Source organism: Echeneis naucrates, chromosome 1, assembly GCF_900963305.1.
Source record: "Echeneis naucrates chromosome 1, fEcheNa1.1, whole genome shotgun sequence".
Classification (NCBI taxonomy): domain Eukaryota; kingdom Metazoa; phylum Chordata; class Actinopteri; order Carangiformes; family Echeneidae; genus Echeneis; species Echeneis naucrates.
The window spans coordinates 757,980-827,477 of NC_042511.1; the positions used below are offsets into that span (position 1 = coordinate 757,980).

At 46.8% G+C, this 69,498-nt stretch overlaps 4 protein-coding genes across 8 annotated transcripts; 2 read left to right on the plus strand and 2 right to left on the minus strand.

Moving 5' to 3' along the window:
* The first annotated feature begins 9,849 nt into the window (after nt 1-9,849).
* Nucleotides 9,850-18,225, plus strand: LOC115037019 (malate dehydrogenase, cytoplasmic-like). 2 transcript variants are annotated; one of them, XM_029495510.1, is made up of 9 exons: nt 9,850-9,903; nt 13,112-13,210; nt 14,157-14,253; nt 16,029-16,204; nt 16,798-16,920; nt 17,003-17,179; nt 17,269-17,382; nt 17,463-17,552; nt 17,737-18,225. In XM_029495510.1, exons 1-9 carry the CDS (start codon nt 9,850-9,852, stop codon nt 17,857-17,859), a joined length of 1,053 nt encoding a protein of 350 aa, XP_029351370.1. In that variant the 3' UTR covers nt 17,860-18,225. The 2 variants fall into 2 exon arrangements, with proteins under 2 accessions (XP_029351370.1, XP_029351443.1); XM_029495583.1 differs by lacking the exon at nt 9,850-9,903 and adding an exon at nt 12,174-12,313.
* A 948-nt stretch (nt 18,226-19,173) lies between these two features.
* On the plus strand, nt 19,174-25,741 carry LOC115060662 (UTP--glucose-1-phosphate uridylyltransferase-like). Of its 2 annotated transcripts, none has more exons than XM_029528780.1 (10): nt 19,174-19,317; nt 20,826-20,941; nt 21,803-21,910; nt 23,412-23,597; nt 23,674-23,807; nt 23,948-24,245; nt 24,332-24,529; nt 24,718-24,960; nt 25,103-25,207; nt 25,440-25,741. In XM_029528780.1, exons 2-10 carry the CDS (start codon nt 20,843-20,845, stop codon nt 25,545-25,547), a joined length of 1,479 nt encoding a protein of 492 aa, XP_029384640.1. In that variant the 5' UTR covers nt 19,174-19,317; nt 20,826-20,842; the 3' UTR covers nt 25,548-25,741. The 2 variants fall into 2 exon arrangements, with proteins under 2 accessions (XP_029384640.1, XP_029384560.1); XM_029528700.1 differs by lacking the exon at nt 19,174-19,317 and adding an exon at nt 20,198-20,361.
* A 1,188-nt stretch (nt 25,742-26,929) lies between these two features.
* LOC115053680 (vacuolar protein sorting-associated protein 54-like) lies at nt 26,930-39,133 on the minus strand. Of its 3 annotated transcripts, none has more exons than XM_029518517.1 (24): nt 38,982-39,133; nt 36,584-36,758; nt 35,652-35,893; nt 34,450-34,534; nt 34,095-34,129; nt 33,848-33,979; nt 33,348-33,733; nt 32,917-33,043; nt 32,449-32,478; nt 32,018-32,125; nt 31,875-31,930; nt 31,665-31,761; nt 31,247-31,578; nt 30,775-30,904; nt 30,508-30,692; nt 30,293-30,405; nt 30,115-30,178; nt 29,784-29,889; nt 29,599-29,686; nt 29,392-29,513; nt 29,196-29,276; nt 28,848-28,955; nt 28,674-28,768; nt 26,930-28,305 (listed from the first exon to the last, which is right to left on the minus strand). In XM_029518517.1, exons 2-24 carry the CDS (start codon nt 36,729-36,731, stop codon nt 28,200-28,202), a joined length of 2,976 nt encoding a protein of 991 aa, XP_029374377.1. In that variant the 5' UTR covers nt 36,732-36,758; nt 38,982-39,133; the 3' UTR covers nt 26,930-28,199. The 3 variants fall into 3 exon arrangements, with proteins under 3 accessions (XP_029374377.1, XP_029374442.1, XP_029374529.1); XM_029518582.1 differs by having other exon boundaries at nt 30,508-30,689; nt 38,982-39,132; XM_029518669.1 differs by lacking the exons at nt 32,449-32,478; nt 38,982-39,133 and having other exon boundaries at nt 28,200-28,305; nt 30,508-30,689; nt 36,584-36,731.
* A 10,618-nt stretch (nt 39,134-49,751) lies between these two features.
* Nucleotides 49,752-56,795, minus strand: LOC115035295 (E3 ubiquitin-protein ligase pellino homolog 1-like). Its single transcript, XM_029493066.1, has 8 exons — nt 56,730-56,795; nt 56,350-56,399; nt 53,375-53,531; nt 51,979-52,108; nt 51,787-51,888; nt 51,148-51,345; nt 50,877-51,065; nt 49,752-50,365 (listed from the first exon to the last, which is right to left on the minus strand). The coding sequence occupies exons 3-8, from the start codon at nt 53,458-53,460 to the stop codon at nt 49,787-49,789; spliced, it is 1,284 nt and encodes a 427-aa protein (XP_029348926.1). The 5' UTR covers nt 53,461-53,531; nt 56,350-56,399; nt 56,730-56,795; the 3' UTR covers nt 49,752-49,786.
* Nucleotides 56,796-69,498: the final 12,703 nt, after the last annotated feature.

The window sequence follows — 69,498 nt, forward strand, 5'->3', positions numbered from 1 at the left end:
AGGGGAGGGGTTTGGTCAGCAGCAGCACGCATTCAAAGGTAAAACACTTCTGACTTAGTCCAATGTCAGCGTCACAGTGTGTGTCTGTGTGTGTTTGTGTTCCTTTCTCCTCGTGTCTTTGTGTAACATAGCATGTACAATAAGAGCTGACAGGAAGTAAACGGGAGGATCCTGAAATGTGCTCGCTGGCGGCCATCTTGCTCTCCTGACATCTAACCCCAATTGGCGTCACACGAATTCCAAGTTTTAGGTTACAGCTCTCTCTCTTTCCCTCTCTTTCTCTCTCTGCCTCTCTCTCTCGCCCTCTCTCTCCCTCTCTCTCCCTCTCTCTCCCTCTCTCTCTCGCCCTCTCTCTCCCTCTCTCTCCCTCTCTCTCTCGCCCTCTCTCGCCCTCAGGGATTTTGGCTCATTTCCTGAAGAGAAAAAAACAGCAAAAAAATAAAAGCGTCATAGGGGAGCGAAGAGCCCGAGGAGGTGATGTGATGTTGGGCGGACAGAGCGGCGCCGTTTGTTTCCACCAGTGCACACACACACCACAGGCGTCCTCTGATTGGCCGAGGGCGGGTAACCGCAGTTTGACCCACTTTGAGGAGCCGCCACTGTCACTGGATCCACCGACTGAATTAAAGGGTCAGTTCACCAAAAACACAAAAAGCTCGTTCATGTTTAATTTAACCATCCAGAATCTTCAGGTGCCTTTCAGACAGGAAGTAGAAGATGATGGTCGTAGCTACACATGCTAACAGTCCAGGACCTTCTGTGTTGAAGCGTATGGGAAAATGTCCCTCCTCCTCTCTGATTCATCAGCTCAGTAACATGTTCCTGATGAGTTTACGGTCTCAGTCTAACAGAGAATCTAGTACAGAAGGAAAAACACCATCAGAGGGGATTACAGCGTTAAATGTACGACAGGAGCCGAACTAACACAAAGCAGGAATCCTCCTTTGATTGTGTGGCTGTTAGTTCTGTTTCACTTTTGTTTGTTTTTTGTTGTTCATGTTGGAGTGCAAATTAAAAGAAGAGCCATAAGCAGGATTTATACACTGTGATAATGAATATGGTGAAGCTACGTCGCAAATAAATCATTTCCTGTTGAATCAGTGAAAACAGGATTACAGAGTTTATTAGAATCAGCCAATCTGTTTGTTGTTTGCTGCACATCTGATATTTTCTTTAAAAAGCAGAATTGGCACCGTCAGCAGTTGATCATGCGATTGCAGATCCATTTTAGAGTTGCAAGATATTTTGGAGGATTTTTTAATATTGGAGTAAATTTTTTTAAAAGTGATTTACAAACTGATTTTAGTTTAGTTTTTTGGCGATCCATCTTTCTCATTCTGACTCAGAGGAAATCAAAATGTAGAGTATTAAAGCTGATCCCTCGGTGTGTGACAGATGTCGTGTCGCTGCTTTTATGTCTTTCAGTCACCAGACAGATGAAACCATCCTGAAACTCGTCACTGATGAAGGAAGCCATGCTGCATCCAAAATGGCCGCAGGGCCTCGCAGCCAGCCAAGAGGTGACATGATGGCGTGCATGTGAGGCCGCACACTTTCCACAAAGAAGAATAAGAAAAATGAGAAAGGTCACAAGCAGACAGTCCTTCCTCGGGCACGAGGGCAGAGTTGAAGGGTTGAAAAGTTCACCCTGATGGGAGGAGAAAGGTGAGCGAGGCAGTCATGCAGAAATCTGACATGAAGACAGGACGAAGGGGCGGGGGGGCAGGATTAGGCCGGGCTAAGGTGACAGAGGACACATACTGGGCGGGACACACGAGACGGTTTGTGTTTCCTTAAGAATCATTTCAACACAACAAGAAACAGATCAGCAGCTTAAACGCCTTTCTTTTTGCATTAAATAAAGTTAATTAGAGTTTCATATAAACATAATATGAACCAGAAACACTTCCATTATCAGGCCGTACAAAGATTTGTGGCTGAGTTCAAAGTTTAATCAGGAAGCTGATGATCCCATTTTTATGACCTGAGTCAGCTGTGTCATCACAGTGGAGGTTTTTATGGGTTAGTGTTGGTCGGACACTGGTTGTTTATTTAGGTGCTTTGGTGCTTTCCTTCTGTGTTTATCCGTCCATTCTCATCCTCCATCTTTGATAGTGATGCCGAGAGTCACGTCTCTACGGTGCATGCTCCTATTGGCCCCGCTGGGTGTGGCTGGACTTGAGTTTCTTCATGGAGTCAGAGATTCTGAACATAAAGGGGTTGATTTTAGGATGAGTGTATAAAGTGTGCGATCAGGACTTCCAAGTTTAACTCTCAAACTTTCAATCTTGATGGAGCTGCAAAGATGCAGATCATCAGACCCAGAGACAGATCCGTCACCAAAGACAGGTTTGATTTGAAGAAAGTGTTTTCAGTGTGTGTCAGACTGGAGGTGTTGAAGTTGTGCGCTCTGACCCACACCGACACATCGACGTGATCAGAGGCGACAGGCTGAGAATTCTTTGCATTGTTGTGTTCGTCTGAGGTCAAACGGTCTTTATGTCAGATTCTGGCGAAGCGTCGCTCCGGCTTCCAAAGAGAGAGGAAGACTCTGCCGCCTCGCTCTTCGCTCGTCTCCTCCATTAACCATTAATCAGCGCGTAGAGCCGTCTCTGGCCTGCCACCAGCACTTCAGGCCATTTTCTATCAGTGCCATTCCAGGCAGATGGTGGAGTAAGTGTGATTGGCAGGAGAGGTGGAAGACGCAGCGACGGAGCGGATACAGTTGCCAGGGAGCATGGGGATGGGGATAAGAGGGTGGGGGGTGTGACCAGTCTTAATTATCCCAAAGGGCTGCCAAGCGTTGGCTCCCTGACAAGGTTTCAGAGCTCTGCTGAGGAGTTCGTGGAAGAGTTTTGTTTCAGGTTTCTGTGGCGTCTGATGAGTTCCTGACCTGCGTTCGCCGTCAGCAGCAGTGGAGCGGAGGAAGCGGCGGTTGTTATCGGAGCATCTGAACAGCCTCAGAGCTTTAATCCCTGGTCCAGATGAGTTGCCTCGATCTGCTCTGCAAATCCCCGCTGGAATGCGACTGTCCGCCCGCGCTGAGATACGGCCTGACTGACGTGGCCTGCAGGCGAACAAAGCCAACGGCCTCCAGGTCGAGATACCGCAGGTGCGGCCTAACCACCAAAATGGCAGACGGGTGTTGGGTTGATAGGGGCGAAGAGGAAGGTGGCGGCGACGGCTGTGTGGAGACACCGGGCGGCCTTGTTCCTCCCCCACCACTGCTTACTGACTCAAAGAAGGAGGAGGAGACAGACGGCCTTCACAGGTGAGATCACTGACACCGGGTTCAAACTCAGGTCAGGAGAAGCTCCCACAATGCCCCTTGTTTCCACGCCAGCCTTGAGAAAACTGTCTCTGATGCAATCACATTTCCTCTCCACCGTCTGCGTTGTTGTTGTGGCGCAGCCAGCTCCGGAAAATATTCATAATCCCCACATTGTTAGTCCCCGAGACATAACAAACAAACGGCTGGCTGCGGCGCCGACGCCGGCCCAACCTTAAGATGGCCGCAGTCGGCCTCGGATGGGCGAATGGACTCATCTGTCCTCGTGATGAAAAGCTGCAGCTCAGCAGTCAGCATTCCCAGCATTCCTCCTGCGTCCCGATGAAAGGCAGCTTCAGCTGGAATTACCGCCGCCACACCGCCGCCACAGATCAGGTGTGTGGCTGAACGCTCGTGTGTTACACCTCAAACTGACAAAGACATTTATGAAATATCAAAAAAGGAAAGAAAGGAAAGAACAGAAAGTTGCCCAGTTCCACCTGTTAAAGCGATCTGAGCGGGCTGGATTCAGGTTCAGTCCTCCACAGAAACGTTTACTGAGGAGGGACATGATCCCATAGACTTCAATACAGTCTGAGTATTGAATCCAACCTGATGGTCAGTAGATGAAATGAAGGTTGAAGACCTCACGTCCAGGTCTTGCTCCAGGTCTTGCTCCAGGTCCAGGTTCAGTTCCAGGTCCAGGTCTTGCTCCAGGTCCAGCTCCAGGTCCAGGTATAGGTCCAGGTCTTTCTCCAGGTCCAGGTCTTGCTCCAGGTTCAGGTCCAGGTCTTGCTCCAGGTTCAGGTCCAGGTCTTTCTCCAGGTCCAGGTCTTGCTCCAGGTTCAGGTCCAGGTCTTTCTCCAGGTCCAGGTCTTGCTCCAGGTCCAGGTCTTGCTCCAGGTCTTGCTCCAGGTCCAGGTCCAGCTGCAGGTCCAGGTCTTTCTCCAGGTCCATGTCTTGCTCCAGGTCCAGGTCTTTCTCCAGGTCCAGGTCTTTCTCCAGGTCCAGGTCTTGCTCCAGGTTCAGGTCCAGGTCTTGCTCCAGGTCCAGGTCTTGCTCCAGGTTCAGGTCCAGGTCTTTCTCCAGGTCCAGGTCTTGCTCCAGGTTCAGGTCCAGGTCTTGCTCCAGGTCCAGAGTTTTCTGTTCTCTCTCTTTTCTGTAGCTTTATTATGACAATAATTCAGGATCTGTCAGAAGAACCTGCTCAGACGGAGTTTGTCCTTTTCCTGTGAAATGTTCTAATCATCCCGTCTTCATCAGAACGTGTCAGAGGGAGAGTTATTTGGCAGCGTCCCCCCCCCCCCCCGCCCCCCCCACGCCTCACCACCTGGGGCGTTTGTGGGTGACTGACAACTCAGGCGGAGGGCAGACAAAGGGGGAGTAATGAGAGCTGAGGCGAACAGGCTCGGCCATGTCGGTTCCACGCCACCGCTCTGTTCTCCTCACGACAAACTATCACGTGATGAGTGAGACTGTGGGCGGAGCCAAGCCCCAAGGTCAGAGTCGAGGTCCAATCTGTGTCTTCATTGTCGTCTGAAACTCGTAGTGAAGTTTCAGCACCACAAACAACCTCCCCCTCTGCTCTCATCGGCTCTCGTACTCTACGCCCCTCCACCCCGCCCACGACAGATTCGACCGCCAAAACACCACGAACAGAAGAAGATCCTTCAGATGGTACCGCTGTGAAACCAAATCCTCATCAACCACATCCCAACCAAGGTCACAGGAATTTCACTAGCTCCAGCTCCAGCTCCTGGTCCAGGTCCAACTCCAGATCCTGGTCCAGCTTCAGCTCCTGGTCCAGCTCCTGGTCCAGCTCCTGGTCCAGGTCCAACTCCAGCTCCTGGTCCAGCTCCTGGTCCAGGTCCAACTCCAGATCCTGGTCCAGCTCCTGGTCCAGGTCCAACTCCAGCTCCTGGTCCAGCTCCTGGTCCAGGTCCAACTCCAGATCCTGGTCCAGCTCCTGGTCCAGCTCCACCTCCTGGTCCAGCTCCTGGTCCAACTCCACGTCCAGGTCCAGGTCCAGCTCCAGGTCCAGGTCCGGGTCCCGCTCCAGCTCCTGGTCCAGCTCCAGCTCCTGGTCCAGCTAATGGTCCAGGTCCAACTCCAGCTCCAGCTCCCGCTCCCGGTCCAGCTCCTGGTCCAGCTCCTGGTCCAGCTCCTGGTCCAACTCCAGGTCCAGGTCCAGGTCCAGGTCCAGCTCCTGGTCCAGCTCCTGGTCCACCTCCTGTTCCAGCTCCCAGCTCCAGCTCCTGGTCCAGCTCCTGGTCCAGCTCCAGGTCCAGGTCCAGCTCCAGGTCCAGGTCCAGCTCCAGGTCCAGGTCCAGCTCCTGGTCTAGGTCCAGCTCCAGCTCCTGGTCCAACTCCAACTCCAGCTCCAGGTCCAGGTCCAGGTCCAGCTCCTGGTCCAGCTCCAGGTCCAGGTCCAGCTCCTGGTCCAACTCCAGCTCCTGGTCCAGCTCCAGCTCCTGGTCCAGGTCCAACTCCAGATCCTGGTCCAGCTTCAGCTCCTGGTCCAGGTCCAACTCCAGCTCCTGGTCCAGCTCCTGGTCCAGGTCCAACTCCAGATCCTGGTCCAGCTCCTGGTCCAGGTCCAACTCCAGCTCCTGGTCCAGCTCCTGGTCCAGGTCCAACTCCAGATCCTGGTCCAGCTCCTGGTCCAGCTCCACCTCCTGGTCCAGCTCCTGGTCCAACTCCACGTCCAGGTCCAGGTCCAGCTCCAGGTCCAGGTCCGGGTCCCGCTCCAGCTCCTGGTCCAGCTCCAGCTCCTGGTCCAGCTAATGGTCCAGGTCCAACTCCAGCTCCAGCTCCCGCTCCCGCCGTCCCAGCTCCAGCTCCTGGTCCAGCTCCTGGTCCAGCTCCAGGTCCAGGTCCAGCTCCAGGTCCAGGTCCAGCTCCAGGTCCAGGTCCAGCTCCTGGTCTAGGTCCAGCTCCAGCTCCTGGTCCAACTCCAACTCCAGCTCCAGGTCCAGGTCCAGGTCCAGCTCCTGGTCCAGCTCCAGGTCCAGGTCCAGCTCCTGGTCCAACTCCAGCTCCTGGTCCAGCTCCAGCTCCTGGTTCAAGTCCAGCTCCCGCTCCCGGTCCAGACTGACTCCACCATCCTGGACTTTGACTTGGACTCAGCTGATGACGGAGGTTGTTCAAACATCAGCAGCTTTCTTTAGATATGAATCTAAAGAAAGCAGCTTTAAAAGGTGAGCTCTGTACAAAGATGAAGTTCAGGACATCATCAGCACTCAGGGTGGAGTTCGACCCAACTGTAACCCGCCCAGAGCCTTTCAATGATCCTAATCCTAAAATAAACCTGCAGCTTTTGTCTCCACATCAGTCAATAACTTAGAAATGAGCTGACACAATTGTTCCCGTTTTTTAATTACTATTTTAACCTCCAACTTTGAAGTCAGCAGCGCCTTCACACCCAGAGAAACCCACAACATGACAGGAACACGAAAAACCGGTTCTCTGTACCTCCAACTGCCCCGCCAGCAGGATTTCTGGCTCCGAGCATAAACACAACTGCAGCTCTATTGTGTGCGTTTGTGGGTGTATTTATGTACGATGTGTACAATGTGTACTTGACTTGGACACAAATGTCATGTTGTGGGAATGTGTGAATGTGTGACAACAACGCAATCTTCAAAGGGGAATGTAAAAAGCAATCAAGGGCGTAAACAATGGTGGTGTGTCTTTGATTCATCAGTTGTGTGTTCCTGTGGTGGCGACGTTAAAACGTTCAAATCGTCCTGAAATGCCCCCAAACACGCAGATTTTCACTCTTATTGGCTGGCTGGCTGTTATTTGGCGGGTTGGGACCTGCTGTGGAAATCACTCAGGGCTGCCTCATGTCGGTGAAGGCTGTGAGAAGGAATGCCAGGGTCACGGCGAATCCCCGGTTTTTACGTCAAAGCTTTGAGTACTTTTTGGTTGGAACCATTTAGAACACTTTTGAGTGTGTTTGTTGGTGTCAAAGCCGACTCACAATGTGAAGTTCCCTGAGGAAAACAACAACAACAACACATGAACACAAAATGTTTGATGATCAACGCGACTTTAAGTGCCTTTTTCTAACACCACAGAAGACATTCAGAGCTGCCACTGGTTGTAGAAAGAAGTCAGACTGTATTGAAATCTATGGGAAAATGTCCCTCCTCCTCCCTTACATTGAAGTCTATGGGATGAACTTCTTTCAGTAATGAAAGAGATGATTCCTCCATCAACCAAATAAACCGACATAAAGAGGTTCTTTATATTTGGCCATTTATGACTCAGAGTCATGTCGTCACAAAGTGAAGAATAAATCATCTGGATTACTCATGTCGTTCATCTGTGTTTAAAGGTAAAGCCACTTCTGTCTCATGAAGCTTTTAAATCTGTGGGATTCAACCGAAACCCTGAAGATGAAACTCCTCAGGGAGGTGTCGCCTCCTGGAGGTGACGGGCAGGAATGACACATTCAGGCTCAGGCTTTTTACAACAGGAGACATCTTCATTTGGTTTTTACTTCAATACAGAAATAACCTTCACCTTTACAAATCAGCCACAGGGGTCAAAGGTCAAAAACAGACGGATGAAAGAAGCAGCTGCATTTGGTCGAGTTTAATTCAGAGAGCCATAAAATATGGAGCATAAAACAGAACACAGATATGATTTATAATGGATGATCATAAACCGACACTTTACACTTTAACTCACTGAAGCAGCCGCACACTTTTTGTCTGTTTTCACAAAATTTTACTCCAAAGAACTGTACAGAAATTATGCAAAGGAATGAAAGAAATCACAAAATGATCACACAAAGAAAAGCATCTCAGTAAAACTTCTTTATTTTTTATGTTTACTTCTGGCTCCTCTCGTTCTTCGTCCTATTTTTTTTTATTAATTCCTTATTTTAATGAAACAGGTCGGCTTGGTTTCATAGCCGGACCCCGACAGCTGCAGCACACAGTGTTTAATAGACGATGATAGAGAAGGAATTACCCATAATGCCACAGGGCAAAGGCCGCTCAAACGTAACTAAGCAACAAAGATTAATCAACACTTTTGTTAAAGTGAAGCCAATTTTAAACTGAAACGTCCCGGCTGGAGCAGAAAGCCAGAGAGCTCCACGTTTATCCGGATCATCGGCTGGCATTTGACGCATCAAGTAGATTTATTGAAAGTGACATTTTACAGATCAGCAGCATCTGAAAACAGAATGAGGTGAGTCGCCTGATTGGTCGTTTTCAAACTGAAAAGAAAAACAAACAAAACAGGTGCCGTGATGTCACACGTGATGTCACCGTTTGTGACCTCCACTTTAGTTAAACCAAGAAAAACCAGATTTGCAGAGCGTGGATGTGTCCTGGTTGGGTGGTACAGCCTGTCAGTCACACATTGGCCACGCCCCCATCTATCCCCTTTTTTCCTCTGAATGGAGTCGCCCCCTGGTGGTCATTAGGCAGAATGAAAGTTGAAGGCTCAGACCAGAGTCCAGGTCATCTGTGCATCATCCGCCGTTCATCCATGTCGGTTCCGCAGAGTGAAAAGCCGCTCCCGCCTCCCTCACTGTACTTCCTGTCACCATTTTCATGACCTCACAATCATGCTGGTGAGTGGTGACAAAATAAACACACAACGCCAACACTGTCAATAAACACAAAGACAACATCAAACCTGTTACAGGTTCAGCTGCTTTTTCAGATAACTGATCTAATCACCTCAGAGCTGCACATTTCACTTCCTGTCTTCACCTGTGATGACATAATCACAGTCTGCGGAAGCCCATACACTTCAATCACCCGGGGACCCCTCAGATATATCCAGTGCTGCATTCAAAGTCCTGCATTTTTTTCAGGAACTTCAAAGACTGATGAGAATTAACACCTGATCTCTCCTGTCTGTCTGCCTGTCTGTCTGCCTTCCTGTATGTCTGTTTGCCTGCCTGTCTGCCTGTCTGTCTGTCTGCCTTCCTGTATGTCTGTTTGCCTGCCTGCCTGTCTGCCTGTCTGTATGTCTGTCAGTCTGCCTTCCTGTCTGTCTGTCAGTCTGCCTGTCTGTATGTCTGTCTGTCAGTCTACCTGCCTGTCTGCCTTCCTGTCTGTCTGTCTGTTTGCCTGTCTGTCTGTCAGTCTACCTGCCTGTCTGCCTTCCTGTCTGTCTGTCTGTTTGCCTGTATGTCTGTCAGTCTGCCTGTCTGCCTGCCTGTCTGTCTGTCTGTCTGTCAGCCTCTGCAGCTATTTACATCATGAAATCTGATTAAGGGCCTAGACTGACTGCAGCAGAGTGTGTGTCTGTGTGTCTGTGTGTTAATGTGTGTGTGTGTCTGTGTTAATGTCTGTGTGTGTGTGTGTGTGTGTGTTAATGTATGTGTGTGTGTGTGTGTCTGTGTGTTAATGTGTGTGTGTGTGTGTGTCTGTGTTAATGTGTGTGTGTGTGTCTGACTTTCCTGAAGCCGGAGAAACCTGCAGCAGGCTGAAGGTGCTGCACCTGCCGCCCCCCCCCCTCCCTCTCTCCCCCCCTCCCTCTCTCCCCCCCCCTCCCGGTTCCGTTCCGGTTCAGACGCCATTTCTTCCTCGGAGGACTCCCGGACGGACCGGACGATGCTGACGCTGCTGACCTCCGTGTACCTGGTGGTGCGGGCCGTTTCCCCGCAGGTGAGTTGACCCTTGAACGCATCATTAGAGGCTGTGTGGGGATCCGGATCCGGACTCGGGCCGGTGTGTGTGTGTGTGTGTGTGTGTGTGAATGTCAGTCAGGTGTCTCGCATCACCTTGTACCGATCCTCGGTGGTGAGGTGGGGGGAGGGGGGGCTCCCTGTCCCCGGGGGCTTTTCCGATTCATTTCAGGTGTAAAAAAAACAAACAACAACAACATGGCGGCCAGTTCCAGCAGGTCATCTTTAATTCAGGGAGATTTTGGCAGCTTTGGTGTCCAAAGACACAGGAAGTTAGACACAGTCAGCAACACGACATCCGGCACTAACCTTCAAAATAAAAGCCCTTCATTAAACGTTTTTTCCACTTAACCAAAATCAGTACCGAAATTGACAGCAGCAGAAATTAAATTAATATTAATAATAAAATAGTAATGTTTTAACTAGAATCACGCGCCGTCTTAAATGTGAATATAGTCAAAATAAATAAATGACTTCTTTATGTAATATCTACGTTAATATTGAAATGTGCACCGACCCCGGGACCATGCTGAATAAACACAGAGATGAAAATCCAATACAGACATTAAATCAGTATTTAAAAACATTCAGCGTGCTAAATTACTGCATGAAGAAAATACTCCTAAATGATGCAACGTGACCACAGAGTGATGATGACAACCTTCAATACGCCTCAGACACACAAAACAAGAACTCAAATCCACTACAGAGGCACGAAGAATGCTGGTGTGCACGGTGACACAAGTGAAGTTACACTGTTGACATGTTTGGACGTGGAAATATGAAATTCTATTAAACCGTTTACAGTGTGCTTTTACTTTGAAGGCTGTACTGCCACGGTTCCGGTTGTTTTTGCAGTATTTGCCTCTGACTTGCTGCAGCAGCCCAGGCTGCAGATTATCAGCTCTGGTCAGAATCTGTCACAGAACTGAACCCAGCAAACTGGACTCAGATCCAACATGGCTGCCGGTGTCCTTCAGGCCTGAGCATCCATGACCCCCCACCTGGGGGTAAATTCTTAAAAAAAAATAAATGACTTAACATTAAATAATGTTACATTTTGTTGTTAAATATAAAAAATACAGCAAAAAGAGCCCTGAATTGGTGAAGTTTGGTTTTTCTTTTATTCCCAAAAATGATTTGTTCCCTAACAAGCAGGCTTCCAGAAAGTAGAAGGTGTGAACTTTAAAATTCTCATAAAAACACTTTTCTATGAATCATAAACATTTTAAACTTCAGTTAAAAGCTGGTTTTTCCATTAAAGGCAGCAGCTGTTCTGTCTTCCTGGTTGTTTGTTGTAAAAATCATGTTCTGCTCTATAAATGTCAGCAGATCAGGCGGCTCGACTCAGATTTACCTCCTGTCAGGACGCAGACAACAAGCTCAGCACTAACTTAACAAGATGGAGATTAAACCTGACAACTTCCTGTAGTCTGGAGAGTGAACGTGACCTCAACTGAACTCTGACTTTAAGGGGATTTAGTCCAAAAAGAATCAGAATCAGACTTCATCATGGACCATCTGCGGTTTGTGTTTCAAACACAGAACCACTCTCTGTTTGATGGGAGCATTAAGTGAAGCTGCCCGACAGCCGTCGTGGTGAAGGATTTTAGTTTGATGGGTTAAAACAGTTTAGATTTGTAGAATCTGTCCGCTGAAATAATCTGATCGAAGTTTTAAGGTTGAAGGCTTTCAGGGATTCTTTCAGATGGTTCTCCAGACGGGTGTGAGATTTAATCAGCCGGTCTTCAGTCCTGAGTCTCTGAGACTTTACATGGATCCTTTAAGAGTTAACGTGTTTGTAGCCTTAAAAACACAGTTCATAGACACCTTAAGTGTCATTTCAGATTTCATTTGAGTGGTTTGCATCATGCGGGCTCTTTTTGGGGTGATGTAGATGTTTTGGAAGACCTGAGAGGATCGTTCATTAGGTGGACCTAAAGGCCTTTCAGGAGGTTTTTGGGGTCCTTGAAGGGGTTCTTGGCGGAGTCAGAAGGTTCCTGGTTCCTGGTGGACACTCTCTGAATTAAAGTGGCCTCCACATTAATAATTCATGATCCAATGCGGCACCCGTCCCGGAGCTGCCTGTAGTTCCGCCGTTCCGCCGTCAGATGTCGCCAAAGTGAACTTTCCTTTTTAATGGAAAAGGAACCTTTTTGGAAAACCTTCGGCCATTTTCAGCAGCGGTGGGCGCGGTTTGATCGGAGCGGTGCATTGTGGGGGATGATGTTCCTGCCGTCGCGTCGGTTGAAGGAACATGTCCGGAAAAGACTACAAATCCCGCGGTGAGTCTGGGCCGACCGGACTCTACAAGAACCGGGCAGAGGTGACCCCTCCGTCAGTCCGACCGAGCCGGGACAGCAGAAGCATCTCAACCCGCTGCAGAAATGGTAAGCAAACACAACCACACAAAACGTTTCCGTCGATATCACGTGGTGACGTGGACAAAAATGGCGGCAGTGTGAGGTGTGAACTTTGTCGTGAATGATGGCGCCTCTCTGCGCTGCGTTCACGGACTTTACAAAAACAAACAAAAAAAACCCAAAAAGCAACACCAATAAACAGAGATGGTGCAGAAATAAACGAACAGCAGGCAGAAAACCGTGCAGATGTAACGGCAGTCGGTTCATTCATCCTCCATCTTAAAGTGGCGTCAGTAGGCCAATCACGTCAGCTGAGCATCGTCCGTTTGGATCTCGGTTAACAAACCGGTTATTTTAACAACTTCCGCCTTAAAGTGCACGTTAGAGCGGATTAAAACGCGCTTTGTTTCCGTTTTCCGGATGAACAGGAAACCTCCTTCAGTTCGGCCTCTGAAGAGGTCACCTTGTTTTATTCTGCCTGAATCTCACCTGTTTGTTTAAGCCTTAGATCTGCGTGAAGCCGTCACGAAAAGCGGAATATCCTTTAAATCCTTTGAGTTTGATTGATCTAATTCATGCCGAATTAAAGAGCGCCCCCCCAGTTATTAAAACAAAATGTAACATCAATCTGAATGTGGTTGCTGTCATGTCAGGCTGAAGGTCGTTCTACATTGCATCATTTTCTTGATGGATTCTGGTGACAAGGCCTCTAAATACAAAGGACAGGGCTCCTCACTTCTGCTTGTTTTGGGCTTAAAGCACATGAAATAAAACTGTTGTTATTTATCGAGGTCAGTGAACGCCCTCTGTTTTTCTCTCCTGCAGGCTGAACCCATCCGTGTTCTGGTTACTGGTGCCGCTGGTCAGATCGCCTACTCTCTGCTGTACAGCATCGCCAAGGGAGATGTGTTCGGGAAGGACCAGGTAAGACGGAGTCTGAGCCTTCATTACATAACCAGGGTCTCTGTCCACCCCCCCCTAACAGCTGGGCCCTGCTCTGTGTTGCGTAATAGAACCAGACTGAATAAAGAACATTATTTCAGCAGTGAGATGCCTTCAGTTTACCAGAGTCCAAATTAGACTGGGACTCGACACCACAGGCCTCAAACGGAAGGAAAAACGTTTCCTCTGTCGCTCTGCACAGCTGGAATGAAATCCTGCAGCAGGCTCGCTTACAGATGTGCAGCTTCATATTTAAGATGGTGTTTCCATTTTCATTCAGCTGTTATTTATCTTTTATGTTTTGGGAATGACGTGGGAATTTTTTTTTTTTTGATGTTTTTATTTAAAGCTGCTGGACATTTTCTGTCTGTCATATTTTCCTTCATCATCCTTTTAAAATACAGAAGTCTGTATTCCAACTAGATGAGTATCACATGTGTTCTTCAGAAAGATTCAATTAAGTTGAATATCATCTGTTGATGTAAATGTGACAGCATGCTATATCATGAGACCTTTCAAATTTCATGTCAATCTCTTCTGGAACTCACTTTCTTTTTTTTTTATTCAGATTGCACAAGGTCATCAAGCATGTAGGAAAATTATGGAAATTAAAATAAAAATCCTCTGAGCTGTAATTTATTTTATTATTTTATTTTTTTTTAAACTTAAAGGAAACCTGCAGAGGTCATAGAATTCTTAAAAACATATTTGTTCTCATGAGACACAGACAGAATGGGATGGAATGAAAAGTTGGTGCAACTCCTGAAAAGCCTGTTTGTGTTGTCTAAAACCTTCATGAGTCACTGAATGTGTTTGGGGTGACCTTGAAAGGCCTTGAAAGGCCTTTGTTCAATGCCCAAGCAGGTGTTGCTCTGCTCTGACATAGCTGGCCATGATTTGCTGCTGAATGTCTCCGTCTTCTTGTCAGCCAATCATCTTGGTCCTGCTGGACATCCCCCCCATGCTGCCGGTCCTGGACGGAGTCGTCATGGAGCTGCAGGACTGCGCCCTCCCCCTGCTGAGGGGTGAGTAAACGCTATATTCTGCTGCTAAACAATTGTCTCTCATACTGTTTTAGACCTTTTTTATTGGGAATAAAAAAACGATTGTAGCCATCATGAGACACTAGATCACAACAAATGCCAACCAAATTACTTCACATTGGATGGGGATCATGAACATTTCAGAAATGGTTGTGATAATCATGAAAATCAGCTTTAAACTTAAATTTTAAATGTCTCCAGAACATGCTGAAGCCCACATTTTGTTAAGGAGGTAACCGCTTTTATTTTAACGTGACAATATCAAACAGTCTTTAATAAGGTGGCCTTTCAGTCTTAAATTGGGAGAATTGTAGAAAAACAGCAGCGCTGTCCGTTCTTTCGTGCACAAACAGCTGAACAAAAATAAAGTCAAAACGGCTCTTGGACCTGGAGCCAAACCTTTGTCACAGTTTATGTCGCCACATTGTTGTCATTGTTAGTACCATGTACCGTGTTGTGGTGCCGCAGCCTGCAGGTCATTTTCTTATGACATACAGGAACTCATCCAACAAATACTGTAATTTAAACCTTTTTTAAGAAACCAAATGCAAAAATTATCATTCCATCTGCATATTTCAATATTAAAAAGAATCATTTCTTTTTTGCATATCAGCCCTCCCAATAATAATCAAGCATAACTTTTGCACATTTTAGTTGAAGTATAATCAAACTTGCAGTGTGGCTAAAAGCAACACCCAAAAAAACTGGAAATGCAGATGTTGTTGTAAAGTGTCACATTGTTGAGCGTTGTTGGGACCGTAGGTGTTGTAATGCTCCAGCTCAAACGCTCCTGACGTAAAGGAAGATGGTTGACACAAGACCAACATAAATGAAATGTATTTGTAAAGAGAAAAATTTGACCTCTTTGCTGCCGTGGGGAGGAGGAAGGAGTGTCTGAGACGAGGCCTCTGATTGGCCGATCAGAGCAGCGGGGGGCCAACAATGGCGGAGGAGACTTGAACCCTGACTAAAGTCCAGTCTGATAACGGCTAAACAAAAACACGTTATCATCAGTCATCTGCAGACAGGAAGTCCTGAATCCTGCTGCAGAGTTTCATCCAGGACAAACGACCGCCCTGAAATCCAACTGATTTATTCTCATGTTGACATGAAATCATCAATGAACCTGAGTTTAACGGCAGTGTGTTCAATCGAAGGAGCCGCATGAAGTTCATCATAAAAAAAAAAAAAAAAAAAAAGATTGAAACACCTTAAATTGTGTTGCGTCCCAACATCAGCCAAAAAAAAACACAAAAACATCAAATTTAGGATTAGTGCAATGTTTGTTTAAAATCTGGATTATTATGATCGTACATGTTTGGACAGAATGCATCAGTACAGGTTTGAACAGGACAGTTGAGGCGTCACAATTTTGTTCAGAATAGTTTTTAAGGTTCAGCCTTTAAGATGTGAAAAAACAGGCCTTTCTAACAGTAATGATGGTTGTGACGTCGTAATTATTGTCATAAATGAATCAATTAAACTGAAACTTTTCAGTTCTCAAACTTTAAGAAATGTTTTCCATAATAATAAAAAATAATCAGATTATTAGTTTGTTTTTAGAACTTTTCTGAACACTGTTTAATACAAAATGATTCTGAACAAAACATTTTGACCTTTTTTTTTTTTTTTTTTTTTTAATAAAACAAAACCAACCAATAAATCAGTTATTAGCAGTTAATTAGCTCAGAGGTTGCAGATGGAAGTAAACTCGTTTCCATGATGTGAACCTAACACCTCCCCCTTCCCTCCCACAGAGGTCATCCCTACGGACAAGGTGGAGGTGGGCTTCAAGGACCTGGACGCCGCCATCTTGGTGGGCTCCATGCCCAGGAAGGAGGGCATGGAGAGGAAGGACCTGCTGAAGGCCAACGTGGCCATCTTCAAGACGCAGGGCGCCGCTCTGGACAAGTACGCCAAGAAGACGGTCAAGGTGACTCCTCCCCCTCCGGTTCTGTCACACCGTCACCGGATTCATTCATCTACTGATGAAATATCAGAACCAGCTCACCTGGAAATCAGAGATGATAAAAACTTAGTTTTGCTCCAAACCTCCTTAAATTAAATGAATTTATTTTTTTATTTATTTTTATTTTTTACGAAACATTTCATCAGACGCTCAGACAGGTTGAAAGGTTTTCGAAAGTCGACCTGCAAGAAACCGGATTTAGACCATCAGTCCAGGAAGTGAAAATGTTGACGCAGCATCACCCAACAAAATTCCTTCCTATTTCAACAGCGGCTGCGTTGTGTGTCACGTGAAAAGGGGTCAAAGGTCATCTGTTTTGTACAGCCTGTTTTAGCCCTGGTATTATGGGATGTTCGTTGGCCGACACCAGTATGAAAACTAACAGAACTAATCTAATATTATTCAACCATAAGTGATCAGTCTGTGATATTCAGTTGATCAGATTAAAACTGACTGTGGTTCAGATTCAAAACTCGTTCAATAGTTTCCTGCTTTCTCAGACAGTCAGACTGGAGGCCGGACTGTGAGAGTCTGACTCTGATCTCTGTTCTGTTCAGGTTCTGGTGGTTGGTAATCCAGCCAACACCAACTGTCTGATTGCTTCAAAGTCAGCCCCCTCCATCCCCAAAGAGAACTTCTCCTGCCTCACCCGACTGGACCACAACAGAGCCTCCTCCCAGGTTAGTGTGCGCGCACACACACACACACACACACACGCACACTGACTCACACACTAACTGATTGGCGGCTGTATCCCTGCAGGTAGCGATGCGTTGCGGTGTGTCCTCTGACAAGGTGAAGAACGTAATCATCTGGGGAAACCACTCCTCCACCCAGTACCCCGACGTCCACCATGCCAAGGTCAACGTCCACGGCTCTGAGATGGCCGCCTATGACGCCATCAAGGACGACGCCTGGCTCAGAGGAGACTTCATCTCTGTGAGATCCTTTTTGTTTTGTTTCTCCACATCTGTCAGCCATGATGATGGCGCTCTCCTATAGGTTCTCATTTCCTCTTCCTTCTGCAGACAGTGCAGCTGCGTGGCGCAGCCGTCATCAAGGCCAGGAAGCTGTCCAGCGCCATGTCTGCTGCCAAGGCCATCTGCGACCACATGAGGGACATCTGGTTCGGCACCAAGGAGGTCAGTGTGGACCGGGTCTGAATGTTTGACTTCCAGAAAGACCAAAGATGGTCATTGACTCTCTTGCTTCCTGCCGACAGGGCGAGTTCATCTCCATGGGCGTGTATGCTGGCGGAAACTCCTACGGCATCCCGGAGGACCTCATCTACTCCTTCCCCGTCCAGATCAAGGTGAGTCAGCCAATCAGGTGCCAGCTGTGTTGTTTGGTTCCTTCATAGGACACTTCATCTGACGAGGGAGACAGAATGAGTTTATGGTCTGTCTTTAACACATGATGTTAATTTTTTTTTAAATGATGGGGGGGCGGGGCCACTTTGTGAATTAAAAAAAAAAAACCCTCTGGCACCAACACAGAACAAGACCTGGAAAGTCGTTGACGGACTCTCCATCAATGACTTCTCCCGCGCCAAGATGGACGCCACAGCAGCAGAGCTGGTGGAGGAGCGAGACACCGCCCTTGACTTCCTGTCCCAGTGACTGTCTCCCCCTGCTGGTCGACAGCAGCCGCAGCACGGAGTCCCACCTACAGCTCGGCGCTCGCGGCTCTGAAGGCAAAGCCCTCCACCATCTTCACCGTCCCAGCTGGTGTCTGAGTGTGTTTCAAGTGTATATGTGTGTGTGTGTGTGTGTGTGTGTGTGTGTCTGTGTGAGTGTATGTGTGTATCACTTGGCCCCTTCTTCAGGTCGTCAGAAAACCTGTTCAGTGATCACAAATCTGGCCTCTTTCTGCGAGACACAGAGAGAACGTCTGTCTGTAGATGATACGATAAAACACAGTAGCTGTTCAGAAACTGTAATGGAACCTGTTGTCACCAATAAAACCACAAAGAACCCGACAGACCAGAACTCGGCTCAGTCATGCTTCTTTGTTCTTCGTCTCCCAAAGTGGCCTCATCTCACAGCGTTTTCTGTTTTTATGTCCAGTTGAGTCTGAAGCTCTAAAATATCTATTCGGAACATTTTATCCCAGCAAAGAAAAGTCTGGAGTCTTCTGTGGACGTTTTCTGTTAAAGATATAAAAGACAGTTAGAAAAGGTTCTGTCAGTGAGCTGAGCTGGAATCCTTCTCTCTTCTCTACTTCCTGTCCTTGAGGAGTGTAACTTAAACGAGACTCCTGTTTTAACATCTCTGGTGTCACAGTCAGACTTTTGTAATGACTCGCTTTGGCCAAATGAGGGCAGCTTCGGCTCTGACTGGACCAGACTGAGTGATCCTTAAATTATTTATTCATGCCGGTTTGGTTTTGGTTGACATCAGAGGAAAGTTCACCTCCTGTGTGGTGTCAGTGGAAGGGAACGGCCCAGAATCTGCTTCAGGTTCTCCACAAAGTGAGTTTAATTTAAATATTGTTTTTACAGTTATCAACCATCACTGAAGTCCAGAGAGGGGAGCTATTTTATTTTCATTTGAGAATTAATCTGACAGCTGGAGGTCACACATACTTTTATTTTCTGATTGTTGAAGGATAAACAAGCTGTTTATTTGTTAGAGTACAGATTAAGTTTGGAAATTAAACAGCAAAGAAATCTTTAATACATTTTATCTATTTAGTAAATAATTAAAGGAAAACCATAAAGGAGCTGTAATATATATATAGTAATAATTTTAGAGAGTTTTCATATAAAAAAGCATCTGAAATGAAATAAAAATATTAAATTGTAAATATTAAAAATTTAAGGATTTAATGAAAAAGATGAGCTGGACTAATTAAAATCAGAAACACCTGTCTGTCGCTGCAGGTCAGGTGGGCGGGGCCAGGTCGGCAGCTGCTTTTGATTGACAGATGTCTTCCGCCAATCACCGTTGAGATTGGCACAAACTTCGTCACGTGTCGTCAGCAGCATGTCCGGTTGTCTGTCTGAGACCTCCGGGACTCCAGACCGGGTCAGTCCACCGACCCGAACCGAAGCCTCTGCCCGTACTTCGACACTGCAGGTGGGTGAACCGAACCGGCCCAGACTGGGACCAGAACCGGGTCCGGGTCTCCGTTAGAGACACTGTGTGTTACTTTGAGTTAGTGTGTCTAAAATATACTAAACAGAAACAACAGTAGTGATTGTCTTTATTTAAAAATACAAGTGTGTGTTACAGTACAGAATAAAAAAAAAAACTTTATTAGATCACAAATAATAAAAACATGTTCATGGTGTAAATAATTAAATTAACTAAAGAAAGACAGCCAAAAAATAAATGAACATGTAAATAAAATGTGAAGGAATGAAATTAAAGCTGCAGGAAGCTGAGGCTGAACGTTTGTGATGTCACAGCTGAATTCTGCTGATCTGATTGGCTGACAGCATGTGAGCTAACAGCTACTCGTTGCTGTAAAGTGATGGTTGTTGAAATCTCTAAAGGCTTTTATTTCTTCTGTTTTTACCCACAATTCCACTGTTCTCTGCTAAAGTGGTCACATGGCTCCGAAACCTCCAAATCTAATCAAATCCTTATCAAAGTTTCAATGTAATTTCACAGAGATGACTCTTCTGTCATCGTCAACGTTGTCAGTAATTGATTTTTTTTTTATTACAAACTATTTTTAATGATTATGATCAGTAACAATCACATTTATTTACTTATTCCGCTGCTTGGAGCTCAAACTCAGATCGACTGATTTACTATATTTATTTTCTTTATCAGAGAAAATTAGAGGAATTCTCTGAAGTTCAGTTAATCAGTGAGATAATTTATTCTTTCAACTTTGCTCAGAAAATCTAATAATTTTATATTCCATACTGTTGTTGCTGTTGTTGAATCAGGTCATCAGTTGTTTTTCTTGGCTTTAAATTTGTGTGACGTGGAGGTCACAACAATGTGTGGGAAGGACACACACAGTGCCAGAGTGTGTGTGTCCGTGGGCAGGCCTTGTGTCGAGCTCGGACTTGAGGATGAGGAGGATGTCAGTTGTTCTCGGCTGACTGTTGTGGTCCTTCTGAACCGGGTCTCGCTCAGGCTCTGCTAAAATGTCTCTGCTCATCGCCGGTAAGATCTCGTCCTCATCCGAGGTTTTCTTTTCCTTTTGTTCGTTCTGGGTTTGTGTTTTCAGGTTTTCTCTGAACTCTCTTTCTAAAAAGTTTTTGTCTTCGTATCAGATTCAGTTTTAAATACATTTTTGTGATTAGATTTTTAATTAGTTTCATATTTGAGCTTAAATGTAAAAATTGTTGAATAGTTGAATATCTCCGGGTGGCCGGGTGAGGGTTTGAGTCCGACCTTTACTCCGTGTCCACTTCTCTCTGTCTGCTTCACTTCCCCGTCTGTCTCACTGCGACTGACGAAACAAACAGCCAAAATAACAACGTGCTCCTGAGCGTGAAGAAGAGTTGTTGTTTTCTAACTTTGAATATCAAACTCTCGACGTCTGGGATGAAGAGCCAGATTTTAGGAAGGAGCTCTGACCTCAGCTGAGCCTTCATTGTGTGTCTGGATGTGTCCGTCTCCGGCAGACTTGACCTCCGCAGCCATGTCGGAGTTCCAGGAGAAGCTCCGTCAGCAGCACAAGGATTCGATGCACCGCGAGCTGGAGGCGCTGCTGGTTACGGCCAAGAAGGAGGAGGCGGAGGTGAGAGACGGCGTCGCTCTCAGCTGATGCGGTGTGTGTGTGTGTTTTGTGTTGTCTTTAAGTCGTACATTGTGGCTCCGGTGGAAACAGGTGCCGACTCCTCTGTGACAGATATAGAATAAACATCTGAGGTCTGAGGTTATCTGAGCACCACAGAGCTGCTGGGACACGAGGTGAACAACCCTGAGGTCTGCAGGGCCGCACACACACAGACACACACAGCTGCAGGAGTTCGAAGAAAACCTTCCTGTTCGTGCTCCGGTCATGTGACAGAAGGTCGACAATGATTCACTCATCAGTTCAGTGAATATGAAGCGTTATATCCGGTCTGCACAGGATCTTTGTTCTTTGGAACTTCTGTGGTTTGACAGACGGATGACAAACTGGGGGGTCGACGTCTCGGTGTGTTTAAATTCTCTCCAGTTTCTAGTTTCTACATTTTACTGTAAGGAAGCAACGTTGAGTTTTAAATGGCTTCATCAAAAGGCTTCACCCCCCCAAACCCCCCCTCCCCCTTTACAAGAGTCAGCCCCCCATGACGTCACCCGTTGTTTTGGGGACCACCAGTTTGCCATTTGTCTGGATCTGCTCTGAAGTCTGTCCTGATTGGGTGGTCCAGTGTGTCAGTTACACAGTAGGACCGCCCCCTAACCCCTCCCTCTAAATGGAGCTTCATTTAAAAAATGAACATCATGTTGTATTAGAAAACGTTTACTGAGTAGGAGGGACTTTTTCCCATAGACTTCAGTTCAGTCTGATTGGTGATTACAACCTGATGGTCATTAGACAGAATGAAGGTTTAAGGCTCTGCGACCTCACTGTGACCTCACTAACGCAGGTTCATACTTCGCTCTGTTTCAGATCTCCAGGAAAGACTTCGATGGCTTCCAGAAGCTCTTCCACAGGTTCCTCCAGGTCAAAGGTCCCTCCATCGACTGGGCCAAGATCGACCGGCCGCCGGAGGAGTCGGTGAGCACCCAGAACTCAGAGCGGTCCAGCTGAAATCTGAACCCTGGACCAGACCCGGATCCATCAGACTACCCCTGTCAGTCTGACGGGGTCTGGGGGAGCCTCAGGTTTCTGTGTGGATCCGCATCACTTCATTCACCTTCCACAGATTAGATTCACCTCCACGTCCCCCCATGTTCTCCCCCCCACGTTCCCCCCACGTTCTCCCCCCCACGTTCTCCCCCCCACGTTCCCCCCACGTTCTCCCCCCCACGTTCTCCCCCCCACGTTCCCCCCACGTTCTCCCCCCCACGTTCTCCCCCCCACGTTCCCCTCCATGTTCCCTCCACGTTCCCCTCCATTTTCCCCCCATGTTCTCCTCCATTTTCCCCCCATGTTCCCCCCACGTTCTCCTCCATTTTCCCTTCCACGTCCCCCCACGTTCCCCTCCATGTTCCCTCCACGTTCCCCTCCATTTTCCCCCCCACGTTCCCCTCCATTTTCCCCCCACGTTCCCCCCACGTTTCCCCCACGTTCTCCTCCACGTTCCCCTCCATTTTCCCCCACGTTCTCCTCCACGTTCTCCTCCACATTCCCCCCCACATTCCCCCCCACATCCCCCCCCACATTCCCCTCCACGTTCCCCTCCACGTTCCCCTCCACGTTCCCCTTCATGTTCCCTTCTCTGGACTTGGCTCAGTGCTTTGTCAGGCTAACAGTTTCCCTTTGGTTCCAGTCTTTGTGCTAAGCTAGGCTTAAGTCCTGTTATCTGACTTTCCTTTGGTAAGAAACAAGAAGAGCTAGAACAAGCTAACGTAACCGGATCTGAGCACAGAGGAGGCTGACATTTAACACAGACTCACACAGACACACACAGACACACACAGACCACAGACTCACACAGACTCACACAGACACACACAGACACACACAGACTCACACAGACTCACACAGACACACACAGACACACAGACACACAGACACACACACCAGCCTTTCCTCGGGCTGAAGGTTAGGACTAAGAATAGTCTGACCGCTGTAGCATGTAAAGGTCTGGCTTTCGGTCAGAGACATTTATCTCCTGAGGGACTCCGGACACAGCTGGGCGGTGACTTTACCGCCCCCACCACCACCACCACCCCCACCACCCGCCTTCTAAAACTGATTGTGATGATGATGCTCATCATCGTGTCGGCTGATCTGAGAATGTGAAACCCTAAACGTTGAATGTACTTATGTAAAACTCACATGCACGGGCTCTCGTGGCGGCGTCACACACTCCAGTTTATTTCCAACCATTCAGTCCTCCTGCGGATTCTCTGTTGCTGTGGCGATGCAGTTGTAAAGAAGGAGGGGGTGGGGGGCCGGTAAACGAGGCGGCGGCTCGTTATTTTTCACAGTAAAACAGCCGGCTGTCTCATTTCAGAGCCATGACGGTGTTTTTCTCTGAAGAAACTCTGAAGGCGGATTTTAACTGGAAACCTCCTGATGTGTTTATTAATGTGTGTCCTGCTCTCATCAGGTCCAGCCCTACGACAAGATCAAGGCCAAGGGTCTCCCTGACAACATCGCCGCCAGCCTCAACAAGCTCGCCGTGGTCAAACTGAACGGCGGTCTGGGAACCAGCATGGGCTGCAAAGGCCCCAAGAGTCTGATCAGCGTCCGCAACGAGAACACTTTCCTGGACCTGACGGTGCAGCAGATCGAGGTGAGACGGAGACGAAAAGAGGGAAACTATGTCTGACCGGACCGGACCGGACTGACCCTCCTGTTTGTGTTTTCAGCATCTGAACAAAGCGTTTCACACCGACGTTCCGCTCGTCCTCATGAACTCCTTCAACACTGACGAAGACACGAAGAAGATCCTGCAGAAATACAAACACCACAAGGTCAAGATCCACACCTTCAACCAGAGCAGGTACACACACGCACAATTAAATCCACATGGACAGACGGGGTTTATTACTGAGAATTAGAGATATTAATTCAGAGGTTTACCAAAGTGTGACAAAACAGGAATAAATTTGTGTCCTGGTGTGTTTTGTTTTTTGCTCTCAGGTATCCGAGGATCAACAAGGAGTCGCTGCTGCCGATCGCCAAAAACATGGGCCTGAACGGAGACCACGCCGAGGCCTGGTACCCGCCGGGTCACGGAGACATCTACGCCAGCTTCCACAACTCAGGGCTGCTGGAAAAACTCATCGCCGAGGGGAAGGAGTACATCTTCGTGTCCAACATCGACAACCTGGGCGCCACCGTCGACCTCTTCATCCTCAACCACCTGATGAGCCAGCCGGCCGACAAGCGCTGCGAGTTCATCATGGAGGTCACCGACAAGACCAGAGCCGACGTCAAGGTGAGCGCTGCCCGTCGTCTGTTCCACGTGACCTCGGGCCGGACCGTGACGAGGTTCTGCTCAGCCCCCGTTCCCTCTCCCTGCAGGGCGGTACCTTGATCCAGTATGAGAACCACCTGAGGCTGCTGGAGATCGCTCAGGTTCCGAAGGCCCACGTCGACGAGTTCAAGTCCGTCACCAAGTTCAAGATCTTCAACACCAACAACCTGTGGATCTCACTGCCCGCCATGAAGAGGCTGCAGGAGAAGAACAGCATGGACCTGGAGATCATCGTCAACCCCAAGGTGACGCACACAGACCAACGAAAGCCGAGCTAGGCCTGGGTCCGTTTCAGGATCAGGTGTCTTTAGAGCCTGATTAGAGGTCAGGGTCAAAGGTCGGCTCAGTTAAAAGGCTTTAAGTGCTGGAGCTTTGATTGTTTCAGTTAGTTTATTTCCCACATTTTAACTCGACCCCTGAATGTCCCCCCCAGACGCTGGACGGCGGTCTAAACGTCATCCAGTTGGAGACGGCGGTCGGCGCCGCCATCAAGAGCTTCGACAACGCCATGGGAGTGAACGTCCCCCGCAGCCGCTTCCTGCCGGTGAAGACGTCGTCCGACCTGCTGCTGGTGATGTCCAACCTCTACAGTCTGGACGCCGGCTCGCTCACCATGAGCAAGAGGCGCGAATTCCCCACGACGCCGCACGTCAAGCTGGGCAGCTCTTTCACCAAGGTCAGTCCGATCGGGCTGTCGGTCCTGATCGGTTCATTCTCACCATAACTCTTTCATCTGGTGACCGTCTGTGTTCAGTGGAAACGTGGTGTTGTATGATGTCACCTACTGGACCGGCTGTATTTACCTCCCGGTCCTCCAGGTCCAGCAGTTCCTGGCTCGGTTCGAGAGCATCCCGGACATGCTGGAGTTGGACCACCTGACCGTGTCCGGAGACGTCACCTTCGGGAAGAACGTCTCCCTGAAGGTAAATGACCTTTGACCTCGCACAGCTCATTACTGCAGCACATGAACAGAAAGTGAATCAGCTGATTGATCACTTCCTGTTGATCTGACACTTTTTCCCCCAGTAAACAAAATGAGATGTTTGAGGACGCTGGGACATTAAAACGTTGTCTGTCATTTTGTAAAAACTGAATGATTATTTATGATTAAAGTCATCTTCAGCTGCAGACTAACCAACCGTTCATCTCCACCAGGGAACCGTCATCATCATCGCCAATCATGGCGACCGGATCGATATTCCCGCCGGAGCGATGCTGGAGAACAAGATTGTTTCAGGAAACCTGCGGATCCTCGACCACTGAGGCATTCTGGGAAAAAAAAGGCAAGGCCATTTGCACCGTGAGGAGACTAGTCAGCGATGAACTTGTTACAGCCTGAAAGGGTCAAAGGTCAGCGTCCTCCTCCTCCTGAAGCACTTTGCAGCTCATGAAGCTTTTTCAGGAAGAAACTCGCCGACTGCGGTCCGATCACTGTGTCCCACAAATAAAACGTGGAACGTTGAGCATTGTGTGATTTTTTTTTTTTTTTTTTTAACCATCAATTTTAGAAATGACAGGAAGTTGTTCTGAGAGCTCCGCGAGCGAAGAAGAAAATATTTTGGAAAAGCATCACGAAATCGGAAACAGAAATTTTGTAAAATAATCCAAAGTGTCTGAACAGATCTCGTCTCCTTTAAGAAAGAAAGAAGGTAGAGAGCTTCCATTGAGGAAAAAAAGGTTTTAACTCGAATCCTTCCACATTTAAAATGAAAAAATAACGTAAAATAGGGAGCCTGAAAAGGAAATTTAGTCGGATGTTAATTTAATGAAAGTCCTTTTTCTTTGTGGCATAAACTTAAAAATATCTTTAACCAACTCAAGTTTGGGTTTAGTGTTTAGCGTTTTATTTAAGGCTAAAACAGGAAAACGTTCCAGGATCAATAAAATCAAGAAATCAACTCAGAGGTGTGGCGTTCAAGTCCAATTGGAAAAACAGCCGACAGAACACAACAGAACAGTTGGAGGTTGAACGTCTTTGTTCAGCACAGAATTATCGATAAAGTTTGGATCAAACAACGTCAAGAAACTGAAACACAAAAAAATCTCCATCATCTGTTTTATTCACAGCAATGCTGAAGAATTCAAGACAGTTTGAGTTCCCAGACAGACTGTCGGACTCATCTGAACCCAACACAGTCCACACACACACACACACAGACACACACACACACACACAGACACAGACACGCAGACACACACACAGACGCAGACACGCACAGACACACACACACGCACAGACAGACAGACACACAGACACAGACACAGACACGCACAGACACACACAGACAGACAGACAGACAGACACACACACACAGAGACAGACAGACACACACACACACACACAGACACACACACACACACACACAGACACAGACACAGACACGCAGACACACACACAGACGCAGACACGCACAGACACACACACACGCACAGACAGACACAGACACGCAGACACACACAGACAGACAGACACACACACACACACACACGCACACGCACAGACAGACAGACAGACAGACACACAGACACGCAGACAGACAGACAGACAGACAGACAGACAGACACACACACACACACACAGACACACACACACACAGACACAGACACACACAGACACAGTCCACACACACAAACAGAGACACAGAGACACAGACAGACAGACACACACACACAGACACACACAGACACACACAGACACACACACACAGACACACACAGACACACACACACACACACACACACACACACACACAGTGGTATGGTAGGCACACTGTAGTGGAGCTCAGATGTGTCGTCTCTGACTGAAGGCACTTCTGAAGCTTTTGTTCTCAGGTGAGTCTCAGACAGGAAACTGAAGCTGCGACCTCATCAGACCAGACCGGTCCAGAGTCCACCTGGGCCCGCTGTCTCAGAACTACGGAAGCCCAGGAGGGCTCAATTATTTAATTCAGCCTTTAATTTGTCTCTGTCATAACGAGAATCAAAGATCTGGTCTGATCTGGTCTGATCTGGTCTGTGGTGTCGGGGTCACAGCTGTACTGATGTGTTTGGTTGCAGCTTCACTCAGAACCAGAAACTGATTTATTTTGTACCACCAGGTGAAGGGTAGGTGTGTTCAGGGGGGTGGAGCTACCTGAGAACAGGTCTGACTGAGGGGGGTGTCAATGAAATCTTCATGGTGCATTCAGGTGCCCCTCAGACAACTGTGAATGTCGAAAACTGAATCAGGGTTTCACAGATCTGCTTCGGACCTGAACTGGTACCGAACTGGATTTTCTGATGAAACAAAAAGCTCATGCAGATGAAATCAAAGTACAGCAGTGATCAGCTGGTATTCATGCCTCATTATTAAAAACAACCAAACAAAAACATCTTCATCTTCACTTCGTACTTGAGCGGGCCGATTAAAGGGAAAAATTCAACTGTGTGTTGAATTTCCAATTTAGAAGCATTTTACTTTGGTAACGACAGGATGCAGTCTCAAACCTCTCCAGTGACACTGTTCTCTGCTCCGTCAGGGACGCTGCAGGTCCGGGTGGAGGGAAACAGTTCAACCCTGAATCCTCGAAAAACTAACGCTGGAAAACCTTCAGCATTAAAAAAATTCCCATCAGCCCCAAAACACAGCAGCACTACAGGAAATGTCCGCCGCAGCAAAGGCGAGAGAAAAATAAATTAGTGCCACGCCCCCACCAATGATTTACTGAACCCCGTTGATCTGCACAGTGCGATGAGGAGGCTCTGTTTTAAGGTGGAGCTGCTCAGGAAGTCCCAGTGTGTCTCCAGTTTTGTGTTTTGTTTTGATCCCTCTGGGCTTCCTCCACCCTCAGCCGGGCCGCCGTCTGCCCTCGGAGGAGGCGGGGGGTCGGCCGGCCCTCGGTCGCCGAGTAAGTTGGCCAGCGATGGAAGTGCAGATCACCTCTTCTGCTCCCAGATCTCGGCCATGTTGAGGTCGAGTCGCTCCAGACTCTTCAGGGCCTGGACGTTCCCTGTGTAGAAGGCAACGTCCACCACCACCAGCCTGAGGACACACAGACACACATCAACACCAAAGCTGATCTGGTTTCCTCTCTCTCTTCTATCAGCTGATGTTGCATCACAGGTCAAAAGTCAGACACACAACAGAACACAACAGTTGCTTTTCTGGCCGACGCAGCAGGAATTTTTGGGAACTTTGATTTACTCTTATGGAAACCAAACGAAGCCCGATGTGTAGCTGGTGAGCTGCAGATTAACGGGAATGTTAGGAGCTTTCACAAGTATGTAGACACTGACACTAAATTCTCATCCTGCTGACTGTAGCCGAGGAGTTTATTCGATTGGGAAAAGAGTTTAAATTCTGACAATCACAACTTCTTTGTGTGTGTGTGTTTGTGTGTGTTCACATACCCGTGTTGTGGTCCTCCGTCATTAATGACACCGAGTCGGGAAAGCTGCCTCTTCAGGTGCAGTTTAAAACTGGCGTTTATCCTCAGAAACAACATCTGAACAAGAAACAACAGCTCACTCACTGCTGCATCAGGCAGGAAACCAGGAGGATCATGGGAAATTGTTGTGTCTCACCTGAGTCTGCTCTTCAGGTAAAAGCTCTGAAATGGCCTCGTGCATCTTCGTCATCTGTTTACAGACGTTTCTGAAACAGGCCGACGGCATTGGAGCCTTGACTTCATACTGAGGAGACGGCGACATCATCGATGACATCATCAACATCATCACCGCCACAACACACACACGCCCTCAGCTGTCAGTTTACTGTCACCTTTCAGGAGGAACTAAAATGGCCGCTAGGGCCTGTAGTTTCATGATTTATTCCTTTTTAAACGTTAAACGTTGCCATGGAGACGCCACTGATGAATGACAGACCGTCCTGTTTGGTTGGTTTTCCACAAATCAGACAGAATGGGATCTCACCTTTGATAAAACCTTCTCAAACAGACTGTCCATGATGGCCACCAGTTTGGCTGAGATCTCCGCTATGTGATCGTTGTAGTCCTGCACGACAACACACACCGTGTCAGCAACACAACCCACAGCTTCTCACCGTGAGGCTTTAAAAGTCCCAACTAAAGCTGAGGATGTGATGGATTGCGTATTTCCTGTGCGTTACCTTGGTGATGTGGTCGAAGTGTCTGAGGACGCTGAACTGTTTGGGTTGCAGTTTGGTCTCAAAGTGCGATCTGATGATGGGAATGTAGTGAACCACCAGCTGCAGACAGCGGGAGGCTAAAGCTACACACACACAGACACACACAGTCCCATCATTGTGCAGCAGAGGTTGTCGGCTCAGGCCGCGGGCAGATGGAGCTCTACGTACCGAGGTTTTTAGTAGTGATGGTCTTGAGGCCGACGACCTGCAGCGCCCCGGCTCCCAGAACCAGCTGGCAGCTCCGAGAGTTGAAGTGCTGCAGAGACAGAAGAGACGACAAGTCCACAATCAGGACACAGTAACACAACACAAAACTTTGACCGACAAACCACGGCAACGGTGTTGGTCCTGACCTTGAGGAGGTCTGACAGACGGGTCAACATGTCGGTAGCAATCGACGGGATGTCATTGACACACTGACAGTATTCCAGAAAGATCCGGATCAGCAGTAGAACCGTCCTGAGGACACAAGAAGACAAATTTCAATCAAGTCCAGATCAGTGTGTGTGTTCCCAAATTTCCTCACTCAGACCAAAACTGAGCCTCTAAAGCAAAACAGACTACTTCAGGAGTCTAAGACTATTATTCAGGTCGAGGTTCTATATCAACACGGTGAGAGTGTACAGGGAGAGGATATCAACCCTTCAAAATAAAAGACAGAAGCAGCGTCAACATGGCACCTACCCAACGACGGCGTATTTCTGCCCGTTGATGAGCAGAAACTCTGTGGGCTTCCTGTCGTCTGGACCTGCAGGAGGTGAAGTGTTTTATAACTGATCAGGTTATTGATTATTGATGCTGTTTCCTGTCTAACCGCTGCGTCGTGCGATGGATGTTTGAGTCCGTCTGGTTTTTTGGATACCTGGAGTTTTGCGCTCTGGTAGTGTTATCCTGCCATCAGCGATGGAGTTGACCAGATCCTGGAACTCAGCAGGAACCTCCGCCTGCTTCCAGCGCTCGTTATCCAGGAGGAGGCTGCACAAACGACAACAAACTCATGAGGACACACACCACCACCACAGGACAGTGGGGTCACAGTTAAACCTGAAAGACGCTCCTCTCTAAGCTGCCAGCTACCTGAGTTTGGTTTTGCGCTCTTCGTGGAAGCGGTGGACGAAGCGGTTGGCCTGGCTCTGCAGCGCCCCCCTCAGGGAGACGCTGTGCCTGCCGCACAGCTCCTCCGTGTCCCGGGCGAAGCCTTCCACCGCCTGAGAGAGACACACGAACTCGGCCGAGCTGAGGCGCTCCAGGGACCCGTCCTGCTGGACAGCGCCACAATTAGCTACTTTAAAAGACTCACAGAGAACCGACAGCGGTCGGCCATGTTTATTTGTGGCGCCGTACCTTGGCCCGGGCAGTGAGGACTTTGACGCAGCGGTCGTGGCTGACATCAGAGGCCGTGTGCAGCAGCTCCTGCGTGTTGTTGATCACACGGTTCATCTCCAGCTCAGTGGGCATCATGTTTTCACCGCACCTGAACACACACAACAACAACAACTGAAAAGAGCTTCACGGTCTGATTCCATCTGGTGCAACAAAACAGAAAAGCTACATGGCAGTTAAAGATGAAATTCATCGGGGTGTGCTATCCAGTATCTAGTTTTTTAAATAAAAGGTCAATTGTTGTGCATTGTTAGCACCATAAATGTTGTGTTGTTAGAGAGCGGCCCATTTTTGGAGTGAAAATAACATTTTAAAGTTTTCGTTTCAATTGAAATTGTTTGAAAAAGATTTTCTTCAGCTGGTTCTAACTTAGTTTTTGCACACTTAAAGGCTGATTGTAGATAAAGTTGATGAAATGGAGATTGATAAGTACATGAAATTCTGGTCCCTGCTGGTGAAGGTCTCTGTGGATCCAGAGGCCACGTCGCTGCCGGCTCCCTCCGCCCGGCCCTGCTGGATCCTGGATCCCACCGTGGAGCTCTGATCCCGGGCTGCTGCCTGCTGCTGCTGGGCCTCGTTCAGGGCGTCGCTGATGAACAGACCCTCGTGGGTGAGGTACGCCAGCTCGGCCTCACCCTGCAGGACCAATGACGTCTGGGATGCCTCCTGGCCTGAAACAGCTGAACCCGACTCCTCCAGGAGCCGGTTCTTCTGATTCGAGTCCAGAACCTCCAGAACCACGTTCCTGATCACGCTCAAAGTGGCCTGACACAGACAGAAGGAAACAGGAAGTGATCAGTCACATGACGCCGGCCCCAGGAGGTCTGAAGGATCAGGTCTTTGAGACTCACCTTGATCCTCTGCAGGAAGAAAAGGAAACTCTCAAAAACGTTTTTCAGCACCTCAAACCACTGAGGGAACGTCATGATGCGCATCTGGTCAGCTAGCCTGGACACACACACAATACATGAACTCCTGATTAAAAGAAGTAGTTTATATTTCAGGGATTACATTATATTTTTATCAACACTTAGAATTTAAATTTTAACTTTTCAACTTACTTAGTAACGACTTCAGTGTCAATTTCTTCTATGTGCAAAACACACTCTGCTACACTCTGAAAACACAATCAGGACACATTAAGATTTATCATTGTGATCACAGATCAATATCTGACTCTTATTGTGATCGCAGTCGGCCTTACCTGAGTGACGATGGCTTTGGCAGCCAAGATCATCTCATCGCTGTAAATATCCAGAAAGTCCAGCTTCCTCTGCCTCAGCAGGCCGAACACCAGAGACTCCAGACGCTCCTGAAGACAAACACAAACGCACCATTGGTCATCAAAGAATCCAGAATCCCTGAGCTGATTTGAAATCAGAGTGATTTCACCGGCACGAGCAGCAGATTAACAATAGATCAATGAATCAGCAGCAAACACTCATTATAGAGCTCAATAATCTACCGGCTCGATATCACATCAATTAACTCCAAACACATCAAAACAAACACTCCCCAGATTATTTCCAGACAACAGCCGATTCACATCCTGATCACCAAATCTGATTTCATTCATTTCATGATAATGAAATCCTTGTGTGTGTGTGTGTGTGTGTGTGTGTGTGTGTGTCCAACCTTTTGTGAGGCAGTGTTTGGTTTGCGGTCCTGTGATGAACACAGCATCCATTAGTCACATCAGTGAGCACAGCTGACCAACACAAATTTTGTTTGTTTGCTTTTGAACGTTCAGTTCTGTTCTGCCTGTCAGAAACAATCTTCATGTTTGGAGTGAAGGGAACCTGCTAACCGCGGAGCAGATTCAGTCTAAAGAGGGGACATGCCACAGGGGGCTGCAGGGGGTGTCGGTTCAGGAACAGGCCTAAGAATTAAAATCAGTTCTTCATGTTGGTGTGACTCTATACGGTGAAACTCATAAGAAGCACTCTTTAAACAGTTAATTTTCTACATTCTCATCTGACATCTGCTCTGTCAGCTGCTGTTTGTTTAGTTGTCTTTTTTTTGCTGTTAAACAGACAGAGGATGAATGAATCGTGTCAGGCTGTTTCATTCACACATTAGCTGATTTGAGGAGTCTGTTCAGACCTTCTCCAGGACCTGTGGCTCGTCCTTCAGGCTGCGGTTCAGGTCACTGCGGGCGTACATGCTGAAGTCCTCCACCATCATCTTGTCAATCAGCTTCTCCAGTTCACACAGCTGGGAGCCCAGATGTCTGAGGGACGGACAGACAGGCGGACAGTCAGGGGACACACTTCCTGTTCAGACTTTAAAGGTCACATTAAATGACAACATTCACACCGTTCCATCTAAATCAGGATGAGGCTTTGTAATGTTCTCCTCCACGTTAACATATAAACAGGATAAAATAAAACAACAAAGAAATTCAAATTGGTAGTTCGTTTTTAACTCAAATAGCTTTTCTCTTTAACTTCCACCACCAACGCTCCTTTTGGGCTCCCATAGCTCAGAGCTGTCCGAGCTTCTTGTGAGTTACTACGTGTCGCCCGCTGTCTCACCTGAAGCTGTGGATTCCCTGCAGCTCCTGCTGCAGCACCTCCTTGGTGGTGGCGATGAGCTCCAGCGCCCCAACAAACTCGGAGGTGGAGAGCAACAGCTGGACGGTGGGCTGCGTCTGGTGCACAGCCGCCATCAGCTTCAGCTTGTTGTGCAGCTTCACGCAGTTGTTCCGTGCCAGAGCAGTGCGCAGGGCCCGCAGGGGCCCCTGGCACATGACGCGGTCCATGGCAGCGGTCCGGCCCCGCAGGATGGCGACAGCCCGCTGCGTCTCCTGCAGCTGGTCCTGCAGCTCGTGCTGTGACGACATGGCGTGAAAAAATGCCTCAGAGCGCAGAGAGATCTGGCGGGCAATGCTGACCTCCACCACATCCAGGTAGTGACTCAACTGGAGCAAAAAGAAAAATCAACAGCATCATCACATGAGCAAGATGAGCAAAGATGCTCATAACTCATCTCTTCCTCTACTTTTGGTTCTGAATGTACAGACTCTCGAACTCACCTTCTCCTGCAGCAGTTTGGACGAGGCCACATCTCGGCTGCTCTTCCCTCCAGCGCTGTTGAAGTGGGACCAGGGCAGGACGGTGTTGAAGGTGGCCGGATCCTCCAGAGCAAAGTTGGGTTTCATGAAGATCTGATGAGACGGTCAACACGAGCCAGTGTGTCAAAACTTAAATATCTAATCTGTTTTCATGAACATGTCTGTGTTTAGTTCATGAAGAACCAGAACAGTAAAGTGGACCCGTTACCTTTGGGACTTGTTCCAGCTCTGCTCTGGATTTCTCTGGAGAAAAAAGAAAGAGCTCTGGATCAGTCACATGTTTTACTCTTCAGCCTGAACTCCAAAGACTGAGAGCGATCAGGTAAAAACAAAACCTTCATTTTTGATTTGTCATAAATCAGTTAAATGTGTTAAAGTTGAACACTTTTTACATTTTACGTTGGTAAAAACCTAAATGTACGTCCTGTGTAATGGCAGCTTGGATGTCTTTGTCTTTGACCACAAACTAAACCATTTCATATTGTCACTTCCTGTCATTTGTTTATTTGTTTATTATTGTCCTCTCTGGAGTTGGAAAGAAACACTGATGTGGAAAGCGATACCGTGGTTGGAGGTGATACTGGAGACGGCGTCCACATCGTCTTTGTTGGGACAGATCATCTTACAGCGCTCGTGGATTCTTTCCCTCTGAAAAATGAGCAAGAGGTTAAAAAAAAAAAAAAAAAAAGAGATGGAGGACCGTTACTACGGTAACAGCCCTGCGATGCATTGTGTCATCATTACACTGCAGGAAGTTGGGGTCTCTTTATTATTAATAGTTGTAGTCATCTTATGATGTCATCAGTATTGTTAGTGTGTCCAATCAGCAACTGCCACTTCTCTAAAATTTCAGCTTATAATTTTCTGATGTTCATTTTCTCTGATTCACTGATTAAGAAAAAAGGCCTGAGAGACGCTTCCTCTGAGTCACATGACAACATGAAGTAAGTCGCTCTGATGGGACGTGATCACATGAGCAACGTTTCTGAAAAGCTGAAGCTGCTCAGGAGCAGGAAGAGGAAGGATGTTGTACCTCAACCTGGAAGTGAAATCTCCCTGGAGGATCTGAAATGTTGTTATAAAACACTTTACAGCAAGATTCAGTTGGAAAATTCTCTTTCTGGATAAATAAAATAAAAGAGACGACCCATCCTAAAGTCCTCACTGGCGACGCTCTGCTGTGTTTCAGGTTGTCACTGATATCTCAAGTGTCGACACGGCGCTGAGAGCTCGACATATTCAGTGATTTTAATCGGGTAATAAAACAGAAAACAGATGACTCAGAGGTGGAGCTTCCTTCGTCAGGAAACCCCTGAAAAACCAAACCGTTCAATATAAATCATATAGTAAAGAGTCTCTGAGGTAAATTATCACCATTTCCTGTCTAACTTCAGAATTAACAGGTTTTACCAAAAACTAAGTAGCAGCGTCCTCAAATGTTCAGAAAATGTTTCCCATCTACGTGTGTCAGGATTCATTCATGGAGTCCTTAAATGCAGCTAATTTAACACATTATGGCTTCTCCCCAGGTTTACTGCTGACTGACTGACAGAAAAAGATGATTGAAGACATCAGGAAATAAAACAGAATCTGAAATTGATGCTGCACTGATCTGATAAACCAGAACTATGAGGAGCTGAACCTGCTCCTCCAGGATTCCTGACACACCTACAAGTGACCTGACGGGTATCAAACCTTCTGCCTCTGAGGCCCCGCCCTCGCTGTGTGAGTCTGAGCAGCTCTGAATGACTAAGCGAAGTGTTACCTGAGCCATCTCCTGAAGGTATGGCCCGAAATCTTCCCTGCTGATGTTGGGGAGATAGAAGGACGGCATCACCTCCGTCTCCGCAAAGTCCAGACCCCAGGTTTTGGTAAAGAAGTCGGACTCCCGCTTGGCAAGGCGGGGGTCGTTTAGCGCAGCAGGTAGGTTGACCTTTGAGCTGTACACCGTCCACCTGTCATGCTCCGCCACCACGGACGGGCCGTCGCACAGGCCCCGCCCCTCACCTGCAGGACAGAGTTGAAAACTGTCAGGTGTTTTCACAGTTTTAGTCTCTTTTCCAGCAAGTCCCTGTAGCTCCAGAATTCTGTCAGCCAACTTGGTTTTTGGGTTTTGTCTTTGTTTATTTTGGGTGGAGGGGGCGGCGGTTTATGCCTAAAGGTCAGACCAATCCTAATCTTACCTAACTTTATTCACGTCGACACTAACAGATTATGAAACATTGTCCCCAGACTGTGCATCGGTCTGCCTGCTGAGGTTAGAACAGCAACTTCAATAAGATCTGTAAAAAACTGTCTGTAAAAGGATTCATAACTGCTGTTGTTTTATTTCAACAACATCTGAAAATCTGTTATTCTGTTACTTATTTCTGTTTTGATTGCTTTTCTTGCTTACTGTTTTCACGTATAAACTGTTAGGAAAAGTGCTTCATAAACAAAGTTTATTATTATTGACACTGAACCTGATGAACTTTCAAAGTGTCTGGTTTCATGAGGATTCATTGGTTTCCTCAACTTCGTATCACGGTAAACTGAACGAGACAAGTCCTCATATCAGACTCTGAGATCATTTAATTCTGTTTCCTGACATTTTATAGACTTAAAGATTAACTGAAGAAAGTGATCTGAGGATTAACTCTTTCACTACCAGCTCTAACACTGTCAACACAAGCTGACGCGGTGAGCAGTATTTCCCACCGGTGGGCTCCTTGGGGCAGACGTCGGGCAGGGAGCGGACAGGCGGGCGGGACCGAGGGGACGAGGAATCCCGCTCCTTGCGATAGATCCCATCTCGGCCTCCACCACCGGGACGAGGCACTGGGGAGGACCTGTGGCTGGAGGCCATGGCATTGGGACTCGCCTCCTTGGATAGCTGGAAACAGACAGACAGACAGAGTGGGTGTTAGACGCAAAGCAAAGTATTACAGGATAAGTCTGTTGACAGATTTCAGGTTGTTTGTGCCGTAAATCATTCGAAACATTAACAATATATATATATATATATATATATATTTTTTTTTTTTTTTTTTTGCCAACAAATAAAAAGAGAAGTCGAGCACCTCCAAAATGACTGATGATGAATCCGATTCCTCAGAACTCTATTGTTTCCAACATCAAATCAGCGAGCCAACACATCGCTGTGTCATCTGGCCCAAACGCTCCCACTCACAACTCCACCGCTGAAAATAGTCCGTGACAAACTGCCTCTTTGTTTGATCAACACAGCTGCAGAGTCAAACCATATCTGCAGGTCGTTACTGTCGATTCTCTGACAAGGCGCTTTCAGTTTCAGAGCCACAGGAAGTGACACCTGGAGCTGCTAAAGGTCAAAGTAAACTGTTGGCACCGACAGGGTCAAAGTTCAACCACAGCTTACAATTTTCAGATTTTCTCCGACACTGAGAGAGACAGAAAAGCCATGGAAAAAGAAATGACCATCAGGAGGCGATTCCACTGGTTTATAAAAAAAAAAATCTGATTATATAGAAGTCTATGGGAAAACTGCCCTACAGCTCAGTGGATTTATTAGCTTAGTTAACATTTGGTTAAGAAAAATCTCTCAGGGTTCACATTCTCCAAAAATAAAAATTAAAAAATAGAGAGGCTCATACGGCTGTCTGCTACTATTCCACTTTGTTTAACAGAGAACCCATCAGCTCACAGAGAGAAAAATAACTACAAAGGTTATCAGGCAAATATTTCATACTTGGGTTCAGACCGCAGGAAATTGCGACCAGGACTTTTAGAGAAAATACTCAAACTAATAGATGTGGCCGCAGCTCGAAGCAGGGATATGTTACTCAATCTGACTGCTCAGACTGTGGAGGTGTAAGACCCCCTGCTGTTAATCCCATCACAGAGATGAGAGGATTAAAGTGAATGTCTGCAGCCTCACTGTCACCACCAACGTTTTCATTGAGCTAAAAAAGAAACATCATTTCTACGGAAAGTACAAAAGTTCACATCCAGCCTTGCTGCCTTTTCTACTCCGTCTCCTGTGAGTGAAGTAAAAATAGAAAATAATTGGCCCAATTATATTTTTGGGAAGACGTGCTGCTGTGCAGACTTATTCCCGCACATTTTCACAAATGAATTCTGAAAACCTTCTCAGAATATTTGAACTCCATTCAGATAGGCATGTGTTTTCCTGTTTCGCTCAACACACCCTCAGATAAATTATGTGTCACTCAATACAAACGTCTGTTGACTTCACCTGACTCACCTGACCTGACCCAGGAACAGCTCTCCATGAAAGAAATGTGTCCAGAGTGTGATGTTTTTGTGTTGTTCAGCTTGTGCTGAGGTTAATAACATGACAGAAAGAGACTCACAACAAATACCTTTAGCTAATACAGCATTAATAACGTTGTCTACAGAAGGAAACTGACAATAAGGACTTTTTGGACCGTCTTTTTTCTGAATCCAGCAGAGTCCCAGTCTGTTTCCACAGACTGAACTCCAGTTTCATCTTTAAACTAACTACAGTCTCCTTTTTTCTGTCAGGTGGAATCAAATCCTGAGCTTCGGTCCTGACTCAGTTCTGCTGAGATCACAAACTTCCGAGGAGCCAAAAAGTTGCTCTAACCCACAAATCTGACATGTAATTTTCCAAAGCAGCTGTCTCAGTAGATTAACATCAGACTATCGGGGTTTTAACATTTCTTTCAGGCTTATTTTTGCAGGATTTTACCTGAAATGTCCGATCACTGCTGCTGCTCCATCGACAGGCAGCTGTGACAGCGGCTACCCCGCTAGCGTTAGCCTTAGCTTTAGCTTTAGCTTTAGCTCCGGTGCATTCGTTAGCTGTAGTTGTTTATCACAAATCCACAGAGCTGACAACAAGCACACTACCGGGCAGCTACACAACACACACAGAGACATGTTCGGTTCCGGTAACCGGACGGCCGGAGTGTGAAATAACGGCGGCCTGAGCGGGAAGGCTAATGCTAAAGCTAACGTCGCCCAGCCGGGTTACACGTAGACATGCTAATGTTAGCAGGTTAGCCGCACAGCTAGCTGACAGGGAGGAGGGAGGGAGGAAAGGGGAGGTGAGGGGTGGGCCGGTGACCGTGTCCCGGTCGGTCCCGGTCCGTACCTGTCGTGTGAAACGCTGCAGCCGGTGGTTCTGGTCTTCACCATCACAGACGGACCGGAGGAGCCGGCGGAGCAGCAGCAGCGGCGGCAGACACCACCGGCGGACCGGCCATCATTCACTCCGGGGGGGAGGTGGGGAGGAGCCGGGTTGTCTGCCCGGTACCGAGCTCCCTGCTGCCCCCTGCTGCCCAGACCGGTCAGCGTTACCCCCGGTCCACCTGTGTGATGACATCCGGTCCAGAACCTGCAAGTCCACTTCCGGACTCTGAGTAGATTTAAACACACTTCCGGCCGCAACGGCGTTTTTATCAAACGGTCAGACTACGGTGTCATTTTTTATTTGTTCATTTAATATAAATAAAAAATAAATAAAAACAACGGTTGCTATGCGACAGACAAACAAACTGCACATCATCACTTTTGTTGTTGTTTCCTTTTTTAGTTATTTTGTTTTTTAATGTTGTTCACTGACGACATTCACAACAAGTTTGTTTTTATTTTTTCTCACTTGTCAGTTTACCCCCGTTTACCTGTTTACCTGTCTACACCTGTAAACACCTGCTGGCCAATCAGATCACTGCCTGTTTTTAGAAATGAGACTAAAGCACCTGAAGTTCTGAGTCATCTCCAAACCGCGGCGCTGTGTTCTGGACTTTGGTGTAATCCTGATCCAACACATGTGGTGTCTGGATCTGGACTCACCCCACAGATGACTAGATTCAGAACCAAGTCCACACCTTCATCTGGTTTTTGTTCCTCAGACCTGGACTTGGTCTGCACCAGCTTTAGGTCAAAGTTGCATCCACATGCAGGCCCAGATTAGCTCATCTCTCATCTGGAACATGAAAACATTCTGTGAAATTGTGTCTCAACACACCAGTGTGGAAACAACAAACGACAAACCTGCATGACTGGACAAACAGACGTCAACACAACTAACAACTAAAAACACGGTGTTGTTTTGTTGTGGCAGACAGAGGTGGACCAAAAGAGGAATCAAATCAAATCAAATCAAATCAGATTTATTTGTATATCGCCAAATCATAACACAGTTACATCAAGGCACTTTACATACAGAGCAGGTCTAGACCAAACTCTTTATAAATTTATTTAAAGAGACCCAACAGATCCCCCGATGAGCAGGAAAAACTTCCTTTAAGAGGCAGAAACCTCGAGCAGAACCAGGCTGAGGGGGGGGGCGGCCATCTGAGATGGGGACCGGAGACTTCAGATGGGGAAGTCTCTGTGACAAAATCCCACATTACGCAACAGTCTCAAATCTTATGAATTTCTTTATTTTTCCAAGTTATGAACTTCTTGAAATACTTCACGAATTAATACGTTGGATCGTACAAGCCAATAAATATTTAAAATGAGGTTAATCATAAATTAATGGTCAAACGTCTCAAAGCAGAAGCTTGAGGTTATAATTGAGGACATTCATGTAAGAAAAAAAAATAACTGCGTGGGAAACTAGACAATATGTGAATAACAGCTGAAAATAAGTCTGAGTGTGGCCAAAGTGGCCGAGGTTGTCTCCGCTCAGAGACGATTTCAAGTCAGAGGTGAAACAGAAGGGAGCTGAGAGGAAACTACTGATGAAGAAGACCGGCGGAGCTGAAAGTGTAACTAGGTGGATGAGGAAGGGCGAGGAGGAGGTGCAGATTTCTAACCTAACCCGAGGTTGAGGTGCCAACCTGGAAAACAACGAACAGGGTCTCTAACTTTTTCAACTGTGGTGAAAAACGTACCCACAACATCCCCCACCCTCCCAGAACAGCCCCCGGTGGACACATCATCCTCCATCAGTCCTCATCCCCAGCTGGATGAGATTACTTACATTAGAGGTTTAGCTCCTCACCGTAGGTCTTACAGTTCAGAGAAAGATCAAGAACAAAATGTAAAACTTTGTTTTCAAGAATACCATTTCGCCTTCATTTTTTTCTGAAGAAAGATTTGTGAATCCGGCCCCTGCTGTTCGCACCAGTATGGGTCATGGTGACCTGGTGACCTCACGGTGACAGCACCCCTGGGCCCTGTCACTGCCCTACAGTTTCCAAAGAGGCAGACACACACCTTTAAACGTCCAGCTTATTCAGACTGCTGAAAACTACGAACTTTCCCAACTGCAGACCAGCTGAAGAGCTCCGAACTCTGAGTCTGGACCAACATGGAGGATGACGGAGGTTTCACCATCGGCGGTCTCTTCACGTTGTATTTACACAAAGTCAGCTGTTTGTTTCACTGTCCAGGTTGATGATGCAGAGTGAGGAGCAGACGGAGATTCTCACCTTTTTCAGACCTTCTCATGTCAGTTTGGGGGCTCAGACTTTGTTTTGGGGAATGCACAGAGACAGAAGCACAGGGAGGTGAGTGTGACTGCTCATTCTCAGTCCGTAAAAACAGGAAGATTTGCTGTCTGTGGAGGATCAGCCAGTCACTCACCAAACGGAAGTCTTCGTCTTATCTTCAGACTCAGAGGCCTGCAGGTCCAACACCACAGAAAGTAATGATGCAACACTTTTTTTTATTATAATAGAGTCTAAACGTTTTAGCTGCCTCTTTTTCAACAGATGCATTAAAGTTTTTGTTGAATTAAAAAATCTACAGATTTTCTGAATAGAATTCAGGTAACTTGAGGTTTCATGACATCAGGATGCATTCTTCCTCATTATTTCTTTGGTGTTTGGCCAAATCAGGTGTCGGAGGGTTTGGCCAAAGTTCCAGTCTTCTCTATAAAAACATCACTCCCTTCTGACTTCAACAAGAGCAGATCCAAGTCAGCAGCATCTGAAAGACGACTTTCTCCAACAAAGCAGGTAAAAGATTTTCACCTGGCTGATTTACAATAAATCACAACTTTAATATAACATGAATTTCACACAACATAGCTGTTGTAATAACTGGTTGTAATTTCAACTGATTCATATTTCAATTCAGAGGTACATTCATTCATAATTCTTTTAAATGATGTCGGTGTGGTTTCAGTTGAACTTAAACTCAGGTTTGAGTTAAAGACAGCAGAAGCCAACACTGTTTTACTCCATACATCAGATTTACTCTCTGGATTTACACAAATGTGTTTTTTCCTGTTTAGATCCCAGATTCTGCTGCCAGCAGCAGAGAAGGTGAGCTTTGACAACTTTGCTCACTTTTTGTTTGCCTTTTTTAGATGCTGCCCAATTTGAACAAAATCAGTAAAGGACTTGACTGATTTCTTCCACATTTACTGTCAGTAGCCACAAAAGTAAAGTAAAGTAGAGACAAAGGACAACATCTACTGAAAGCAAAGGGATCAGGTAGAGAGGTGAGCTGAAGGATGTCAGGGTGTTAGAGGAGCTTCTCTCAGAAGATCAGTGGTGGAGTAACAGACTCTTTCCACGATGAAGAACCGAGGACTGACCTTCAGTTGGACCTGTCCTCAGAACTTCTGTCACAGATAACAGAGCTGTTTCAGGGACGGCTCCTTTAGGCTCCAACATGTTGGACATTATTTCCATTTGACCTTTTTCTGATCCTCCTGCTGTGAACTCTCAGATGGCTGCTCTCTCCTGGATGGTGGTGTCACTGGCTGTGTTCCTGTCCACCGGGAAGACTTCAGCTGTGGACCAGAATCAACTTGCACCAATAATACAACAACTCATAAACAGGTGAGTTAATTTAATGATCAAAGATAAAAATCTGTCCATCAGTCATATGAGCCAACATCCTGAAGTCTCTGTTTCCTTTGGCAGATACAAACCGAGCTACATTGACCAAGAAACTAGAGAAACGTAAGTCAGTAAAGAATTATTTTCTACATGGTTATATTCTGTTTATTTCACCCTCTACTGGACCGGAGTAACCGATTTTGTTCCTTAAGAAGCACATACTTGTTGTGAATGACGATGAATTTCCTTAAACCTTAAATTATGTAAACTTACAAAATAAAAGTTCCAGAAAAGAGAACAGAGCAAAAGGGAACACAGAACTGATAAGACTATTGTTAAAACCCACAAAAGCTCCAGAGACCAGCAGAATATTTTACCACATATGCACTTAAGAATTTTTGGCGTTCTGCTTCTTAATTCACAACATTGAGGCGAAATCACAGCTCATGTTACAGTTCTTCCATTTGATTCCCAAAAACACACAAAGTGCCTGATGTCCATTTTAGCTCATCACTGACTGTTCACATTTCTACATCACATTCACACACAGTTTCAAATGTCACGTTTGACATTCTGCGCTTGCTTCCTTTAACAGGGTATCTCCCATGTACTGTATGGCTGTAAGCATCCCACTCAATCCTGCCACTGGATCATATGATTTGAATTTAGTCCCGGACACTGGTGATGCAGTGAAGACCACGATCCAGAATTGTGGAGTGTACAGTAGCAGAAACGTGGTGGCAGCCACAGTGCTGCATTGGCCAAATGTTGTGAGTCAGTGTCCCAATCAAGTTGTACCAACAACATGGAGCCGTCGTCTCAGAGGTTGCCCTCGGGGTGTTAGAACATGGGCTGATGTTTCTACTCAATGTCCTGATGCCATCAATCACGGTAAAGCTGAGCATGCAGAGTATCGAGTTCTTCAGGGGTTCAACACTTTAGTTACCAATCGGAGAAATAATGATTTACTGCTTTTCTATGTTCTTTCCTCTCCGTGTTCCCAAACCTGCACAAATCTAGAGAGTCAGTGGAGCATTCTTAGCAGCATACAGCAGATTAATCAGTGGGACAATCGTGCTCTAGTGTTTACTAACGTATTTAAACCTCGTGGTGATGAGGAGGCATCTGAGAATGAAAGACGTGCAGCCCTGGAGCAGCTTGGAGGCAGAGTCGGTTTAGTGAACATTTACAGATGCTGGGGGTTTAATGGGATACGGTGTACAAGTTGTTCTACAGACAATCAAGTTACAAATGACTGTTATAAAGACAACCAGAGAGGGGGTGGGGCTCAGATAGGGGGTGGAGCTCAGATAGGGGGTGGAGCACAGAGGGGGGGTGGAGCTCAGATAGGGGGTGGAGCACAGATAGGGGGTGGGGCTCAGGTAGGGGTTGGAGCACAGAGGGGGGGTGGAGCTCAGATAGGGGGTGGAGCACAGAGAGGGGGTGGGGCTCAGAGAGAGGGAGGAACTCAGATATGGGGTGGAGCTCAGAGAGGGGGTAGAGGTCAGAGGGGGGGTAGAGGTCAGAGGGGGGTTGGGGCTCAGATATGGGGTGGAGCTCAGAGAGGGGGTGGAACTCAGAGAGAGGGTAGAGGTCAGAGGGGGGTTGGAGCTCAGAGGGGGGGTAGAGGTCAGAGGGGGGGTAGAGGTCAGAGGCAGGGTAGAGGTCAGAGAGGGGGTACAGGTAAGAGGGGGGGTAGAGGTAAGAGGCGGGGGTAGAGGTCAGAGGGGGGGGTAGAGGTCAGAGGGGGGGTAGAGGTCAGAGGGGGGGTGGAGGTCAGAGGCAGGGTAGAGGTCAGAGGGGGGGTACAGGTAAGAGGGGGGGTACAGGTAAGAGGGGGGGTAGAGGTAAGAGAGGGGGTACAGGTAAGAGGGGGGGTAGAGGTAAGAGGCGGGGGTAGAGGTAAGAGGCGGGGGTAGAGGTCAGAGGGGGGGTAGAGGTCAGAGAGGGGGTACAGGTAAGAGGGGGGGTAGAGGTAAGAGGCGGGGGTAGAGGTAAGAGGCGGGGGTAGAGGTAAGAGGCAGGGTAGAGGTCAGAGGGGGGGTGGAGGTCAGAGGCAGGGTAGAGGTCAGAGGGGGGGTAGATGGGGCAGGTGGGGGTTCTGTAGGATGGTTTTCAAACTCTTTCAGCTTCTTTGATATTTCACTGAAACAAACAGATTGTATGTAAATGAACACGAGTGTTCACAGATTCAGTATCTACTGTAAAGTTTAACAAAGTCTGCTCTTTCAAAATAAAGCTCAGCTCAGCATCCACTCTCAGGTGTCTTTGTGTTTCCTCCCTGTTGGAGCCATGATAACAAACACGTCACAGGTTTGATCCGAGTCTTTTAGTTTCCACTCAGACAGCTAAATGTGAGGCACCTCCTTCCTAATCTGTGATGGCTTTAATGGATACTGTCGATAAAGATCCAGGTCCTGCTGAGGAGTCCTCTGGTTTGACAGGCTTCAGTGCAGTAGGACGCCTCCGTGTCTGAAAGCAGAGGGATCAGGTGGAGGTGAGCTGAAGGTCACAGTCTTTCTGAGAGAAACGCTGCTCCAGTACATTTGTTCAGTCTGTGATTTGCATGAAAACTAATGTTTTTTTAATTCCAGGAACATCCAGGAACCAAAAGGACTTCCCTTGGAGGTGATTCTTGTGGGTCAGTGTCTGTCTGCAGTTCTGCAGATGATTCATAAAGATCAACAAAAATTTGTTAGAATAAAACAAAGGCCACATCACAGAAATTTATATCTTCTTCTGAATCTGTTTGACTAAATTTAAGTCTCCACTTCTTTGTAAAATCAGCTCAGAGGAGATCTTTGTTAAACTTGACTTCAGCCTAGGTTTATCTAAACGGGAAATACGTTTAATTTAACTGCTCTTGCTCCATTTTGGAGGGTTTAGTCTCTCAGGTGTGTCCATGATTCTGTCCTCCATAAGAAATGAAGTCACTTCTTCCTGACTGTGTTCTCTGCAGCATCATCAAACTCTGAGGAAGAACTGACTGAATCGTTTCTTCTTGTGTTCAGCTCATCCAGACAGAAAAGATGAAGGTGAGTTATTTATTCATATTCAGTCTCCCTCAGTGGACAGAGGACAGTTGGTCCTGACAGGGAGCCCGTCATCTTTATTTCCTGTCAGTGGTTTGTTTTGTTTTTTTGACATAAAAACATTTCTGTGAAATTGTGTTTCAACACACTGACACACAAGTGTGAAACAGCTTCAGACCTGCTCAGTCACCATGACTGGACAAACACTCGACAACACAACTAACAACAGTGTTGTTTCCAAAGAGGCAGACACACACCTTTAAACGTCCAGCTTATTCAGACTGCTGAAAACTACGAACTTTCCCAACTGCAGACCAGCTGAAGAGCTCCGAACTCTGAGTCTGGACCAACATGGAGGATGACGGAGGTTTCACCATCGGCGGTCTCTTCACGTTGTATTTACACAAAGTCAGCTGTTTGTTTCACTGTCCAGGTTGATGATGCAGAGTGAGGAGCAGACGGAGATTCTCACCTTTTTCAGACCTTCTCATGTCAGTTTGGGGGCTCAGACTTTGTTTTGGGGAATGCACAGAGACAGAAGCACAGGGAGGTGAGTGTGACTGCTCATTCTCAGTCCGTAAAAACAGGAAGATTTGCTGTCAGTGGAGGATCAGCCAGTCACTCACCAAACGGAAGTCTTCGTCTTATCTTCAGACTCAGAGGCCTGCAGGTCCAACACCACAGAAAGTAATGATGCAACACTTTTTTTTATTATAATAGAGTCTAAACGTTTTAGCTGCCTCTTTTTCGACAGATGCATTAAAGGTTTTGTTGAATTAAAAAATCTACAGATTTCTGAATAGAATTAAGGTAACTTGAGGTTTCGTGACATCAGCAGGCTGCAGTCTGTTTTAGATCTGACTGTAAAATCAGCAGGATGTCTGCTTCACATTCTTCCTCATTATTTCTTTGGTGTTTGGCCAAATCAGGTGTCGGAGGGTTTGGCCAAAGTTCCAGTCTTCTCTATAAAAACATCACTCCCTTCTGACTTCAACAAGAGCAGATCCAAGTCAGCAGCATCTGAAAGACGACTTTCTCCAACAAAGCAGGTAAAAGATTTTCACCTGGCTGATTTACAATAAATGTCCATGATTCTGTCCTCTATAAGAAATGAAGTCACTTCTTCCTGACTGTGTTCTCTGCAGCATCATCAAACTCTGAGGAAGAACTGACTGAATCGTTTCTTCTTGTGTTCAGCTCATCCAGACAGAAAAGATGAAGGTGAGTTATTTATTCACTGGCCTTCTTGAAACCTTCATGTGATGGAGTTCAGTGGACGTCTGCAGCAGACTCACCAACTCCAGGCTTTTATTCTGAAGGGTTGGGATCCATTAGAGACATATTTGTGGTTTAAAGAACTAAAAACCATCTCAGTGTAGTTTTAAATTTCAGATTTCTGTTTGGAGGTCCAGGAACAACAGCCCAGTTAGCCAATTAGAAAAGAGCATCAGATCCTTTCTTCTGATTGGCTGAGTGTTTTCTGAGTGATCCAATAAAAATATAATAAATGTAGGGGGTGGATTAAAAACACTGCTTCATTGTGACATCACAAAGTCCCAGAAGTCCTGACGGCTGTTTTCAGGTTCAGACTGTGACTGTGAGACTTTGACTCTAAATCCGGCCTGGTTTCGTTTGGACTTTTACGTTCGCATCTTTGTGTTGGAACCTGAACTGTCTGCAGGTTTTCGCTCTGTGCTGGATGACGGTGGTGCTGACCTCCATCCTGTCTCCTGAAGTCACGGCTGTGAATAAGAAAGAACAGGCTGAGATTAGGAGAAAGAAGATTGGGAATGAAAACAAGCTGGCAGAAATTGTCCAGTTCATGATGAACAGGTAAATAACTCAGTTTGGTAACCAAACAAAAAGAAAACACACTTCTTATTGATAGTTGATTATCGGCTGCAGTGATGAACCTCGTGGTTGGTTCTGAACGTCTGGTTATCTTTTTACAACACTGAAGGCATTTTCATTCATTCATCTGTTTCCTTTGGCAGGTACCACATTACGAAGCAGGTCAGCTTGGCTGTAAACATCCTAGACTTGGAAAAATTTGAGGGTGTGTTTGCAAAAGAAAGGAAGGTCAACAATGCACTCACTCAGAATTTAGTGTATAGTGATGATAACATGGTTGTTGCCAGGCCTGACTTTAAGGTAAAGGATCAGAAGAACAAAAAGGACACTGCTCATGCTGAGCGACGGGTTTTGCAGAACATGCAAAGCTTAACAAACAATGCTAAAAACCATTTTCTGCTCTTCTACTCTTTCTATTCCCCGTGTGCTGCAAGATGCATGAGTGTGGATCATTATGCCCGCATTGTACCATTAATTGAGCACTACTTCCCCAAGTGGAAGCACTTTGCTTTTGTGTTTTCCCAACCGTACGACAAGGACGGCAACGGCACACCCATTGAACACCCCAAGGTAAAAGAAGCCATTGAAGCGGTGAACAAAGCAGCTGATCATAATAGTGGTTCCAAAGTTTTCCGTTGTTATAAACCAAAAAATGGCAAATTTAAATGCATCAAATGCGTCAAAAACTACAGCTGGTTTGATGAGTGTCTCCATAGCAACAACTAAAGGTCATCACTGAATCTGCGCTTTCTGTCCATTCACTGGATGGTTGTCATCGTCCTGTCTTTTCTCTGGAGCTTCACTTGGTCCTGTTTCAGAGCAGCCACTTCAGCGTCAGGAGTTCAGTTGGAGTTTGTTGTTCTCTGTGTGTGTAAATGTTCCTGAAGCTGACGGCCTGTTCAGCCTAATTAAAGCTTGATTCATCATCTGGTCTGTTGTGGTGATTTTCAGTGTTCAACTGCTGCCTGTTTTAAGCTTTTTTCTTTTCTAGTTAGGGTTAAATTTGACCTTTCACCTCAGCTGTTTTGGACTGAAGGGTGTAGTTCAGGGACCACCTGCCCACGTTGTCCTCAGAGGGCCAGTAGTAATTATAAGACTGTACAAATGTAACTGCTCATTCACATATTGTTGAATAACTAATAACTAATAATTTGTGTACTGTACATGTTTTTTAAATATAAAAAGGTGCAGCCTATAAGACGACGAGTATGATGTAACAGGCTGTGCACACTGAGAATAATAACTATTTGAAAAGCTAAAACTATAAAGATAATGAAGCAAGCATTCACAATATGAACTTTAATCGCAGTGTCAGTCACATGAGCGCACTTCAGTGGTGTCAGCAAGTTATTACAGCTATTTACACACCAAACTGACAGCAGCTACCAGCTACTACATGGCAGTGACACACACATCTGAATGACAGAGTTTATGTACAGCGACAACTCAGACGAAGAGTATACACACACACACACACACACACACACACACACACACATACATGATATATGCAGAGGTTCAATTGGGCCGGGGCTGTCTGGAATTAGCCTTGGAAACAAATTTAATGATCCAAACCTGAAGAGAAGCAGGCAGTCCAATCTTCAGAGGTCAAAGGTCATTTAGTATTTAAATCTGGATTTTAATCTCAAACACAATGAATTAATGAATGAGTTAAAAAATAGAAACATTTATGTTAAACCTTCAGATAAAATGATTATTTGGTCATTAATGTCATTTACCTGCATGGTATCAGCTGTCATTGTGCCCCCTGCTGGTCACAGAACAAAACAACCACACAAACTAACTTTCTGAGAGCAGCTGAGTTTTACTGTTTTCACTCAGAAAATCTTCTGCTCAGAAGTGGATGCTGGTTCTGGCCAGCAGAGGATCATTTTGGCCTCACGGTGGCGCTCCAGGATGGTAATCTGGTCTATGGACACGAAATGGTGCCTATTTTAGTGTTAAACAGTCCCAAAAGGTAATTTTCATTCTGTGGTGGAATATTCCTTTAAGACCACTTTGGAGTTCATCTCTTTTCACACAGCGTTTATTTCACATAAGTAAAAGCTGAGTGGACACAAAAGGACGCAACTCAAGAGGAAAAAGAATAAATAAGAAGTCTGAGGCAAGTTGATGTGTAGCTGTGAGGAGACGGCAGCCAACAAAAACAACAAGAAACAGCAGAATCACCCCAAAAAATTAAGTTAAATTCATTTCATTACAAAAATCTAAAGTAGAAAGACGTTTTGTTGGTTCAGGCCTGAGAGAGGAAGTTAGTCCAGCGGGCTCTGGAAGATGAGTCTGATGCAGCCGGCGTCTGCGCTCAGCGGCTGGATGCAGAACGGGCAGGCGGCGTGGAAGGCGTGGGTGCCGTGCGGCAGCAGGATCTGACCCCAGTAGGCCGTCGTCTTCTCTGAGCAGACGTGACCGCAGGGCGCGAAGGCGTGGGTGGGCGGCTCTGCGTCCACGTAGAAGGCCGCCTCGCAGCCCAGCCACAGCGGCACGTAGGGGCCCCGCGTCCGGCACATGGGGCACTCCCTCTCCGGACACTCCATCTCCACCTCGGGGTCGCGGCGCCCGCCCCAGCTGTGGTAGCCGTGCACGTGGCCGCAGCGCAGGTAGGCCCAGGGCTGCTTCTCGTCCAGGACGTCTTTGCGACGCAGGCTGGGGAAGGCCAGCGTGTTGAAGCCGACGGGGCACTGCGGCCGCCCGGCGTTCAGCTCCTGACGCAGCACCTCCAGGTGTTTGACGGTGGGGGTGTGAGCCAAGCCCTCGGCTGTCCGCCACAGCAGGGTGGCGCCACACAGGTCGATGAGCGAGCCGTCCACCAGCTCGTTAGACTCCGGCGCCACCTGAGGAAGAGAGGGGGGAGAGAACAATGGCGGATCACAGGGGCCACACGGCTAATCATCGGACTCTCTGCTGGTGTTTCTGCCTGCCATCTTATTTTGGGGCCCTGGGATTGGCCCCGTGGCTCCTGGTTCCAAAGGGAAGGAAACCGAGCTGGTATTCCTGCCGGGGATCACGATGACGATGGAGATTTGCTGTGTTTGTATTTGTCAGGTCAGTTTGTCCGGCTGCTCACATTCAACTGTTGATTCACAAATTTCTTAATGTCGAAGGGATTTTTTCAGACTTTTTCTACCAACACCTAAACAGTCGTGAGTGATTTAAAAAATGTAATTTAAACTTCAAGAATAAATGTAATAAATGAAAGAATCGGCTCACACTGAAAGTCAGACCTGCTCTGTCTGAAACTCATTTCTGAGTAATATTTGGCGCACAGTCGGGCCCCTGAATGCATCACACACCATCAGCAGGCTGTCAGATCTGAGCTAACTGCTAAGCTCTGGAGTCACCCACCATCTTGCCTCTCTGCTGAGCTGATCTGGTTTCTCGTAGCGTGAAGACGTTGCCACACACTGAGATTTCCCTCCACAGGCCCGGTTTGGAGTCCTGGCTGAACCCCTGGCGTGGATGCATCACCAGGACGCCGTTGGTGGTCAGCCCGTCCATCTGACCGTCCTGCATCCTCCACTTGGCAGCCTTCTCCTATGAAGATGTGAAAGAGTCCACGTTAGCCTGAGGTGAAGAGCGGCATCTGGGAACGGGAGCGGCAGGCAGGCGGTCTTACCCCGAGGAAGATGTTCTTGGAGGAGTCAAAGCCCGCCGCGTAGATACGGACAGAGTAAGGCGGGTCTCTTTGGCAGATGATGCGGCAGGCGAAGCGTGAAATTGTGCTCTGAACAGTCTGACTGTCGGCAGGACCCTGACCACCAGGAACCATGTCAGTCACCACCAAGTCGATGGGAGTCTCTGTGGAGCGACCGATCTGGACACACACACGTTTAAAATGAAATCCTGGAGATGAAAAAGGAAACTGCAAACTTTTTCCTTCTTTAAACTCTTGTGGTTATTTGTCTGCAGTTTCAACATGATCATTTTTTAAATGACTGCTGCTGCATTTAGAGGAAAACAGAAAGCAGGGGATGGTTTGGTGACAGTCTGTATCACCCAATCAGGACAGAGAACAGAGCAGAAGCTCCACCTTCTCATTTAAATATGCTTTCAACTGGTTTGACAGAAACCAAGATGGCTGACAGCAGGCTGACATGACCTGATGAGATAATGAAGCTATATTTAGACTGAATGTGTGTCGGTTTCTTATCGGTTTCCTGACTCAAACCGAACCGTGCTTAAAGCTTGACTGTTGGCGTCAAAGTCGAAGGGAACGTTTCCTCATGTTCTTCTTTAATAATCAGAGGAGGCGGACCTGGAACATGTCGGTGCTGCCGTCGTAGGTGTACTCCACCACCACCGTGTGCGCCCTGGACAGAGTGTACGATATGCTGTGCTGCTCCTTGTTGCTGATGGCCTGTGGACAGGAACACATCATTCAGTCACATACACATCTCCAAAGTCTATCTGATCAGTCCCAGATGATGTCACGGCACATGAATCTCACCTTGGCGGCCTGAGGAGTGCAGGACGTGTGCACAGTGCTGGGTTTCACTCCGTTGGCTTTGTTTCTGCGACACAGAGCGAAGCGGCTCTTCCTCCTCCCCTTGTCTCCGCTGGGCAGCGAGCCGTTACACCTGAACACAGAAGTCAAACTCCATGTTTGTGTGCTGTCATGCTTCATGTGACATTTCAAAGCTCGTCCTGGATCGAAGCAGCTACTGTTTCCCTGTGGCCTCCGTCAGGAAGGTCTCATGTCCAACACCTCATTATGTGACTGAATGTCGGAATAAAAAGTCTCTTACTGAACGTTTTTGAAACATTTCTGGATTTGGCAGCTAATGAGAAGATCCAAACCAGCTGAGTGTAGCTGGAGGTTATCTTCAGAGCCAGACAGCAGCCGAGCACAGGTCAAATAAACACTGGAGTTCAGCTCAGCTCAGCCATTCTTCCACTGGATAATGCAAACTTCCTGTGTTTCAGATAAAGTCGCCCCTGTTTTCACTGGCTGTTTAAAATGAAACCTGATGACCGGACTCTCCCAGACAGAGGGCCGGTTGGTCCTGGAGCCTGATCCTTGGTGGGTTCGGCTGTGAGAAAAGTCATCGACACATGAATGAGGAAGCTGCGATATGAACTTCTTTCTATAACTTCACATCTGTAGTTCTCCATTTTCTCTTTGGATTTACTTCCTCAATGTCACAGAACAATAACCTTCATCTTCCAGAAAGATCAACACATGATCATAACAAATGTTTTCAACAATCCGAAAAAAGAAAGAAAACTAGACGTGCAGCTCAGCTGATTCTGGACTGGTGAGACGAGCTTGTTGGTTTTATTGTCACTGTGCAGAGTTCAGGTACAAAGTCTAACCAGAAGTCCAAAATCCAGTATTATCTACAGGTAAGGGTTAGTTCGGAGAAGAACTACAGCTGTTAATGAGCTGTGACTGTTCATGCCATTTCAGAGCCAACCTTCCTTCTGTAGCGCCTTTAAAACAGAAAACTGGAGCTTCTTAAACAAACTGATTCTTCAGGATTGTAAATGCCCCTGAAAGCACCCAGAGGAGTTTCAACACAGCTCTTGTGTAGTGAATTGCCCCAGAAGTTTCCTCTGACGGAGCGTCTTATGGGCAGCAGCGACACGTCTGTGCAGGTCGATCACGGAGTCCGTGGTGTTGTGGAAGATCTGACTGCAGCTCCTGCTGCTAACCAGATATTCATTCACTGCTTTTAGCACAACAGCTAACAACAACTTCCTGCTATTGTTTTAAAACTTTTTTTTATATCTATATATAAAATCACATCCTTCCACTATTTCAAAGATCAACAAACCATTTGTTGGGCCAGTTTTAATCAAACGGCCCGCAGGTTGGTCCACTAAAGCTTAATGACTCGTCTTACCCCAGCACAATGAGCTCTCCATATTTGACTGGTCCTTTGGTGGAAGGGGGGGAGGGGGCGATGTTTTCCTGTCCAAGTGAAAACATCTGTGCAGCCTACAGAGCGAGGACGGTGCGGACTCAGAGTGTCTCCATCGGTGCAGCTCCACGACACATCACTGCAGACACAACAAGAACTGGTTCAGTTTCTAGTTTCACTTTTACACACACACATCACACATGACTACAACACGCTCACACTGTCTTTGTGCGGGGGGCTGGGCGCGACAGGGGCAAACAATGCACGTATTCAGCCGAGCACACTGAGCGGGGTTGTTAGGTGTAAATGGAGGTCATCTGCGTCTGTGACGGCGTGACTCAATACGCAGCACGCCGCGCCTGATGTTACAATCCTTTGTGCCAGGCTGAACTTTTTCATTCACTCATTCATTCATTCATTCATTCATTCATAAGAAGCCCTGATTTCAAAAGGCCAGAGTTGACGCAACATCATCAAATCTGCAAGTTAGTGGTTGTTCAGACAAACGCCGATTCAACAGACTTATTAAAAACACATCGACGTCTTCAGTTCTGCTCAAAGTCGAAGTCTTTGAAGGCTCTTTGTTTATTCTGGTTTCAAAAGCTCAAGTAGTTTCAATATCATGTTTTTATGGATTTAATAATGAGATGTTTAACTGTTTCGTAATGAACAGTACAGTCTGTACAGTCCCCTAACTCCTCCCCTCCTTCCTGCTCTGTGTCCCTCCAAGCGGAGCATGTTGTGCTGAGGCCGTAAACTCTTCATCCTTCATCCTGGAGGAGTCGGACTTTCCTCACGAGCAGGTTCCTGAAGTGGACTCAGAGGATGATAAACAGCAGGTCGGCTGCTTTTTGTGAGCAGACAGTGATAATTCTGTCATCAGAGTGAAGTTGACCTTTGACCTCAACAGGCTGCAGCAGAAAATGGCAGCCACATACTGTCCGATAAATGTGGCTGGGATGAACCTTTGCCTGAATGACGGTGGCAGATGCAGATTTTTCATGCTGACTGAAGGTTTGGGTTCTGGACGGTGGAGTGACCCTGCAGCTCTGAAGGAAAAACTAACAGTCACCAGAGCTGGACGGACGAGGAGGAGGACTACAGTGACGGCGAGGTGAATCACACGCCGTGACTCAGGTCATCAGGCCTGACTATAACTCTGAGCGGTGAGACACCTGGATGTGTCTGCGTCTGGAGGCTGAATGGGGTTCATGACTTCATCCTGCAGGTCGATGCAGAGCGGTGGTGAATTTCAGCCTGTGAATTATTTATCTCGAGAAGCAGCGAACAAACAGAACACGGCCGGTCTGACTGATGTCAGGGTTGGGGTTCCTGAATCATGAAGGTGGCTCCGTTTGTCCGGGATGGATCACCATGGAAATGGATGCTTCTGACATGGACCCTACAGTAAAGTCGCTCCACCAGAAGGCTGCGGCCCTCGAAAGCGTCTCATTTCATCCCCCAAAACTTCACTGTGTCCAGATTCTGGGACAGAAGGTGGAAAAACTGAGCTGAATGTGAACGGACAGCCACAAAAACGGCAAAATTACAAGTTTGGAACAGGAAACAAAAGCAGCATCTGCAGGGACAGATGGCCCAGGGACAGGGACAGGGACAGGGACAGGGACAGGCCCAAACAAAAGAGGCCAGCTGGACTCCACAGACCGGGACAGACCGGGACAGAACAGGACAGAACGAGACAGAGCGGGACAGAACGGGACAGAACGAGACAGAGCGGGACAGAACAGGACAGAACGGGACAGGCTGGGACAGACTGGGACAGAACAGGACAGAACGGGACAGGCTGGGACAGACTGGGACAGAACAGGACAGAATGGGACAGGCTGGGACAGACTGGGACAGAACAGGACAGAATGGGACAGACTGGGACAGAACGGGACAGACTGGGACAGAACAGGACAGACTGGGACAGAACAGGACAGAACAGGACAGACTGGGACAGAACAGGACAGAACGAGACAGAGCGGGACAGAACGGGACAGAACGAGACAGAGCGGGACAGAACAGGACAGAACGGGACAGGCTGGGACAGACTGGGACAGAACAGGACAGAACGGGACAGGCTGGGACAGACTGGGACAGACTGGGACAGACTGGGACAGAACAGGACAGACTGGGACAGAACAGGACAGAACGGGACAGACTGGGACAGAACAGGACAGAACAGGACAGTCTGGGACAGAACAGGACAGAACAGGACAGTCTGGGACAGAACAGGACAGAACGGGACAGACTGGGACAGAACGGGACAGAACGGGACAGACTGGGACAGACTGGGACAGAATGGGACAGAACGGGACAGACTGGGACAGAACGGGACAGGCTGGGACAGAATAGGACAGAATGGGACAGACTGGGACAGACTGGGACAGAATGGGACAGACTGGGACAGAACAGGACAGAACAGGACAGACCGGGACAGAACAGGACAGAACAGGACAGGCTGGGACAGAACAGGACAGAACGGGACAGAATGGGACAGAACAGGACAGAACAGGACAGACCGGGACAGAACAGGACAGAACAGGACAGGCTGGGACAGAACAGGACAGAACGGGACAGAATGGGACAGAACAGGACAGAACGGGACAGACTGGGACAGAACGGGACAGAACGGGACAGACTGGGACAGAACAGGACAGAATGGGACAGACTGGGACAGACTGGGACAGAATGGGACAGAACGGGACAGACTGGGACAGAACGGGACAGGCTGGGACAGAACAGGACAGAACAGGACAGACCGGGACAGACTGGGACAGACTGGGACAGACTGGGACAGAACGGGACAGAACGGGACAGAACAGGACAGAATGGGACAGACTGGGACAGAACAGGACAGACTGGGACAGACTGGGACAGAACAGGACAGACTGGGACAGAACAGGACAGACTGGGACAGAAGAGGACAGACTGGGACAGAACAGCCATCAAACCTCTGCTGGAGTCCTGTTTGGGACAATACGGTGAAAAAACGAGTCCCAGCCTGTTTTATGAGGAAAAACAAACACAACTCAGCTGTTTCATGATTACAAACAGAACTTTTTAAAGAAGCTTCTGGATTCAGTTATTCATTCATACAGAAACTTCAAGAACCGACCTGATAAAAAGTCATCTACATCTACAGATGACAGCGACATTCATGGTGTGCTTTAAAGAGGAAGATTGTGTTGTTGTTGTTGTAAACTTTGTAAACTTCTGCCTGAATGTTACCGACTGCTGGCGGAGCACCGGAGCCCGTTAAAGACCCAAAAAAACCCAGTTTACCGGGTCAACACCTCTTTGGACTTTATAAAAACAACAACAACAGACTCACCACCGGCTGGAGACACCCGGACCGGAGAACCGACTGAACCACACTGAGTCCGGACCAAACTGCGGCCGTGAAAGAGAACACTTCCGCTCAGCCTTCAAAATAAAACTACACACCGACACTATCAAAAGCTTTTATTGTTTGTTGTTCTTGTTGTTTATGGAAATTAGTCTGTTTACCTTTTAAACGTATTCAGACATGTATAACACACACAAACAGTCATTTACATATTTATATTGTACATTTTTGTGCAATTGTTTCATCGTGATGTCCTTAAAAATGGGTTGTGCTGTCTCTCTCTCTGTCTGTCTTTCTCTCTGTATTCCTGTCTGTCTCTCTTTGTTTTTATATATGCAAAGCAATTACATATGCATCTGAAAGAAGGAGGTGCACTCCTGCAGGAGGAGGTGTAGTTCTGCAGGAGGAGGTGCAGTTCTGCAGGAGGAGGTGCAGTTCTGCAGGAGGAGGTGCAGTCCTGCAGGAGGAGGTGTAGTTCTGCAGGAGGAGGTGCAGTCCTGCAGAAGGAGGTGCAGTTCTGCAGAAGGAGGTGTAGTTCTGCAGGAGGAGGTGTAGTTCTGCAGGAGGAGGTGTAGTTCTGCAGAAGGAGGTGTAGTTCTGCAGAAGGAGGTGTAGTTCTGCAGAAGGAGGTGCAGTCCTGCAGGAGGAGGCCTAAACACTCTTTTTTTGTCATTCATCTAAAACCCAGACTTCAGGATTTAGGACCGTTTCCTGCAACAATGACCTGACGACCTTTTGTAACAAAGGTCAACTTCACTGTGACGCTGTGACGCGTTGTCATCTTCCTCCTCCGTTTAAAGAAAGATTTGTCCAAATAAGGGAACAGTCTAACAGTGAGGGGTGTGGCCAAACTTCTGGGAGGGAACGATGAGAGAATGGACTGTTTCTGTCTAATTTTAGATTTTAACATTTGTGTCAAACAGAGCTGAGCAAGGAAAAGTGGGATAAGTGTGTGACCGCAGGAGAGATGGCCCCGCCCCCTTTCATCACATCACAGCAGGCCTCTGACCAATGGGGGCCTCGAATTTCATTCAACCTGAATTTAGCCACGTCTCCCTTCACCTGCTGGTCGAGTTGACAGTTTTGAGTCTTCACTGGGACTGGACTCCGTATTTCCTGTTTGCTCACATTCCCTCCAGTTCCTGTTTGGTTCATGAGGGGTCGGCCTGAACTTTGGGAAACTGACGGACAGTTTTTCATCATCCTGTCGTCTTTATAAACGTTGAACTGACAAAACGATTGAATGATGCAGACTTGATGCTGATGTATTCCACGAGGACGGACCTGCAGAGGTGAAACCTCCGTCATCCTCCATGTTGGTCCAGACTCAGAGTTCGGAGCTCTTCAGCTGGTCTGCAGTTGGGAAAGTTCGTAGTTTTCAGCAGTCTGAATAAACTGGACGTTTAAAGGTGTGTGTCTGCCTCTTTGGAAACAACACTGTTGTTAGTTGTGTTGTCGAGTGTTTGTCCAGTCATGGTGACTGAGCAGGTCTGAAGCTGTTTCACACTTGTGTGTCAGTGTGTTGAAACACAATTTCACAGAAATGTTTTTATGTCAAAAAAAAAAAAAAAAAAATCGCTGACAGGAAATAAAGATGGCTGCAGCTTCTGTCAGCACCAACTGACCACGAAGGACTGTCGGAGTTTCAGGCCTCAGCTGGGAACACTTCAGTTCACTTTAGTTTTCATCTCGACTAAATGCAGTGTGAGGGGGGTAAAGAACACATTTCAAAGAAAAGAAAGCCTTTTTTTAACTTAACTTTATTAAACTTTTCTAACACATGCAGTGTAGTGGACAACAGGACATCATTAATGTCAAACATGCAGAGATGTCATGAAAAGGTCAGGATTGTTGTGATATTTGAAAAATGTTGTATTTGTAGTATTGTTGGAACAGCTGAAGGGAAATTTGGTTCAAACATTCAGTTAGACTGGAGGAGAAAGTCATTTGGTTTTGGGGGTCATCAGTTGGTGTTACACCACCAAGACTTGACAGAGTTTCCTGCTAATTACTCAGTATTGATGTTTTCAGTTGACCAACAACAGGCATGTAATGAGAGAGCTGACAAAATAAATGACATGAAGGTTCGACAGTCTTCTGCTGTGATGGAGCCGACTACCATGTGTTGCTAATGAGCGTGTTCTAACCCCACGGCTGACCCCAACCACCGCCGCCTCCGCCGGGCTGACCCCAACCACCGCCGCCTCCACCGGGCTGACCCCAACCTCCGCCACCGCCACCGGGCTGACCCCAACCACCGCCGCCTCCGCCGGGCTGACCCTGACCACCGCCGCCTCCACCGGGCTGACCCCAACCTCCGCCACCGCCACCGGGCTGACCCCAACCACCGCCGCCTCCGCCGGGCTGACCCTGACCTCCGCCGCCTCCGCCGGGCTGACCCCAACCTCCGCCACCGCCACCGGGCTGACCCCAACCACCGCCGCCTCCGCCGGGCTGACCCCAGCCACCGCCGCCTCCACCGGGCTGACCCCAACCTCCGCCACCTCCGCCGCCGCCACCGGGCTGACCCCAACCTCCGCCGCCGCCACCGGGCTGACCACCACCCCATGACATACCCCAGTCCCATGAGTCACGCCCTGGTGGCCCTGGCGGAGCCCCACCCAACGATAGACCCCATGAGAAAGTCCCATCCCCCACTTGACCTCCACCCTCCGTTTTTATCCTGGTCCAAGGTGGCTGGCCACCCTCAAGCTGACCCCCACCCTGCGTCTGAACACTCCCCCACGAGTCAACCTGAGCCGCCCTCTGTCGACGGTTGTGAGTGGAGCCTTGTGAGTTATCTGAATAACAATCAGGTGTAACTTGATTGCTGGTGGAACAACTTGTGCACTGGATTGTACCGACGCTCCTGCAACGGTAAATGTTCCCTAAACCGACTCTGCTCCCGAGCCGCTCGATGGCGGCACGTCGCTCATTTTCAGGAATGTCTGGACCACCCGAAGGTTTGAATATGTGAGAGAACACCACAGCATGATCACTCCAATGCGTGATCTTCTGAATGTTGTTGAGAATGCTCCACTGGCTGTTCTCACTCGTGCATCTGGTGTGACACGGAGAGGCAAGCACAAAGAAAAGCAACAAATCATCTTTCTTCTGTCTGCCGAGCAAAGTGTCGAATTCCTGAAGGACTCGGTACTCTGCATGATCGGCTCGACCGTCCCTGATTAATTGAGGGAAATACATCTGAACTTGAGCCCATGTCGTCGGCCTTCCTGAATTTCGCCTCAGAACATCAGACCACGGTACAAGTCCGTTGGGACACTGACCCAGAACATTGGGCCATCTGAGCACCGTAGCCGCCACCACCCTGGAACCTCGGTACAGATTACAACTCTGGATCGCGTTCTTCACGTCTTCACCAGAGTCCGGGACTAGATTCATATCATACAGTCCGGTGCGTTTGTTCTTTGGGATGCTCACAGCCAGACTGAACATGGGACGTTTCCTGTCAAGGAAACACAACACGTTACCCATGTGCCATTTACAATAAATAGCCAATTGGAGTGTTGATTGATCAACCAATCAAACCAACCAATCAACCAATTGGCTTCTTTCACACGTTACTTTTTTGTCTCGTGTTGCAAATTTAGATAATTGTTTACTGACTCACATCTGTTGATCTCGGAGGTCGGTGTAACTCGGTCTGTACCTGCCAGAGGAAGAAAATACTCAAGATGTTTGATCACATGACAGATTATGATCTTTGATCATCTAAAAGTGACCCAATAATAAAAAGAAACTTTATGAATCTATTCTTATTTTTAAAATTGTTAGAATAGTTCAGTTTTGTCACAAAAAATAAGGAGACTCTTATACTTAATATTTGTCCAAAAATATGTTTCATGAAGACAAGAACTTTTACGTTCTTGTTGAGGCCTCCAAGTGTTTCCCTCTATATCGATGTTAACAACAATAATAATTTGGATATGTTTTATTTAACAGCTCCTTTCACTGTACTCAAGGACATTTTACAACAATGGGTTAAAAATAGATGAAAAAAAAACAAAACGCAATATAGCAACAACAATATTAATAAATAAAAATATAAAATAAATGAATTGATAAAACAGTTACACAGAATGTCGTGCTGTTGATGCAAAGGAGTTCAGAGATGTAAAAGGTTTTGATTAGCTTTAAAAATGAGCAGCAGAATATTAAAATTAATCTGGAGGAGAACTGTGAACCAGGGGAGCTGCTGAAAAACTGCTGTGATACGATTTAAAGATGGGATTCGGACGCTGAGATGACTGACTGACTAGGTTACGTTTATGGAGGGAGCCAATGAGGTGGGAGTTACAATAATCCATACAGGAAGTGAATGAGAAGAGCTGTTTGGTGTGTTGAATAAGTGAGCCGACAAACATTTTTGTGCTGATGGATGCTGTCAAACTTGGCAGGAAAGAAGGACAGAAATGAGAACATGTGAAGGTTTGAAGAGTCGGGGACAGACTTTCACTCCTCAAAAGGGATTCGACCAGAGTAATATAAAGAATCAGCTGTGGAGAGGACATCTTCTTCATGAAGATTACATTTGTTGTACATTTCTTTGTGCACATTGAGTTCAGATTTCTTTGTGTTAACTCACCTGTTCAGAATTTGTTGTATAATTGGTGCAAGTTGATTCTGGTCCACAGCTGAAGTCTTCCCGGTGGACAGGAACACAGCCAGTGACACCACCATCCAGGAGAGAGCAGCCATCTGAGAGTTCACAGCAGGAGGATCAGAACTGCCTGCCTCCCCCACCAAAGGTTCAGCATTCATTCATGTTTCTCCTGCTGCAGTACTGGTCCAAACTGTTGGCTGAGCCAGCATCACGAGCAGCTAGCCCCTTGGTACGGGGCTACATCTGCTTCTTCCTCTCAGTACACAGCTCCAGTTTTGGAGTTGGCCTGCTGTTTGATTTGGTTTTAAGTTGCTGCTGCAGAACTTTTTTCCGAAATACTCAAAATCTCCGCCCTCCATAACTGCTATCTTCACCACATCACCACATCACAGCATCTGCCTGTTACGTCGGGCCCAAGGAGTCAAGTGAGGATCACATTCTTTGACTTTTCGAGCACTTTTAGCACCATCCAGCCTCTGCTGCTCAGAGACACATGAATTAGTTTGGTTCAAACACAACAGTACAAAAGGGAGAGGCAGGACTCAGAGGTCGGAACAAAAACTGGTCTCAAACCAAGCCACAGGAAACAACGGCTGGGTGGACTGCAACATTCAACAAGACGATCTAATGGGTGAACACATTATCGCTAATCCACTGGACCGACTGACTAAGGAGAGGCTCAGCAGTCACAAGGAGTTGGTTGGTTAAACAGGATTCATACTGACCTTGTTGACGAATTTTATTTGCTGAATTTCAGAAATGTTTTCTTAGTTTCACTTCACTTGAGGTTGTAGATACGAGCTGTGCTATGGACAGAATGTTTGGGCCAATAAGGAGCGGACAGGTGAAGACTGAGGCTGAACACGAGGTGGGCACAACGCTCAGACAGACAGCAGCTCAAAGACTGTGCTCCAGAAATAAGCAAGTGCAGTTAGTTAACCTTCATTTTCCGTTTTTTAAAGCTTTTATTAGGTATTTTTTCACATATTTTTGGAAAAATCTCCTGCAACAGAAAGAATAACCATTTTAATGGCAATTATTGGGGTTGTCATTTCTGTGCCCTCATCCAGGAGAACCTTTTTACACTGAGGACAGGAATGAAAGTGACAACAGGACCATCGTGATTTTGTAATATTCAGTCGAGTTCTTTACCAATTCTGTTGAGGTTTGGCAGCATCCAACAAAAAGTGAATAAAGTTCTCAAACCAGAAAAGTGCGGAGATGGATTCCCTGGACACTCACCTTCTCTGCTGCTGGCAGCAGGATCTGGACTGTAAACGAGAAAAAACACAAGAACAATAATAAAACTCCACATGATTGAGATGACAGAAAATATTCCATGTTTGGTCTGTGTAAGTGTCCCAAAGAACAGATACGCCGCACTGCACAACAGTGATTACTGTCTTAAGTTCAACTGAAACCACACCGACTAATTCATGTTCCAAAACATCATTCATAAAAATCCTTTCTCAGTGAATGTTTTCTTAGATTACAACATTTATTTATGAAAATTATCATTACAGCAGCTAACTCGGTGGTGGTGTCTTAAATTCATGTGTTATATTAAAGTTGTGATTTATTGTAAATCAGCCAGGTGAAAATCTTTTACCTGCTTTGTTGGAGAAAGTCGTCTTTCAGATGCTGCTGACTTGGATCTGCTCTTGTTGCAGTCAGAAGGGAGTGATGTTTTTATAGAGAAGACTGGAACTTTGGCCAAACCCTCCGACACCTGATTTGGCCAAACACCAAAGAAATAATGAGGAAGAATGTGAAGCAGACATCCTGCTGATTTTACAGTCAGATCTAAAACAGACTGCAGCCTGCTGATGTCACGAAGCTTTAGTTACTTAAATTCTACTTAAAAATCTGTAGCTTTCATGTTTGGTTTTGTGTTTAGAGCCACATCGATCCATCAGTTCAGTTGATCCTCTACAGTCACCTATGATCTGTTTCTTTGCTTCTGCTCTCTCTGATCAATATTTGTTTTAGTTTCCCGGCAGCTGTTTCCCCCTGCAGTGACCTGCTCCCCCAGTTTTTCATAAAGTCATTTTGGTCCAACAATGAACAGGATTTAACCCCCTAATGAATTTCCAATGCAGCAGTCGCCTGGCCTGTGACGGGGTAAACACAGGGCCTTGCTGAAGAACTGTAATAGTTCATGGTAAAATTTCAGAATGTTCTGGAGGTCTGGCTCATAAAGGAGGTCCTTCATTCCAAATGGGACAACAGTACAAAAGGGAGAGGCAGGACTCAGAGGTCGGAACAAAAACTGGTCTCAAACCAAGCCACAGGAAACAACGGCTGGGTGGACTGCAACATTCAACAAGACGATCTAAAGGGGGAGTTTAAATACACCAGGGAAGGGCAGACAAGGAGACACAGGTGCGAACAATCAACAAGGTGGGAAACTTGACAGGAACACAGGGGTAAGACACAAACTTCAAAGTAAAACCGGAAGTGACGAGACACAAACAGTGCTTTCAAAATAAAACGTGAAACAGACAACTTGACATTATCGGACACCGACATCGTGTGTTGGTAGTTCATCAGTTCTGACTGAAATGAATCAAGTATTCGGATAACTTTTGAATTTTAACTCTAAACTAACTTAATGTTAAACTCTGGGGCAGAAAGATTAACGACACCGACTCAGCCTCAAACTGATTACTGATTAAATTAATAACTGTAATTGAAGGAGGGAATTTCTGCTGAGAAGATGTTGGTGATCTTCTCAGACTCAAACTAAACAGCAGTGCATTTCCTTCAAGACGTTTGGAGAATCTGTCCATGTGTGGGGGAGCACATCCCAGGAAATACACTCTGACCATCAGGTCTTACCGAGGAAGACGACCACAAGATGGCGGGAAAGAAGGAAGGTACGCGAGGCGGCCAACTCAAAAATGGTCTGAGGTCATGTGATGTGTGAGAGAGGGAGAGGGCGAGTTACACCTCATCAACTTTACTCAGCAAAGGGAACCTACTGCTCAGGTAGGCTGATGTTTGTTATCATGGCTCCAACGGGGAAGAACTCAAAGACACCTGAGAGTGGATGCTGAGCTGAGCTTTATTTTGAAAGAGCAGACTTTGTTAAACTTTACAGTAGATACTGAATCTGTGAACACTCGTGTTCATTTACATACAATCTGTTTGTTTCAGTGAAGATAATCAACTTTATGTTTAATGATCCACTCACATTTAACAACTTGTGTTTGTTTATCTCAAAGATGCCAAAAGAGCTTGAAAACACTTGAAAGATTCATAAAAATCCTTTCTCAGTGAATGTTTTCTTAAATTACAACATTTATTTATGAAAATTATGTCAAAGATGCCAAAAGAGCTTGAAAACACTTGAAAGAAGTGTCACCCCCTCCCTGACTTGAACCTGGGGTGGTACCCCGACCAGCCCCTGTATTAAATCCACCCCCTCCCTGACTTGAACCTGGGGTGGTACCCCGACCAGCCCCTGTATTAAATCCACCCCATCCCTGACTTGAACCTGGGGTGGTACCCCGACCAGCCCCTGTATTAAATCCACCCCATCCCTGACTTGAACCTGGGGTGGTACCCCGACCAGCCCCTGTATTAAATCCACCCCATCCCTGACTTGAACCTGGGGTGGTACCCCGACCAGCCCCTGTATTAAATCCACTCCCTCCCTGACTTGAACCTGGGGTGGTACCCCGACCAGCCCCTGTATTAAATCCACCCCATCCCTGACTTGAACCTGGGGTGGTACCCCGACCAGCGCCTGTATTAAATCCACTCCCTCCCTGACTTGAACCTGGGGTGGTACCCCGACCAGCCCCTGTATTAAATCCACCCCATCCCTGACTTGAACCTGGGGTGGTACCCCGACCAGCCCCTGTATTAAATCCACTCCCTCCCTGACCTGTAACTGAGGACGTACCCCGACCAGCCCCTGTATTAAATCCACTCCCTCCCTGACCTGTAACTGAGGACGTACCCCGACCAGCGCCTGTATTAAATCCACCCCATGACTCAATTGTAGACCCCCTTTGAGTGTTGTGCCTAGAACCAGATTGTATTCCTTCTTTATAACAGTCATTTGTAACTTGATTGTCTGTAGAACAACTTGTACACCGTATCCCATTAAACCCCCAGCATCTGTAAATGTTCCCTAAACCGACTCTGCCTCCAAGCCGCTCCAGGGCTGCACGTCGGACATCTTCAGCAATCCCTTCACTTCCTTTTGGTTTATGTATGCTTGTAAACACTAGAGCGCGATTGTCCCACTGATTAATCTGCTGTATGCTGCTAAGAATGCTCCACTGACTCTCTAGATTTGTGCAGGTTTGGGAACACGGAGAGGAAAGAACATAGAAAAGCAGTAAATCATTATTTCTCCGATTGGTAACTAAAGTGTTGAACCCCTGAAGAACTCGATACTCTGCATGCTCAGCTTTACCGTGATTGATGGCATCAGGACATTGAGTAGAAACATCAGCCCATGTTCTAACACCCCGAGGGCAACCTCTGAGACGACGGCTCCATGTTGTTGGTACAACTTGATTGGGACACTGACTCACAACATTTGGCCAATGCAGCACTGTGGCTGCCACCACGTTTCTGCTACTGTACACTCCACAATTCTGGATCGTGGTCTTCACTGCATCACCAGTGTCCGGGACTAAATTCAAATCATATGATCCAGTGGCAGGATTGAGTGGGATGCTTACAGCCATACAGTACATGGGAGATACCCTGTTAAAGGAAGCAAGCGCAGAATGTCAAACGTGACATTTGAAACTGTGTGTGAATGTGATGTAGAAATGTAAACAGTCAGTGATGAGCTAAAATGGACATCAGGCACTTTGTGTGTTTTTGGGAATCAAATGGAAGAACTGTAACATGAGCTGTGATTTCGCCTCAATGTTGTGAATTAAGAAGCAGAACGCCAAAAATTCTAAAGTGCATATGTGGTAAAATATTCTGCTGGTCTCTGGAGCTTTTGTGGGTTTTAACAATAGTCTTATCAGTTCTGTGTTCCCTTTTGCTCTGTTCTCTTTTCTGGAACTTTTATTTTGTAAGTTTACATAATTTAAGGTTTAAGGAAATTCATCGTCATTCACAACAAGTATGTGCTTCTTAAGGAACAAAATCGGTTACTCCGGTCCAGTAGAGGGTGAAATAAACAGAATATAACCATGTAGAAAATAATTCTTTACTGACTTACGTTTCTCTAGTTTCTTGGTCAATGTAGCTCGGTCTGAATCTGCCAAAGGAAACAGAGACTTCAGGATGTTGGCTCATATGACTGATGGACAGATTTTTATCTTTGATCATTAAATTAACTCACCTGTTTATGAGTTGTTGTATTATTGGTGCAAGTTGATTCTGGTCCACAGCTGAAGTCTTCCTGGTGGACAGGAACACAGCCAGTGACACCACCATCCAGGAGAGAGCAGCCATCTGAGAGTTCACAGCAGGAGGATCAGAAAAAGGTCAAATGGAAATAATGTCCAACATGTTGGAGCCTAAAGGAGCCGTCCCTGAAACAGCTCTGTTATCTGTGACAGAAGTTCTGAGGACAGGTCCAACTGAAGGTCAGTCCTCGGTTCTTCATCGTGGAAAGAGTCTGTTACTCCACCACTGATCTTCTGAGAGAAGCTCCTCTAACACCCTGACATCCTTCAGCTCACCTCTCTACCTAATCCCTTTGCTTTCAGTAGATGTTGTCCTTTGTCTCTACTTTACTTTACTTTTGTGGCTACTGACAGTAAATGTGGAAGAAATCAGTCAAGTCCTTTACTGATTTTGTTGAAATTGGGCAGCATCTAAAAAAGGCAAACAAAAAGTGAGCAAAGTTGTCAAAGCTCACCTTCTCTGCTGCTGGCAGCAGAATCTGGGATCTAAACAGGAAAAAACACATTTGTGTAAATCCAGAGAGTAAATCTTATGTATGGAGTAAAACAGTGTTGGCTTCTCCTGCTGTCTTTAACTCAAACCTGAGTTTAAGTTCAACTGAAACCACACCGACATCATTTAAAAGAATTATGAATGAATGTACCTCTGAATTGAAATATGAATCAGTTGAAATTACAACCAGTTATTACAACAGCTATGTTGTGTGAAATTCATGTTATATTAAAGTTGTGATTTATTGTAAATCAGCCAGGTGAAAATCTTTTACCTGCTTTGTTGGAGAAAGTCGTCTTTCAGATGCTGCTGACTTGGATCTGCTCTTGTTGCAGTCAGAAGGGAGTGATGTTTTTATAGAGAAGACTGGAACTTTGGCCAAACCCTCCGACACCTGATTTGGCCAAACACCAAAGAAATAATGAGGAAGAATGTGAAGCAGACATCCTGCTGATTTTACAGTCAGATCTAAAACAGACTGCAGCCTGCTGATGTCACGAAGCTTTAGTTACTTAAATTCTACTTAAAAATCTGTAGCTTTCATGTTTGGTTTTGTGTTTAGAGCCACATCGATCCATCAGTTCAGTTGATCCTCTACAGTCACCTATTATCTGTTTCTTTGCTTCTGCTCTCTCTGATCAATATTTGTTTTAGTTTCCCGGCAGCTGTTTCCCCCTGCAGTGACCTGCTCCCCCAGTTTTTGAAAAAGTCATTTTGGTCCAACAATGAACAGGATTTAACCCCCTAATGAATTTCCAATGCAGCAGTCGCCTGGCCTGTGACGGGGTAAACACAGGGCCTTGCTGAAGAACTGCAATAGTTCATGGTAAAATTTCAGAATGTTCTGGAGGTCTGGCTAATAAAGGAGGTCCTTCATTCCAAATGGGACAACAGTACAAAAGGGAGAGGCAGGACTCAGAGGTCGGAACAAAAACTGGTCTCAAACCAAGCCACAGGAAACAACGGCTGGGTGGACTGCAACATTCAACAAGACGATCTAAAGGGGGAGTTTAAATACACCAGGGAAGGGCAGACAAGGAGACACAGGTGCGAACAATCAACAAGGTGGGAAACTTGACAGGAACACAGGGGTAAGACACAAACTTCAAAGTAAAACCGGAAGTGACGAGACACAAACAGTGCTTTCAAAATAAAACGTGAAACAGACAACTTGACATTATCGGACACCGACATCGTGTGTTGGTAGTTCATCAGTTCTGACTGAAATGAATCAAGTATTCGGATAACTTTTGAATTTTAACTCTAAACTAACTTAATGTTAAACTCTGGGGCAGAAAGATTAACGACACCGACTCAGCCTCAAACTGATTACTGATTAAATTAATAACTGTAATTGAAGGAGGGAATTTCTGCTGAGAAGATGTTGGTGATCTTCTCAGACTCAAACTAAACAGCAGTGCATTTCCTTCAAGACGTTTGGAGAATCTGTCCATGTGTGGGGGAGCACATCCCAGGAAATACACTCTGACCATCAGGTCTTACCGAGGAAGACGACCACAAGATGGCGGGAAAGAAGGAAGGTACGCGAGGCGGCCAACTCAAAAATGGTCTGAGGTCATGTGATGTGTGAGAGAGGGAGAGGGCGAGTTACACCTCATCAACTTTACTCAGCAAAGGGAACCTACTGCTCAGGTAGGCTGATGTTTGTTATCATGGCTCCAACGGGGAAGAACTCAAAGACACCTGAGAGTGGATGCTGAGCTGAGCTTTATTTTGAAAGAGCAGACTTTGTTAAACTTTACAGTAGATACTGAATCTGTGAACACTCGTGTTCATTTACATACAATCTGTTTGTTTCAGTGAAGATAATCAACTTTATGTTTAATGATCCACTCACATTAAACAACTTGTGTTTGTTTATCTCAAAGATGCCAAAAGAGCTTGAAAACACTTGAAAGAAAAATGCACAAATCAAACTTGACTGCTGCTCATTCTGTGCGATCCTACAGATCCCCCATCTGTCCCTGCTAACTGTTCTGGGGTTAGGGTTATGGTCACCACTGACCCCTGCCCCCAGTCTGACCCCCAACCCCCGGCTGACCTCCACCCCGTCCCTGACTTGAACCTGAGGACGTACCCCGACCAGCCCCTGTATTAAATCCACCCCCTCCCTGACTTGAACCTGGGGTGGTACCCCGACCAGCCCCTGTATTAAATCCACCCCATCCCTGACTTGAACCTGAGGACGTACCCCGACCAGCCCCTGTATTAAATCCACCCCCTCCCTGACTT

Excerpts from the sequence above, each read along its gene's own strand:
- LOC115037019 (XM_029495510.1), top strand. The coding sequence starts at position 9,850 with ATGCTGACGCTGCTGACCTCCGTGTACCTGGTGGTGCGGGCCGTTTCC. Across the intron at positions 9,904-13,111 it reads TGCGGGCCGTTTCCCCGCAG|GCTGAACCCATCCGTGTTCT; the intron begins GTGAGTTGACCC and ends TCTCTCCTGCAG. Across the intron at positions 16,921-17,002 it reads ACAACAGAGCCTCCTCCCAG|GTAGCGATGCGTTGCGGTGT; the intron begins GTTAGTGTGCGC and ends GTATCCCTGCAG.
- LOC115060662 (XM_029528700.1), top strand. Across the intron at positions 21,911-23,411 it reads ACCGGCCGCCGGAGGAGTCG|GTCCAGCCCTACGACAAGAT; the intron begins GTGAGCACCCAG and ends TGCTCTCATCAG. Across the intron at positions 25,208-25,439 it reads GGAAGAACGTCTCCCTGAAG|GGAACCGTCATCATCATCGC; the intron begins GTAAATGACCTT and ends CATCTCCACCAG.
- LOC115053680 (XM_029518517.1), bottom strand. The coding sequence starts at position 36,731 with ATGGCCTCCAGCCACAGGTCCTCCCCAGTGCCTCGTCCCGGTGGTGGA. Across the intron at positions 30,406-30,507 it reads GAGCGCAAAACCAAACTCAG|CCTCCTCCTGGATAACGAGC; the intron begins GTAGCTGGCAGC and ends TCGTTTGTGCAG. Across the intron at positions 28,956-29,195 it reads TTGAGAAGGTTTTATCAAAG|TATGAAGTCAAGGCTCCAAT; the intron begins GTGAGATCCCAT and ends CCGTCTCCTCAG.
- LOC115035295 (XM_029493066.1), bottom strand. The coding sequence starts at position 53,460 with ATGTTTTCACTTGGACAGGAAAACATCGCCCCCTCCCCCCCTTCCACC. Across the intron at positions 51,066-51,147 it reads CCAAGAACATCTTCCTCGGG|GAGAAGGCTGCCAAGTGGAG; the intron begins GTAAGACCGCCT and ends ACATCTTCATAG. Across the intron at positions 50,366-50,876 it reads CTCAGCAGAGAGGCAAGATG|GTGGCGCCGGAGTCTAACGA; the intron begins GTGGGTGACTCC and ends TCTCTTCCTCAG.